General features: G+C 39.9%; 2 protein-coding genes across 11 annotated transcripts in view; one reads left to right on the top strand and one right to left on the bottom strand.

Moving 5' to 3' along the window:
- The first annotated feature begins 1,027 nt into the window (after nt 1-1,027).
- LOC144213937 (alpha-1,3-mannosyl-glycoprotein 4-beta-N-acetylglucosaminyltransferase C-like) lies at nt 1,028-50,205 on the top strand. 9 transcript variants are annotated; one of them, XM_077742683.1, is made up of 7 exons: nt 1,028-1,289; nt 18,880-18,937; nt 25,461-25,511; nt 38,749-38,819; nt 47,911-48,050; nt 48,127-48,274; nt 48,760-50,205. In XM_077742683.1, exons 4-7 carry the CDS (start codon nt 38,756-38,758, stop codon nt 49,914-49,916), a joined length of 1,509 nt encoding a protein of 502 aa, XP_077598809.1. In that variant the 5' UTR covers nt 1,028-1,289; nt 18,880-18,937; nt 25,461-25,511; nt 38,749-38,755; the 3' UTR covers nt 49,917-50,205. The 9 variants fall into 9 exon arrangements, with proteins under 9 accessions (XP_077598809.1, XP_077598832.1, XP_077598791.1 ...); XM_077742665.1 differs by lacking the exon at nt 1,028-1,289 and adding an exon at nt 4,772-5,520; XM_077742671.1 differs by lacking the exon at nt 1,028-1,289 and adding an exon at nt 4,772-5,520 and having other exon boundaries at nt 18,880-18,941.
- Nucleotides 50,206-58,713: 8,508 nt separating this feature from the next.
- The window catches only part of nts (neurotensin), a 12,277-nt gene continuing 10,042 nt past the window's right edge, over nt 58,714-60,948 (bottom strand). The window contains exons 2-4 of one of the 2 annotated variants that reach the window (XM_077742710.1): nt 60,861-60,922; nt 59,588-59,854; nt 58,714-59,260 (exon numbers count right to left, since the gene is read on the bottom strand). In XM_077742710.1, coding sequence (XP_077598836.1) covers nt 59,114-59,260; nt 59,588-59,854; nt 60,861-60,920 — 474 coding nt within the window. In that variant the 5' untranslated portion in view covers nt 60,921-60,922 and the 3' untranslated portion in view covers nt 58,714-59,113. The remainder of the gene's footprint in view (nt 59,261-59,587; nt 59,855-60,860; nt 60,923-60,948) is intronic. The other variant, XM_077742709.1, reaches the window with a different exon arrangement.

Raw genomic sequence — 60,948 nt, 5'->3', positions numbered from 1 at the left:
GTTCCACAAGGGATCACATTAAAGCATAACCCTGAAAAAATATGGTTCCCCAAGCAATAGCGTACAGTAAAATAATTATTGTTTTTCAGTTTGCATTGTTTTGGATTTGCCTTAATGAATCCCCTGGTTAATTTTCATGCGTGCTGCCATATTAGGAACGGTTATGACATCAAGTAAATGTTGTGTAATTGTGAGTCACTCTTGCTGTTCTTCAAATGAGGCTGTTGGGAGGCAATATCACACTCCAAATAAGATGGGGAAATCCAGCTTGATATTTACCATCGGAAGTATTTGAGACCCCGTAGGTCAATGTATGACGAAAAGATACAGAAATAAACTTTGCACTGCGATTAACTCAGGACCAAGTGGCAGTGGAAAGGTAAGTACGTCCTTTTCTGCGTATTTACGGCCTCACCTCAGTTTAGTGTGGAAAGTTGAACAGATAATCTTCAATGTACTGCTCATGGGAGTCATATCACCATTTCATTCATTATCTGAACAACTGAACCTCACAAGGGTCGCAAGGGGTGCTGGGCCTTATCTCAGCTAACTGGTGGATACAGGCGAGGGGCACCCTGAATCAGTGGCCAGCCAGTACTTACTCTCTGTCACAATTTGACTGGCGACCAAAAGACCGGGGACCAACGGGGACCAAACATCCGGAGACAAAACGTCCGGGCGACCAAACATCCGGCGACCAAACGTCCGGGCGACCAAACGTCCGGGCGACCAAACTTCCGGGCGACCAAACGTCCGGGTGACCAAACGTCCGGCCAGGATCGCGGGGCTCAGGGAGACAAAGGACAACCATTCTTGCTCACACTCATACCTAGGGAGAATTTAACCTTTATATAATATGCAACGTGTGTATGCATATATGTGCAAACGTGTGTTTTGTAGTGCGTATGCCTAAAAGAAACGTGCACACAGCTGGTCGGGATCTCTCTTTCTCTCTCTCTCTTTCTCTTTCTCACCAATGTGCTTTTCGCCCCGCCTCTCCTGAGCTCTCAACTCCGCGACGCCGGGAGGAGAGCATCGGCAGACGGCACTCCGAATCCGGACCGATGGCATCTCTGGGCTACGGCAGAGCTTCAGACGGCTCAAGCAATACATCTTAAAAAGTGGACCAGGTCGCCATCGGACGAGTCGCGGAGGGGAGAAGAACGAAGCGTCGACGCCTTTGAGGACGCTCGCGTGGCGAGAGCGTGCCATAGACAGCACGCTCTGCCTTCCGCCCGGTGCTTGGTGGCGGCGTCTCCTGGTGCTGCGCCTCTGCTACCGGAGCGCCGGTAAGCATTCCGGCGGCGGACATCCGCGTGTCCCAAAGCAGAGAGAGAGAGAGGGAGGTAAGTTATGCGTGCGAGCATCAATGTGGATGTGTAAGTCAATCAGTATGACAACTATCATTTTGGTCGTATGGGGAATTAGTTATTATTGTCTATGGATTATTCATATTCATGGTTTCATTCATTAATATGAAATTATTACCAAGAAGAATCTGAGGTTTTTTTTAGGAGTGGGGAGGCTCTATGGATGGATTTACAGTACTTCTTCGATTAATGGATCTAACTTTATATCTGTTAACTTATTAATTGATTAAAATTGATGACTATGTTGTTTTTGTTCGTTGAATGGCTTTCGATATTACTCCGGATGCTAATTACTACGGATGGCTTTACTGATGACTATTGATCACTCTACTTATTGTGTTAATGGATCTTCTAATCAGTATTGATGAGTTAAGTTATTACTATGAAGCGCTTGACTTACCTCTCCAGATGGCCTTAAATACTACGATTAATTACTTTTTTTTAACCGCTATTGGTACATCTCATCTCATTTTCTGAACTGCTTTATCCTCATTAGGGACGCGGGGGGTGCTGGAGCCTGAATCGGTGGCCAGCCGATCGCAGGGCACAAGCAGACAAAGGACAACCCTGCACACTCACACCCATACATAAGGGCGATTTATAGTGTCCAATCAGCCTACCATGTATGTTTTTGGAATATGGGAAAAAAATGGAGTACCTGCAGAAAACCCACTCTCCCCTGGGAGAGTATGCAAACTCCACACAGATGGACATGACCTGGATTAGAACCCAAGACCCCAGAGCTGTGAGATCGATGCGCTAACCACTCGCTTCACCGGGCCACTCGCTATTGGTACATGAATTTAGTAATTATAACAAATGGCTTCATTGGTTTCACTTCCAATTTTGTATTAGATTGAAAATGTTAAAATTATTCTTATCGTCTTTATGTGTATCTGCTAACTTGACTAGATCTACAAAACATCAAACAGCAAACAATCCACACAAAAAAACAATGTGGAAATCTACTCATGCCCACTTGAACCTGGAAAAAGATTGCTTCAATATTTTTCATTAGATTGATGAAAGCTCCTCCTATAGTGCAGAAAACCTTGTGACATGCGTCAAGTGCTAAAATGAAAGCTCTATCATACCCTTGCCTTTAAACAATCGTGATGGAAATGCAATTGTAGAGCAAATTCACAAATTTATACACCTAATTTTGCAGCCTTTTCAAAAAGTAATAATTTTTAGAATGTTCGCACTCTATTTATTCTTTGGTACCACATAGTAGATGTGTGAGTATAGTACATCCTGTTCACATTTTTTTTCTAAGACTCGTGAGAATAAACACGCTATTGGAAGATTAATGAGTATTTAATGTCAAACATGTTGGATATATTTTGTCAATATCTTGTTGAATCCAAATTCAATGAATTAACCTGCCTTAACCAGTGTACCAATATATACACAAAATATCTATGACTATTTATAACCGACATTTAAGTGCACAACAAAATAAGCAGTGCTGTTGCTATATAGTGCAAATGGTACTAATTATCCTCACTCTATTTAACAGTGCACGTTTGAAATGAAATGAACAATAAAAATAAATGCAGTGTAATAAATGTAAATCATTTTTCCCAACTACACGACAGCCCATTTGAAAAAGCAAACATAACTCACATTCAGTATTAAATTGACTTGTATTAATGGCATCTAGAAGGCCAACTCTCACACAAGGTTGGGCCTGCATAAACACAGTGCTCGTAATTAGTCACATGCAAGAGAAATACAAAATCCACTTCGACGAAACAACACCAAAATAAAACAGTGATTTGTGTATTCGTGTAAACATGGTTCTGCCCCCTGGTGTTGCTCTCAAGTATAATTAGATTTTTGCCTGATTCCAAAATTAAAGCTATTTTTGCAATGCATGCAATTTTGCACCCCACCAATAGATTGCGTCCTATGCAACTGCCTCGGTGGCCTACTCAATGGAACAACCCTGTCGTCTCCTTCCATCTCCTCCCAGCCAAACCGGCTCATTAATCCCTCCTGCCAATCCACTAGGGGTCACTAAAGGTGGAGAGAACCTCTCAGAGCCCAGCTTGTTACCAAAAAGAGCTCTTTTTGTTTTCTTTCAATTTATTTTTCTAAACACAAGGAATGCCACGTGTGACAAAAACACATATATATGACTTTTGACCTTATCTCAAGAAGGCCTTCAGTAAAGGCAAAAATGTAGACACACCTACTGATTACATCACACTACATCAAACTCAATTTCTCGTGAACATTTTGAGATTTTCCAAAACCTAAAGGACAAGTTTGTCTTCAATGAAGACATTGCATTTTTAAGTCAATGTCAGGGCTGCAATGAGGCCAATTACTTGTTTTCCCCCCTCAAGATATTGAATACTCATTCTACTTGTATAATGACAATAAAAGCATTCAATCCTTCTTTGCAATGCCACATTCTCCCTATTGCTTGTTTCAAGTCGCTGCTTCAGCGCCTTGATAAATTGCAGGGATGATAACGCCTTGCATTCCGGTCCTCCAAACCAAAACTCCTCCGCTTTCTTCAGGTGGGCATATGTGTAACGTCGTCTCATCATTGGCTCTCATGAATTATGGAGACATGTCCCGCTTCTGTCTGTCACCCAAAACTCTAATTAGCTAGGCCCGACACTTCTTGTGATGATTTGCAAAGCAGGCTCGTGGGAGGTTCTGTTGTTCATTGAGTGGTCCTCTTGCATTTCATCAAGCGCTCCAATTTAGGAAGGTTTCTTTGTGGTGTGTGAATGGGTGGGGTGATAATAAGATAGAGATTGATACATTTGCCGGCCTGGCGGTTGAGTGGTTACCAATGGAAGACCTGCATTCAAATCCAGGTCGGTCCACCTGTGTGGAGTCTGCATGTTCTCCCCGGGCCTGTGTGGGTTTTCTCTGGGTACTCCGGTTTCCTCCCACATTCCAAAGACATGCATGGTAGGTTGATTGGACACTCTAAATTGCCTCTAGGTAAGAGTGTGAGCATTAAAGGTTGTTTGTCTCTTTGTGCCCTGCGATTGGCTGGCCACCAAGTCAGGGTCTCCCCCACCTCTGGTCTGGAGTCAGCTAGGATAGGCTCTAGCACCCCCTGCAATCCTAGTGAGGATAAAGTGGTTCAGAAAATGAGCGAGATTGATACAGTTCTCATCTTCTTGCAATTTACCCCAATTCATTTGAAATGAAACCAGATGTGCTTGACCTTGCAAGATCTGCTTTAAAGTAAGGGCTTTTACATCAGAATTTGGCGTGCAGGGGTGCTTTGGTGCAAACCTCTAAATAGCAAAGCTTTGCACAATACTAGTGTGCCACAAGTGCAATCAGTGGATTGCAGTCAGGTGGCTCTGGTTTGAGCCCAACCCCCGCTGCTTCAACTTGGAAGGTAAAGCTGGTCAACTCACAGCCCCCTAGTGGAGCCTGTCTAAGATTTTTTACGAACTTTTCCCACAACTTTGGTATACTTTACAAAATCCTGTACAGAAGTTTTTACACAATTTGAAATCACCCAAAAAGTATGTATATAAAATAAAGGAAACATTTATAAATTGACAGGCATGTGCTTGACCTTGCAATGATCTGCTTTATAGTAAGGGCTTTTATATCAGAATTTGGCAAATAGTCTAAGGACAGGGGTGGGTAAACTGTTCAACAAAGGGCAACAGTGGGTGAGAGGCTTTCGTTCCTCTGAAGAGGAAACCTTTCCAAAAGGTTGGAATCTTAAAAGTGCAATCAGTGGGTTGCAGCCAGGTGCTTCTAATTTCAGCAGAAACCCCATTGATTCAACTGTTACTGCTGGATCAGTTGGAACTAAAACCTGCACCCACAGCAGCCACTCGAGGACTGTTTTGTCCACCCCTGGTTTTGGATTTACAGATCCTCCAAAAGTAATGGGACAATTGGATGATCAGCCTGCTCCATTACCAGGCGTGTCTTGTTCTTTCATTTACAAGGGGAGCAGAAAAACACAGTTCACTTCAAGTGTGCTATTTGCATTTGAAATCAGTTGCTGTCATCTCATGACATGAGATCTAAAAAGCTGTTACTATCACTGAGGGAAGCAAGGATTATCTGGAAAAAAATGATTTGAAGAAAAACAACACTGAGCAACACTGAACAATCTGAAAGAAATTATTTCTCAACAGTTGGCTGAATCCAGGAGGTATGTGTGTTAAATATTTTACCTGATTGTAAATATAGATGGTTAAACATTTAAACTTACTTGATCAACTTGTTGTGGAGTAATAGGATTTGTAGAAAAAATGCTCATAATTCAAATCAAAAGTTTTGCAGGTATCATGTTTTTAGCATCACTAGCAAAATAATATTCTCTGGCACAATTTGATCTTCAATGAAATGTGTTTTTAAACATCAGCAACCATTAGAGTCTTAAATGAACCCTGACTATTTTCCCCCCATGCAGATTCCAGTATTAAAAGTAATTAACTGTTTTTATGACCATTGAACTGGGTTTGTTTATGTAAAAAGAGTACAAAAGCTACCCCGGGGAGTGTTTACAAACAGGTAAACTCCTGAGTGTTTGCCTTTTTGGCCCCATTTGCAACCGTTGTCTGCTCAGGCTGATGAAGTGCCTGGAATGGGCTCATGTTATCCCTGAAAGGAAGTGGGGGTAGTGTGGGTGCATGATGGCAGAGTAGAGGTGAGGGCTGTCTGGTCAGCTGATGGGCGCTGAGGAGCTTGAGATTTATGACCCCAGTAGAACAAAGCTGTGTCTGCCAAGGCCCCGTGAAGCATAAATCAGCCAAAAGTGGGTCAGGTTGGGTCAGCGGCTGGCGGTAGATTTGCTCTCTTGACTTTTTTTTTTTCTCCAAGGTGTGCTCGGCTATTTTTGTATAGATGATGCTTGTGGATTCTGTTGGCATTGTGAGCGAGTTACTACTAATTCACATTTTGAGGCTGTGGGAATGCTCCAGTCTCTCTTCAGTGAAGCCAGTTTTTGTTGTGTTTTGTCTACGGCAATTTAGTTTTCAATAAAGTGAGATTTAACTTTTTATTTTTCTAAGTATCAAAGAATATTTAGAGACATGTTGCTGCATTCACACCAAATTCCCTCTCCTCCTCATCGTGTAATGAGTTACATTAACAAAGTCATTGTAATTGTCAAAAAAAGCAACAGGCGGTCTGGCGACCACAGCTACCCATCTGTCGCGATTTCGCCATTTGACCAAATCGGCACTGCCCCCATGCTCTCTCCTGATGAATTTTTAAGTCGACAAAAAAGGATTTATTTGATCTTCCTGTGACAGATTTTGGTGACAACAAGGAAGCAGCCATTTAAAACTAAAATCAATCTTGTTTCATTAATAGCAGTGTCAAAAAAGGTTAACAATGACTGATTTGTGATGGTGTTTTCCACTAACTACCATTTTGGTTCTCACAGCTGCTTTCCCCCATCCTCTTTGGTGAGTCGTATTCCTGCAGGCTTCTTGAGCCCACGTAGAAAATTGATTTAAGACGTGAGGATTAGTGTTGCTCACTATAAGCATGCGTTACATTACTATGATTAATCCAGGATCGACACACACACACACACACACACACACACACACACACACACACACACACACACACACACACACACACACACACACACACACACACACACACACACACACACACACACACACACACACACACACACACACACACACACACACACACACGCACATTTCAGGCATGCTCAGGCATAGATAAAAGGATGTTATCGCACTAATGGAACAAACTCAAACACAAGTTGCGACAGCACGGGTGGGGAGATAAAAAATCGCAGGGTATGCATCTTTTTGTCTGCAAACAGTCTGGAAAAACATTTCAATGTACCTGACATAACTTATTTGAACATCAAAGAAAATTCAGTCATTTGGAAAAATTCAGGACACTTTCAATCGATCTAACAAGAGTGATCATCAAAGACACTTCGTCTTAAAGGACCAAAAGAAAACAGGATAGAAATGAGACAGCAATCTTTGTTTGATTGTGTAGTCTGTCAAAGCTGACCTTGGGCTCACAACCTGAACTTGTTGCTCGTGCATCTTTGTGCACCTGTAGACAAATGACTGACTAGTCACCAGCAAACCTTTCTTGTACAATAGACTGGTCACCAGTCAATGTAATAGCACATTTAAACCTATGGACAACAAAATTAGTATACCGTTTTATAGAATTCTGTGAAACCAAAGCCAGGATGAAAATAACAGAAGGGAAGATCCAAGAAAAACAAAACTGGACTCCAAACTTTAAGACTGTGAAGCAGGCACACATACCAGATGTAAAATAAATGTCTGATGTCTAATGCAAATGCACATCCCACAGATTTTTTTAAGTTGCGCCATATTTTCTCTTCATTTGATGCTGAATAGAAATTAAGCTGAAGTACGAGGCGTGCAGTGCTAATGTTCTCCTCTTTGTGATGTTAATTTCTTGCCGATGTGCGCAGCAAGGAGGGAACAACTTACTCGCCACATAATCCAATTTTAACATTTACACGTTTGTCGTAGAGCAGCAAATACTTTACAAGAGAACAGCAAGTTCTCAAGTCAATTTTAAAGATAAAAAGATTGAATTGTAAACTCAATATTGCTATTTTGTTTGGGAATTTATTCTTGCACCAAATCTGCTTTTATAAAACCTAATTTTGCCAACATTTACTACCCTTATATCCTTTGCAATCTCAATTGAGTCCATCTATCAATATTCAATTGAACCCTTTAAAACACCAAAGTCAATTTTATAGTCTTCAAGAAACCCTGCGTGAACATTAACTATCAATTCTCCAATTAAGTCTTAAACATCAAACACAATTTATTTACCAGACATGATTTTGTATGCTAGAAAGGAAATGGATTCTTCAATGAACATTTTGCAAACACCTTAGAAAATGTTGATGTGCATTACATTAAAAATGTAATCCAAATAAATCTAAATCTTGTTATAGCAGAAAAAAATTGCATTGATCAATTTTCCTGAATATTTCAGCGTAAATCTAAATTGTACAATCTCATTCGCTTTTTAGCTGGATTTATCATAGAACACCATTTTTTTTAGTAAGAGGTAGAAAAGAAAAATGTTCAGAGGAAAAGCAAAAATGCAGTCCTTTTTTTACAAAAAAATGTCAGTAAATTCATTTCTTATACTGTTGAAAAGAACCCCCCCCCCAACCACACAGATACACCCCCCCCCCCCCCACACACACCAACAGCTTATAAGAGATTTCCAGAAATGTACAGAAAGCTCGGCTTTACCTTTTTAGTAGTTTGTCTCCAAGGAGCCCGCTGAGCTCACTATGCCATATTTTTTCATCTTTTCCTTTTCTCTAGCTCTTTGAATTCAACATATGTTCTTTGGCTTGAAGTCATAGCTGCCACGCAGTATGATAATTTCTCCCCTGACAACCTTGAATGAGGGATGATGTTTCATATCCTACGGTGATGCTCATTAGTTTGCCATTTAAATACGACGACAGGCCATCACGTCATTTTTTTATGAAGTTTTGGACTTTCTTCTTTGTGCACTCCTTCTTTTGACATGAATGTGCACACTTTTATTTATTCTCATTTGAATTCAGAATGTAGTTTTAATGATAGTGCTCCGTACAATAAAATGTAATACAGTATATTGTCATTTAATCATACTGCATTTCATTGGTTTTGCTGTAGCAGGTTAGATTTTTTTTCAATCAATTGTAATGTGGATAAAAGGTATGGTAGTGTAATTAAAATGAATTATTAATTTGAATGTGCAGCATTGAAGGAGCTCCTCATTCAGAGAGCTCTTGAATTTGTATGGGTTTAGTCAAAAAATGTGACTTAAGTTCTATCAGTATAATATATTCTGCCTCAGGTTCGGAATGACTCTGTTAAGGATGTCAACGGTGATAAAAGTGAACTTGGGCAATTGCTGCCGGTCCTCAGTTTGATAGATACCAGCATATTATGCAATTGAATAGTCATCATATGATAAAGGCTGTGAGAACGATATCAGTTTATTTCAATTTGATGGCATTTATGCAAAAATGAAACTGTAAGTTAACTGATTCAGTGTCACTGATTAGTTGCAGTGAATTATATAATACAAGATCATATACAATTGTTGTGAATTACAGTATTGTAATTCCATGTATCATATTGTAATATAGAAGCCTATCATAATTCCTGTCAGTCTGTTTTCATAGTTATATATTTAAAAAAAATGGAAATGGACCATGCTTCGTCATGATTCTAGCCTAGTATATTGCTTTTTAATTGGAATAAATTATGTTGTACCATACATGGAGTCACTAATATTGTATCATAGTTGGAGGGCATCACATTGTGACTATAGTCATAATTTCTTATTTTGATAGCATACCTGTCAACCTCGAACCATTTGTGATCTTACCAAATTTTGTTTTCGCCCTTACATATATGTATAAATACATGGAAAATCTTACCACTTTACTTTTTTGTAAAAAATCACGAACAACAAGTAGAAAATGAAAGTAAACATAAACAAGGGAACAGGAAACGGAAATCACATGGTGAAAGTGTTACAAAACGAAATGTTTATCATGATCTTTTTTTTTTAGCCAATCAGAGGCGCCGGTACATATATCACTTGGCAGACATGCGTTTCCGGGAAGAAACAATGGCGGATGGTGAAAAATGGCTAGAAAGTGCCTTAATTTATTTTTTTTTCTCAAAATCACCGTTTAGCGTACCATTTTCATGTGTACAGCGTACCAATATAAAAATGGGCTTTCAGTTGTACCAATTACGGCGAGAACGTACCAGTTGACAGGTATGTGATAGGAGTGAATCAAATTGCAGTGAATGATATCAGACTATCTGGGCTAAATTGAATTGAATTCTTTGATCGTAATTTGGTATTTTTTTCGTGGAATATTGTAACACAATTGGAATGGAATATATTGTGCATTTTTTTTTGTAACTGGGATAACTTTGGTTTAATTGGAATTAAAATAATATCTGATTACCTTTTTAGCATAAGGTTTTTGCTTGGCAACCCTGAGGCTGTAGTGTTATGGATACACATTCCTCTCCAGGTGGTGTTGTCGTGCCACCTGGACGTTGGCAACGTGTATAGATTGAAGATTTTCTTCTCACTTTCACAGGTGAAACTGCCGTTGCTTAGATTTGTGTGTTGGCGAGCTAACGCCACCAGGGCGACGAGGAGATTAGGTGGGAAATTGACACTGACAGATCTTATGCATTATGCCTTCCTGGGAGGCAGCGGCGGGACCCGCCAAGGCGGCGAGTAGCGCATCCCATCAACATTGCGCCGCCTTTTCTTTAATATGCCTGCAGCACGTTGGAAGGATACGAGCCAGCCAGCTTGCTTGCCCACCTCCTTCTCCAGAGGAGATAAGACCAGGTGTGCTCGGAGACGATTCATTGGACTAATGTGTTTACGGCAGCAGTAATGAATAGAGTGCGAGTCATTAATTTGAACTCTTCCAGCTAAATAACAAAGCAAATATGGGCAAAACTGTTTCATATCCCTTTGGAACTGGAAGCAGTACCTCCCTGCTAGGAGCCCACCCCCATACAAACCCCCACTAGCCTTCCTCTGCATCTGCGCTAATGAGATAAAACCAGCCCGCTTTGATAAGAAGTCCTACTTTGTTGTTTTTGATCTGCTTTGCTGGAAAATGGATGGAATTTCCAACCAGCATTTACATACATTTATCAGTTTTTTTCTTTATTGTTGTTGTCAAGGCATTTCCTTTTGATGTAGTATTTTTATGCACCATAAAATTGCAATGTTGTAAATTGGGTCGTGCAGTAATTGCATTTAGTATTTCCCACCTATTAGGTGTAAAACCTATTAGTCAACAAGCCCTTGATTTGAGTTGACTACAGTGGTGGGATCAATTATGATGAGGTTTAAGTTTAGACATTTTTGACACATTTCTGTTCAAGATGTAGTCTGCCTTTTGTCCAACGTGAACTGCTCTTGGACTCTGTGAAAATGGTTAGACGTTATATGCACGACAAAGGATGGAAGTTTGCTGCAAAAGTAACTCTTATTCCTCAAAAAGAAATGTTTTACTTGCAGCAAAAATATCTAGTAGTTGTGGAAGGTTACTGTGGGTGAAAAATAATAATGACAATTATGAAGCCAATGAAATTTGATGCGCTAACCACGGTTACAGCATAACTTTGTAACTTGAATATTTCCTATATAACAGCATTTGTGATTCAAGGTACATTTTAACAGAATGCATCTTCAAACTGAGCACCTGAATGTACTGCAATCAGGCTGCATCACTTTAGATGAAATTCCGTCAGGATTTTTCTCTCCTTAATGACCTGATTGTAACTGCCCCCGGTGTATGTAAGTGTGTGTGTGTGAGTGAAAGACACCCACAATTTTTGCTGTGGTTACTTATTTGCTACAGCAGGGTTTCCTAAATTGCCATTTTTTTCAGCTGGCATTGAAGCAAACTTCCAAGTCATCAAATAACTCATCATCATCAAAAAGGGACTCATGCATCCATTAGGGTTTTTTCATTTACTTACTCTTGTGTTACCTCAAGCTGCTTTTTCTATGTTGGTGTCCACATGAAGACACCAGGATGGTCTTAGCCCAATTTGAGTGCCAATACGCATAACAAGCTGTAGTGTTTCTCTTTGGAGAGTGACACGAGAAAGGCGGAAACTTGAAAAGAGGCCGGGAGCACTAATGAGCCTTATTTTAAGAAACACAACATGCCTCATGAATATTTAACAGCCTGTCTCCTTGATGAACTGCAGCCACAACACTCAGGAAAAAAAAACATGTACAAAAAAAATCACGTCAATTTCTCTGCTTCTGATGATAATGATTGTTGATTTCTGCGACAACTTTCTACTGCTTAGACAGTATAAAAAAAGAAAAATCAGCCAAAAGGCAAAAAGAAATAGATATACAATACAAATGGTGCCATTGAACATCTATTTGATGGCATGATCTCAGGAACATTTGACTTGATTTCACTTGGAACGGGTTGGTTGCCATCATAGTGCCGTGTTATTTGTTTATCTAATAACGCTGCAATTTCCCTTTAGACCCTAACTGTATTTCACCCTGTTATTCTGTAACTGGCCGTAAATTGTAGTGAGGCTATGTCGAGGGCTTCATCACCCCACAGCGGTGATGCCTCACCCTCCCTAAATATCCTGAGCTCAATTACGCCGACGGTACACACTTTCACACAAGAAAACGAGTTAGTGCACGGAAAAGAGGTCTAAAACAACCAGACAGAGTTCAATCACCAGGGACAGGCCATTCCCTAAGGTTCCAAAACAAATGGTATTGGAGAAAAGTAGGCTTTATGTCACCCCCTGTGGTCAACAACGTCAATTATTAGTGTGGTCTCATCGTAGGCCCTTCAAATCCCCGCCAGAAACAATGAAGCAGGTGAAAAGGGTGACAATCATACTGATTCATGGTGGTCATCCCCATTTTTTTATTCTTATTAGTGATGTGCCTTGGCTTTTCAATGATTAAATCTTTAAATAGAAGCCATAAAACACTTATGCGCACACACAAATGATGTAAGAAAACACGCATGTGTACAAATGTAAATAAATGCACACTTGTATTTGTCCATTCTGTGGTTTAATAAATGAGATTCATTGCAACATAATGAATGTCTGCTCACATACAGTAAATAGCACTTTACATCAAAGGGAATCCATTCATCAAAATGTACAATATCATAGTTTGTGAGGTTTTGGTCCAAGTTAAATGGACATATTGTGCAGTGTAGTCTATATATAATAGGCTTCATTGGAGTAATGAAAAGTGAAGATCAATTACATGCAAAATAAATCATTTTTCATGACCACAGTCAACCAATCAAGTTGGTATTCCAACCAGTAATCAATTGACTGTGCACAAACAAGCAGAGTAGAATATAACCATGTTGTGAGATAATTTGCCTCAAATGCAACTGTCCAAAGGAATCAGCCTACCAACGAGGATAATTATCATGGAAAGTGAACTTTACCAACACTTACCATGTGGAAATTTGATCCCATATGATTGGATAATGAGCCACATGCTGCTTCTTAAAATATGAGCCTCGTAAATTTACAGGCATGTGCTACTTCATTCCGATTACAGAGCCCTCACAAAGTAATGCTCACCGCTGTGTAGTTTCCTTAAGTAAACTCTTATTGAATCAGAGGTGCTTCCTTCCTGTCTGCTGTGTTTCCTCACGGCTCAGCGACCTGCGTCAGTCCGCCCCGGGAGTCCACCTGCGGGGTTGACAGAAACAAGAGTGAGCTCTTGTCCGGTCCTCGGCCACCGTGTAATGGAATTCTAAGCTCATTTCACAGCACGCGGCCTCGCTTCAGGGACTGGAAATCACAGTGCGGCCTAAAAAAACACACACAAACTTTCTTTTCTAAAGTTGGTTTGCCCACTGTTGGAAAAAAAAAACATTTGAATGCGTTTTGGGGAGAAAAAAGAGGTGAATAATAATGCAATTAATGAGAATCAAAAGCATTCGCTTGTCAAGGAGGTCTGAAAGACTTTTTAAGGAAGAGGAAGGGCCTTATTCACTTCACTGATCTGAAATTGCATTTTGGAGAAAGGTTTTGTGTTTTAAGTCTGAGTTAACCTCCAACTGAGGGTATGACATCATAGGTTAGAGTTTGCTATTTGGGTGGTAACACTTGGATCAAGGTTAAATCCAGGGTTTCCAAAATATTCCATGAACATGAGCTGGATTAGGGTTTCGAACCATGGGTTGGTGTTCAAAGTTGGGTAAATATTTCAAATAGGGTTCCCATGGACACGTGTTCTTTTGAAATTAAAATTGCAAAACCTCAAAGTAGTTTTGAAGATGAAATTACGATTATACTACGGTTAAGAGTTTTGTGATGGGATCAGAAAGTACAATAGGAATTCAGTTTTAGCTCCGCAAATGTTTCCATTCAGAAACATCATTTTGAATTTGTTTTCAAATAATAATTCAACGCACACATTGGGTGTAAAATTAACATTTCATTGAACATCTGAATAGAAAAAAAAAGGACCAGAGGTCCGAAAGTACTTGGGCCAGCGTCCATTTCCAGCTTGAGGCTCCACTCATGTGGGCAACAATGTGAATAGGTTTGGGCACTTGGCTCTGAAGTTGTGGACTTTTTCCAGAAGCCTGTTTCTAAAAATGTCTCGTTAAGATGAAGAATTAACACTCAGGCACAGCTCAGGCTCCGGTCCAACTCGCCATTGATGAATTAATTGATTAAGAGGAGGCTTTTGTCCATATGGTGTATTTAGTTACTGGAGCAGCCAAGCAGTAAATTGCCTTTTATTGGGCTCACCTTTTTACTTGTGGGGTCAACGACAAGACTTCTCTGCTGCGCAGTCTTAATTTGTAATTAGGATCAACACACTAACGCTTCATAAAGTGTGGAGGGCCTTTGGGGACTTTAGGACTGCAAAATGTCTTTGAAAGTCATGCGTAAACTAACACTGAGCACTTGGGGCCCTTTTTTGGAAGGTAAAAACTAGGATTGCACTTGCCAAATGTGCTAAATTCCCACTTGGGAGACTCACAACTCAACTTAAATTACACATTCTGGTTTGAAGTCATGGTTAGGCTGCCAAAATTACAAGGCTGGATGAGTTAGGAAGTTCCAATGAAGTACAAGACTGAAATTGGGTTTAAAATGAGTGGTCAGTGTTTGAAATAGGAGGTTTGATTCCTAGGTCAGGGTTTCAAATTCACGGGCCAAAAATCGATTGTAATTTCAAATAAGGGTTGGTGGTTCAAGTGCACGTTCGGTAAAGGTTTCACAACATGAGGATTTGAATTTTAAGATTTGTCAATTTGGATTTAGGATTGCAAATTTGTGTCAAAATTCAAGGATTTAAATTGAGGTTTGGGCTTAAGTGAGCTAATTCAAAATTAGGCCAGAATGGAAAATTCAGGTTCAAATGAAAGGTTATACGTTAAATCAACAGTTGAATGTTTCAAAATGGTGCCTGATTTTAAATGATGTGCACAAGGGAGGAAAGATTAATCGATTAACATAAAAAGAATATTGTGACTTGCATTTGTGTTCTAATAAATGATGATGATGATGACAAACAATAAAACAAATAGCATTCTGCACACCGTATAATAATCCCAATTAGTCAGATGTTCTACTATGTCATTCACTCCATCTTGTCTTTGTCCTCCATTTTTAATTAGAAGTCACCCCCGGAGGCAGATGGCACATTAGTGTTTATAACGCAAAGCAGATTTACAGCCATACTCTCATACAATTGTGTTCGTGTTGTTTATTAATGCTTTGTGGAGTTGGTTGAAAAGGTGCAAGACGTGTGTTAGTGTTCTACCATATCTGAATCTGAGGCGATGCATCATTTGTCAATGATGCATCACATAACAAAAGAAATGAGCAACATCAGCATTTGAACGTGCTGATGGCGCGGTTTGTTGTCATCGGGCAGGATCCAGGCTTATTGTATAAGTCCAAGGTTGTACATATGTCACTATCCTTCTATTTGTTTTACATCTAATTATTCAGTTGTGAAGGGATGTTTTTATCTTTATTTAAGTCGTCGTCTGACATATTTTGCGGTGTTCTCTATGCGCTGTTTTTTCTACAAGGCTTTATTTTCTGGACCTCTATCGTTGTAGTATGCAACAGGAAATGGGGTGTGCTTATTCAGTCTCTTTTTGTTTTATGCTAAGGTGAAAGAAGGTGCGACAATTTCATTATTGAAACTAAAATTTGTGATAATGTTTTATGAATGAGTGTTTTGGAGGGATAAGAGTGGATTCTTGTGCAGAAATGGTGTCTACCGACTGAAGCTTTTTTTTCCAGAGACGGGGTGTGCGCCAAACCACTTATTTTATTTATGTATTACTTTATTTTTGGATTGAGGTATTGAAAAAGCATTGACTCAGCAAGTTACCTTGATGGTGTGAATACATTGTTTTTAGGGTGATCGTGGCTGCAATATGACATTATTGATTTAATAACAGGCTTGCTTTCACCCCCCCACACACACGCAGAATGTGTGAATGTGATCAATGTTTTAACACCTCCGCCACCCGAGTGTAAATTAGTTTTATAAAGGGTCACAACACACGTCTCATCAAATATCTTCAAACGTGACCATAATGTATTTTGAAAAAAAAAAAAACATCCATGATGTGATTTATTGTCATCTAGAAGGGAGCGTGCCAAATCAGACTCTTAATTGTGTTTAGGGTCGAGAGTGTGGATATTTGTTTTTGTTTTGAGGCTCTTTGGCTCAGCGTGATGAGTTGTGGCCGCCCGAGGCTGCGGCTGAGAAGATTCTGGAGGAAGGTGGCAGGCAGGCAGGCAGGCAGGGAGGCAAGCAGGCAGTGAGCAGATTAAAGATGATATCGTGCGGCGGTGCAGGAATGATTACGGAGGTACAAGAAGACGCAGGCCCAGTTGCTGACGAGGTGGAGAGTAGCCCATAGGTTGACGGATAGAATAATAACGAAACATATCATTTATGACTGTATTTCAGTTGATAGCCTCACATCAGAGTTGAGGGCTGTTCACACGCAGATGCTGCGACAGCAAATCTGGTTCGTCTTTAGATGGTGAATCTAGAACAGGTGCAGGTTTTCGATTGAAAGTCTTGCCTTACAGACATACAAAAAGAGGACATTGCCACACCTTATATGGAGTCTCTGCTAATGGTGGTGACATTTGGTTGCTTTGTTTTAGATTTTATGACAGAATGCACATGTTATCCGCCCAGAAGAAATAATGTTCGAATGAAAGAATAACCTTTTTAGATAGAAACACGTAGTAGTTTTGATTGCTCAACCGCTCGCGAGACATTTTGGAGATAAACTACTGAAGCTTTCAATTTCACTCTGCTTGCCTCAGCCCCTGCGGCCAGCGCTCGATGCTCGCCTCTTTTCAACTGCTTCGCAGATAAAATGTTCACTTTTGAAAGTTGCCAGTGGGCGGGCAGACTATAGTTGCCAGTGAGACAATGTTGAATGGCTCAATGAAAGAAAAATGATGAAGAGGGTAGGTTGAAGACCTACAGTTTCTCGGTCAAAGGTTCCTCGTCCACACATAAAGTCCATCATTTCTGTTAAATCTAAACAATTTGGCGTATGATAATAAATAAGTAACTTGGTACGTCTTTATAGCTCATACAAACACACTAAATACCAAGTTAAATCAAAAGCAGCATTGTATTTGCTACTCATGCAGGAAAAAAACAACAACTACAATGTCCTCCATGAATATTTGTGCAGTTAAGTTATCGTCTCCCAGTCCTATGTAACAATAAAGTAGTAATTTAAACCACCAGACTGCCATTACAGTTTCACTGCTAGAATTATTGAAGTGTTCACTTGTATTTTACAGTTTTTTAGAAGGATCTCAACAGGTTCAGGATCAAAAAACTAAATCCCAGGGAGTGAGAAATTAGTTCCTGTGGCGCAGTAAATAGTAAAAGCAAAGAGAGAATGAAGTGCATGCATTAATCCTGGAGTCAAAGCAATCTTGTAATCCACTCACTATGCTAATTGCCTGTTCTTTCTGCTGCAAAGGGGCCTTTTACAGGCCATTAAATGGCACTGAGTGCTTGACAAAAGATGGCCAGCATGTGTACCCCCCACTACCCAATGGCGCCCATCTCCTCGCACTCTATTTTACACTTAGTCAGGCTGTCGCATGCCCACGCATTGCTCTTCCAAATAAAATGGAGGAAAACAAACGACGTCGGCAGCCGTTGTTTATTTTGAAGATATAGTCGGCGTGGACGTGCAAACGGCACTCCTGTTGTGATGGGAAAGCGACAAATAAGTGCGCCGAAGAATAAGAATGCACCTCTGATATCTGTGAGCGTGCCGACTGCAGTTTTTCACAGACACGTATGCAAAAGCGTAATGAGCTATGCTTAGTTTTTAGGGTTTTTTTTCTCCAAAAGTTAGTGTGTGCATCTTTAATTTTTTTTCTTTAGGCAGGAGATTCATCAAATATAACATTTAGTACCCTATGTTCAAATATGTTATTTTCTTTCCTAGTTACACCAATTTAAACCAATAAATAATCTGCTTTTAGATAAATTTGTTGATGCAGTCTATCAACATCGGAGATTTTCACATTGGCTGTAGAAGGTCTAGAACCTACCGCAACGTAATAAACTGAGGTTAACCGAACTGTATAGGTAGAAAATATGAGGTCATATACAAGCTTTCGAACCCTATTTTCAATGCCATCCATCAGCAGCAAGGTGCAAAGAGTCAGTGTGGACGATGGCTTTTGGAGGCCCCTAAAATTAACAACAAACTAAAGGCGGACGATCGATAGATTGTGTCTGGAGAAATGATGAAGCGGCGCTTCACAGGAGGGAAAATCAATGTCGCTTGCTCTCTCCCGTGTGCCTCCATCTTTCTTTCGCACAGCTTCAACTTGAGCTTTACTGTGCTTGTCTATGTGTGTGTGTGTGTGCGTGCGTGTGGGGAAGCCGTTTAATGTTCCTTTTGTTTCTTCCCTTTTAGGCCGTAAGGACCCTCTGCCACTTTGATGTGTGAGCCTAGCGATGGCCCCGCAGTGGAAGTAAGTAAGTGTGCTGTCCTCACCGTTTATTAGCCCTCCTGTGTATCCATAGACGGCTCTCTTAGCTTTTAATGTTGCTACACCCACCGCTTATTTAGTGTAAATGTTGTTGTCACAGGTAAAACTCCACATATTATGTGCATTTATTTGTAGTTATTACTCTTGGTAGCGCACCTCGCAGAACAGGAGTGCATAACAATGAATCATATTGTAATGAGAGTGGATGAAATACATTGTATTGTATTGTGTTTTACGTAGTGTGTGTCTTACTTTTTTAGGGTTGGGACTGGGTTAATACTACTTTCTTTTAATTCTCTGAACCCAACAGCTTGCTATGTTTTTTTTAAGGGTTTAGTTATCTGAAAAACTGTTATGTTAGTAGATGTCTATTTAGTCTTTGGTGCTCCATTTTACTATTGGTACATTTGTTCTTTGTTTCAAAGTTGATGTAAACAAAATCGCCTTAATCAGATTTTAATTTGAGTATTTGATTGTGATTGGAGTATTTTGTATTGCAACATCACCATCTTAAAACAGTCATCATTTTTTTCTCTTCAGGAAAATGATTAAAATTGTTAGTAAATGTAAAAAAAATACCCAGAAACCGTTTTTTTTTTGTTGCTACAAAAACAAAAAGTAAAAAAAAAAGATTTTAACAAGGCATCCATGACGAGAGTTAAATTGTTAATTACATCCTTATTGCATCGTATGAATGAGGTCGTATTTAGAGGGAGTGACTTTCATCAAAATTGAAGAAAATCATGTTATAATGGCATATGCACTACTGTATATCATGACTGGCCTGAACTGCAACTTGCCATGATGATAGACATTGAAAAATATTTACTTCTCGTGTTTTCTGACACAACCCGCAGAATCAGAATTCATAAAAAATGGATTGAGCTCATTTGCATGAAATCCGATAGCTCGTCTATGATGGAAGCTTTTCTGTAACTTGACTTTGGGGCCATTTTGAAGTACATGCAAACAGGCATTAAGTCGCGTGTCACTTTTTCTCTTTTTTTTTTTCTTTCGTTTTAATTCTTCGGCAGTGACAACACTGCGAGCCTTTGAAAAATAATCCCATTATGTTTCCCGGGCATTACGTTAATAAAGTTCTCAGAGCGGAAAATCAGAGCCTCTGGAGCTCGACATTAGCTCTCGTAGTTCAACGGGCGTACAGTTCAAGGAAATAAGAAAAAAAAGAGAGACATAAATGAACACGTGTGAAGAAAAGTGAGGCTTTGCTGTGAGTCTTTGTGAGCAACAAAATTTTTGGCTCCATGATGTGTTCTATCTGTGACATTTCACACTTGATACATGTTAATGGTCTCTATGGTTACCATCCATCTTAACTTGGCGTTTTAATGCTACCATTCCTCCTAATTCGCAAAGCCCTTTGTGTACATAGCTTCAAATTTAAACTTGGATTAGTGTGAAGAACAGCACACTTGAAATGACCTTTATTGCATTTGCTTTGGAGTTCAACACCGACTAATTGGATTGCGTCCAATATCATTTTGGAGGTGTTTCATGTCATTATTGGAGTGTGGCATCATTTTTACTACACTTTATTGTCTCTCAAATATAAATGTGGGTGGAGTGGTCCAGTTACTTAACACACTCCTACTTGGAGTGGGGCCAGTTACCACAAAATGACTGTATATCATGACTCACTGGTGACCAGTATTATTGTAGTCTTTTTTGTGTGTTTGTTTTATTTAGTTGAAGAAAAATATTTAATGCACATATTCTGGTCGACTTGTTACGTTGCATCATGCTGGGAAAATTTGTCAGATTTATTAGTATGCCTGAGAATACCTCTGACGTCGTGAATGCAGCCAATGTTGCCGTGGCTGGAGGTGATTTAATTTAGCCAATAGAGTCTATGTAACTCAAATGGAGGTGTGAAAGGAGTTGGATTGAATTGTATCAGAATTGTAGTTAATATTATCACATCATTATTTGAATGAATTGTAATTGGACATGAATGTAATCACATTTTCAACTGGAGCAATTAGTGTTGTACATCATTTAGAATGTTATCGTATCAAACTCGAGTGAATAATATAAAGTTGCTAATACTGTAACAGGAGTGACTCATATTGTCCCATAAATGGGGGTGGAACCTATCATTTTGCATCATAATTGCCAAAAATCTTATTGTCTTGTAGATGGTGTGACGTGTATTGTCTGAAATGGGGTAAATTTTAATTTCATTGGAGTTACCGGTATGATAAAGGTGGAATCGGTCTGAGTATTTAATGTCATGGAACTTCACAAATCCTACATTTAGGGGTAGTGACCGTATTGCATTTGTCCAACAATCAAGCAAGATAAAAAGACATTGATGGAGCACGTCTCCCTCTTTCTATATCTGCTCTCAGCATCCCGCTGATGTGACATTGGAGAAGTCCAACATCTTGCCACCTCCCTCGGAGATGAAAAATAAGTTTGCCTAAGTGGAGATTCCCTGCCTGGGAACACGCTTAAAGCTTTCGGACCAAACTGTGTGTGTCCACACTTGCTTCCAATCTTTCCCAGTTGGGCATGAATTCAAGGTGCAGCATTTCAGACTACAATCTCCATTAGGATGAAGATCTCTGACCTAATTAGCTGACTTTTTCAAGTGAAAGTGCAAAGTGCCCGACCCCTCTTGTGTTTTGTTTTGTAATGGTCACTAGTAATGCACTCTGAAATGATCACCAGTCATTCATATTGGATTTTGTGGCAATTGCTGGAAACGAGGACTTCACAAGAAATTTTCGGTGGGTACTAGGAAAAACTCCAGTGTTACAGCATAATGAAGGCTCAATTTACAATATCGAACTCATCTTACTTTCCTGCCTGCTTTTTTGCTTCTTGCTCTGAGGCTAATCACACACCAGCAAGATGATCAATGGCGCCTTCCGCTGTCAAATGGTCTGGCAGAATTAAACAAGCCGTGTGTCACCAGACGACAAAGATTTTCTGAAGGCAGAAGATTTTCGTTTTCTTCTATGCTTCGCTGCAGACATTCATTCCTACGCTTTTCTGAGCAGGAGGGGATTTACATCAAGGCTTTTATTGGATTTTTTTGTATGCTACTCTAGTTTAGAAATATTCTCATTAGTTTTAATTCCACTGTCATTGTTTTGTTTCATGGCAATAACTCTATTGACATTAACATACAGAGCCCACAAATATCGTTCTAACCTTTCAAAGCAAATGGATGGATGGATGTATAGAATTTATGTAGTTTTAGGGTGATTGTTCAATGCCAGAAGACAACCCCATTCTAATTATTTTGAACTACAGTCAACAAGCGATAATTTATGTAAAAAGTACAATGAAATCGCCAAAGTACATTTCATATTTACAATTCAGTTAGGTAGCCAATTTGGTTGTTTTTTTTACTTGTTTTAACTCGACACAAGCACATGGTATTGATGTGTCATTGTAATGTATTTTTCCTGCCAAGTATTAAACTATATGCAATTGTTGGAGAAACTATACATGAATTCAAGATACACCTATTCTTCTCCCTCCATTATCTTGACATAAATTAAATCAATTTCAAACAAGGAGCGCCAAGCAGCAGCTTGGGAAAACGTATCAAGTAGCAATAGCAAGCTGAAGGACTCCCAGCTTACCTTTTTAACAGCGACTTAAAACCAAGCACAAAAAAATCTCAAAGATGATATCCTCTGCAGGCCACAATGTGAAAGGAAAAATGTGCAGGTAAGATGGCAACGAGAAATGTAAATGAGCGAGGGAGAACGTGTTGGGAGGAGCCTTGACAGCGAGCTTGTCAAAATGTCTACCATGAATTTTGCAACATGCTTCACGCTTTTAACATACACCCACACAGACTCACACACCTACACACACACTTGCACTTGTGCACGGTAAAGAAGAAGACTACCCAGGTGTGGTCTGACAGACATATGGATGGATGGATTTGTGGAGGGATGGTTGGATATAATGATGGGTAAACATGTAGGGGAAGGATGGAAGGATGGATGGATGGGAGGATGGATGGGAGGATGGATGGGAGGATGGATGGGAGGATGGATGGGAGGATGGATGGGAGGATGGATGGGAGGATGGATGGGAGGACGGATGGGGGAATGGATGGGGGGATGGATGGGGGGATGGATGGGGGGGATGGATGGGGGGATGGATGGGGGCATGGATGGGGGGATGGATGGGGGGATGGATGGGGGGATGGGTGGGGGGGATGGGTGGGGGGGATGGGGGGGGGGATGGGTGGGGGGATGGGTGGGGGGATGGGTGGAGGGATGGATGGATGAATTGAACAAATGAATAGTAATTGAAGTGCATAGGCACATAGAATGACTAATTCAACACATTGGTAAAAATAAAGTGGATAGATTATTGAATGGATATTGTGGTTTACATGAAGGAAAATTGAAAGGATAGATTAAAGAACATTTCAATGGAATTTGGCAATAATTGTATACAGATCAGATGCATCGCTGACTAATAGAGGATGGATAAGTAGGTAGCGAAGTGATAATTGCAATAAATCACAAACAGGCCATTACTGCTCTATATAGGCAACCTTGGTTCTTAGCTTCAAAATGATAACATTTCATAAATGGCTCTTTTGCTGCTATTTACATTGAATTCTAATCCACCTTGCCAGGGCCCCACATTGGGCCTAAGTGTTGCTTCCATGTGTCCTCAGGGGCTTCCTACCGAGAAGCCTCGGTGGGAGATCGTCTCGCCGACCTGATTTCATTCGTGCCTCCATCTCGCTCACACCTGTGACTATTTGGGAGCCATTTTGTAGAGTGGGTCATTTTATTACAAATGACACCATGGTTACAGTCCGCTGGCTTGAGCACGGCCGTCATTTTTCATGGTTTTGTCATAATGCGGCACATAATTACCTTCTTGATGAAGCGAGACACGATCATGAATATTTATCAAATTGCGTCCTGTCATCAGCACGATAAAGGAAATGGTTGGAATCCATCCACTTTCCATCGTGCTTAACCTATGTTGGATCTAGCCAAAGTACACATAGTGTTTCAGCTATCTTTTTATATATATATGGCAGCCGCCGTCTCTATCAATGAACTTGCTAAAGAGGATAATCATGAGGGAAGCTTTAGGACCATGTTAAAGCGCATCAACAATGGGAACATCTGAACTAAAGTACTACTCATAATTTATCTTCTGCTTCAAATGATAATTACGACTATAGGCGTCCTTTAAACCTCTTGCGTCCTCACAATTCCCCATACGGATAATTATTGGAATGGATGGTACCTTTTCTAAATGTTAAAAATTGACAGGTTCATTATAATTCCTGCCTAACTGTTACCCTTTATTTCCCACCTGGAAAGATGTGACATTTATTTAGCATCATGTCTCAGCGTCATAAGAATTTAAGTGTCTTTTACTAGAAATCCATCCAGAGAGACATTTCCAGAGAAGATTTTTCTCTTGAATTAAATCTCAGGAGGGTGATTTACCAGGAACATTGTTGAAGTCTAACTTATTTGTAAACGGAATGGTATCAAATATATCTTGATCATTGAGCATGTCTAATCTTCAAAAAATGAGTCAAGCCTGAGCCAAGTTGCGAACTAGTATAAGGTTCAGTTACCTTTATTAAGTTTAGTTAAAAAAATGTTATCCATTTACTGTTATTATAAGATGTATTGAGTTTGTCTCAAAAATATATCTAATGGTGGCAAACAGCCTGCCTGTATGTTTTTGGGATGTGGATGGAACCTGGAGTACCCGGAGAAAACCCACACATGCCCTTGGAGAACATGCAAACGCCACACAGTGGACGGACCTGGATCGAACCCTCAACCCCAGAAATGCAAGGCCATCGCACCAACCACTTGGCTGCCAAATTTAGTGATGAATTTTTCCGGATTACCATATGATTCGTTTCGGCAAAAGATTGGCCAAAAACAGAAAAATGAAGTAATGCTTCTGCTGCTGTGGCGTCCTGATTTCTCGCAATTAGCCATGTGCTAGGAAACACCCTTGACGCCACTGACCTCCTGTCGCGAAGCAGGCGTCACGACTGGAAGCTTCTCCCGACTTATTACGGCTGCGGGTGTTATGGTAATGAAAGAAGGGTGTGTGTGGTGCTGATAGCGCCACAGGAAGGATAGCCTATTATCCACTGCTGTGTACTCTTATCCGCCACCGGCCGATGGTAATAATGGCATGGCAGAGGCCAACTTTTCTCTTCTGATGATGATGCCGGTGGATGGAAAACAGTTCAAATATATACAGGTGGTTCTACGGAGCAGAGACAGTGTTTTCTACTGTACGTTTACTGAATTTAACATGAGCTGCACTATCTTTTCCCAGCATGGAGTCGTTCTTAATTACCCAAACATTTGTTATTGCCAGCTGGAATGATCATGGAATTAAAAAATAATAATAATAATTGAAAATAACTGGCATTCTATTATTATTTTTGCCATATGTGCATTAGTATACTGCAGTATTTTAGTATTATCATTGATATTAGCATCTCTTTGCTTTTCAGGAGTTGCTGACAACTCACTGAGTTAAGTCAACTTCAAGGCCTGAGACTACGGTAAGAGTTTCCTTCTAAACAGCTATACTATAAGTTTTTAGTGATGATGACAATCCAAAATATGGGTATCAGGACAAGACGTTTGTGATATTGGATTCCTCCTGAAGTCACATACTTTGACAGATTGAAAGTGTTAAAGAAATATTTTTGCTGGGGTGTTAGCTGAAGCCTTCAAGCTTTATCAGCCAGAGGAAATATTGACTTGCGACAATTTCACTTTTCTGGCATTATTACTTTTGAACTGTGCATGTGTGGGTGTGACACGTGAACAAATAACACGCATTTGTTTGAGCAAAGAGAACATAAGCACAATGGTTTGGTGAGCCGCAAAAACCCAAAGGAGTCTCTGAATGAATGTTTTGTGGCTTGAGTGTGTGTTAGTTCATAACCCACTAAATAACTGGAAGTGTGTGTATGTATCCGTGTGTATTTATGTATATATATATTTTTTCTCTATCTATGTAGTTATATATCTATCTATTTACTCATGTGAATCCGAGCTCTATTCAAATACTTCTGGTACTTTTGAAAGCAACCATGCGTTGCAATTGCTATGCACATTCCCTTTTTTTTTTACCCTTTAACTTTCCCTTGAGCGCCAGAGTTGAGTGGCGCACTCCAGTCGAGCAGGCCCTTGACATTTGGTGAGGGCGTGGGACTTGAAAGACTGAAGCTGGTTAAAGATTCCCTCAAACACACAAAGCTGCAAAGACCTTTCACATGAGCAAAACATACTCAAGCTTGGGTGCGATTTGGCCTATTTTCCTATTCAGGTAGAATAGATTTTGGACTATTTTTGTAGGTTAAAACCTTGTTGTATTTAAATTGACTATCAATCTCGGCATTTTTTTAAATCTTTGGTCCTTGTTCTTTCTTTGGTTCATTGCAAGCAGGATTCTTCCTTAGTCATCAATGTAGGCAGTCTCAGTCTTAAGAGATGGAATTGTATGACATTGGCATGAATTATGACATTTTATAAACTATATTTCCTATTTTACTTGATGTTATAATAGCAATACATTTTATGCAATCCTCAAGAAAATACATTTTAATTATAGATACCAGATGTGTGAGTTATTGGTGTATCCAATGTTCTATTATTGGATTTTTATGATTTGTTAAAATTGAGTCACTACATCTGTCCAATTAATTTGATAAACAAAACGATAACAAAATGGGGGCACTTGAGCACAAAGGTTCTGCAACTCCTTGTTTACATTATATTTCCTCCCATGTGGGCTTGTGAAAACAGCGAATGAGCTTTAAAGGAGCAACATAATAACCCTCTCTCCTGAAGTAAGATGGGGCCTTGACCCCATCTCCTGAGCTTGCCAAAGAAGAAGAAAAAAAAAACCTCCCGAAGCTTGGCGATTACCAATTTGCGACTCTCGAGAAATGCCGCGTTGAGTCGCGGTAAGATGTCAAACAAACACAAAAGCCACGTAGACTGTTGTCATCACGCCAAAGCTTTTCTTTCGCTAATAAGCAAGCAGGGCTTCTCTTGGGATGAGCAGCTGGTCGTGTTTTTACAACACCATCAACGCACGCCACTCCTCGTTCATCAGCAGCTGTTAGCCACGCATCCTCGCACCTAATTGCTCTCACTCACATTCAGGCCACAGCCTAACATTTTTTTTCAGTAACAGTTATCAGGACCTGATGGATACTGGATGCTGCATGGAGCTAATTGAGGAGAGTTGTTTTTCTCCAAACTAGTGGTTCACTGAGAACTGTCAGGGATAACGAGATGGGCGTAACTAGTTTACAATGCAAAATAACAAAAATGCTGGTAACCAAGTTGATTATAATCACCTTGGCGTTGACTCCCAAAAAAGCCATTCAGTTTTTTATCCCATGCGTCCTTCATGAAAATAAAAACTTAACTCTGGTCCACAGCAAAAAAAAAAAGTAAATTATCTTCTGTATCAGAAGTACGAACCCCCTGTGTGGCAAACAAGTGATTCCAGAATTCACTTATTTGGTGTGCCGCAGGGCTCACTCATTCGGTGCACAGCAGGGATTACTTGTTTGCTCCCCGCTATGGTTTCCTCGTCTGTTGCTACCAAAAAAAGGAACACTGACACGCACCCACGCGCGCAAACTTTGTTATCAGGGCAAGTTATTAAGCAAACAAGTATTGTGGGTGGGGGGGTATGGGTGTTTATGTTTGTGCGTGTGTGTTTGGGTGAGGGTTTGTGTTTGTTTTGCTTTTTTCCCCTAAAGAAGGATGTCCTCTACGCCCTTTTTATCTCTAGTACACAACCTGATTTGAATCGGGACATAGTGGGAATTGAAGTCGGCCGACCATGAATGCATCATCATGATCATCATAACCTTTGTGTGAGTGATTAGCATACATATTTGCTTCAGTCTGCATCGGCTTTAAAACATACGCTCGTATAAAAGGATGTACTGCGAAGGCACTTAACTCTTAAAAAGCCAGATCCTTCAATTATTCGAATACCTCCTAAGTCCTGTCTGCTATATATTTTTTATACTATTTAAATCATAATATAATCTATAATTCTACAGTATTGCACTGGTCTGTTGCAATATAAATAGTACCTTTTGGGAATAAAACCTTAAAAAAAACAGGCACACTGCAGGATCAATAACTCAGCAATTATTTAAACAGTTTTGATGCATAAAAAAAATATAATCAGGCTCCCTGGCCCATACAACATAGCTACCTAGTTTCATGCATGGATATGCACGGTTTGACTCCTGTAATGTTCTTCCGTGTGTGTAAGCCTGGAGAATAGTAAAAGACGAAATGAGTCAAGTGACCCACGTCTTAGTGGCACACACACACAAACAATCGTGCAAAGTACATTTTTACATTTCAATCCTTTACCCCCATCAACAAATCATTTTGCATATAAATTCGACAGCAAATTTTGAGAGTTGCTTAGGGTTTATTCATGAAGGCTTTGTCTATTTGGCCCTTCGTTTAGCATTGCTACAAAGACAGTGCAAATGGAAGAAGCTATGTCTCTTATTCACCTCTTCCTGTACGTGAAAAGATAATTGTCTACTCGCCAGAAGGAGAGGGGGGTGGTGTGTATCTGTGTGACCCCTCGAGTAGGTATGAGGGTCCCTTCTGAGGTGTCGTAATTACTTGTGCTGATAGAGGTGAAGAGAGGACGCCGCCCGCTTCGCAGCAAAATCGCACCCTCTTCCCCCCTCTTGCACTTGCCATATGCAGCGTTTAATGTCAGTGTAATCTGTAAAGGTTAGCGCTGTACATCTCTACAAGCAGCTGAATCAGTGCTCTGGAAACACACTGTGACATTAAGAAGCCTGGCGCCCTTTAGTCCACTTTAATATGACCACACAGGTTGCTTCGCCAAAGTCGGCAACAGTAATCACAATGGAAATCAGATTTTTTTTTTAGGCTTTGCTTCACACTAAAAACTGGGTATGGCTTTTTCAGGTTTATTTCTTCCTTTCAACACAAGGACGAGTGAAAAGTTTAAACACTAAATCACACCTCATCGTGAATTGAGTAAATTTAGTATGCATAAGTTTTCAGTTTAATGATCTTTTTTTTTTATTGAAGGACTTGGAAGTTGATATAAACGGGGTATTTAAAGGTCTAATCTGAAAATAAAACCCTTAACATGAATCGCTTTTGCAAAGAGGTTTTTGAATGAACTCATTCGCTATCAGGGACATATTTTTTACTTTTATTCAAACTCAACCATTTACTCAAACGTGATTACAGAATTTGTACTAAATTAGTTTTTTGTTTTATTTAAAGATTTTTTCTCAGTACTTAGCACAAAGTGCTTTTAGAAGGTCTAGACTGTTTTACCATTGATTAAAGAGATTAAATTCCATTATTTCCCTCGGCAGTATTAGATAATTGGACATTTTGAAATAGTTGTCATCAAACTGTGACAAAATACTTTAAGATTGAAGTATTTTTTTCTATGCACACCAAACCGCTGACACAATTGTACAAGAATGATGTCACCTAAAGAATATCCTATTTGTAGTGTGAAAGTACAGTATGTCCGTAACGTTGTTACGGATTGTAACTAATTGAATTGCTCAGGTTGGCAAAATTTCTCTGGAGACATCAAAGCACACTGCACTCCAAACGCTATCTAGCGTGACGGTTGGGGGGGTCGGATAGTTCACGCACAAAGCTGTAATGGACCACTGCATCCCACTGAGGCCTGACTATGCTCGTGCGTATGCTAGAGTTTCACAATGTCGTGACCGACAATTTTTCTTGGTTTCTTGTTTTTATAGTAGACCCCTGCTCATTTTTGCTAAAATAATCGCCTATTCACTCTTTTCGTGCCAAAGGGTCTCCCGGCCAAAACAAAGAGGGACATAAACTGAGGTAGAGCGACACACAGCCAAATTCCCATAAACACAGTCATCATCATCATCATCATTATCCAGAGTGTGAGCTTTCTGTCATCTTCTCAAAGTCAGCGCATTTGCGCAGTGAGCATTAGTGCCATGTTTTTGAGGAGTAAAATGATACATTAAGGTATATTACAGCACTCGCGTAGAGAAACCTGACTCTACTATGCCATTACAGAATTGTCTTCTGACGGTTTGGTGACATTTCCCTGTCGTAGTTTTCAGACTCGCCAAGTAGAAAATTGCTTGGCGCGGGTTCATAATTACGCGTGTGGATCACCTCTGAGCCAAGCATACGCCGCTTCCGATGGGTTGCTCAACGTGGCGGATATAGCATAATGCCGCTCGCTAATCACCACCAGTTCCCCGTTTAAGTGGCCTTGCTGATCACATGACTCCAAGCAGAAAAATAGATGCCACTTCTTGTTTGGTACAAATCCGCACATGGAACTTCCCATTTGCATGACAATAACATTGACTACAGTGATGGCACGCCAATGCATACATTTCAGCCCACCCATTTAAATACAGTTCATATATTGTGAGCAATTATTTCTTTGGTGGGTTCAAATGTGAAGCTTCCACCTATCATTTTCAAAAGTTTCCTACCCTACTTTGGTGTTCACTCTATTTGAACTTCTTGGACCTCTAATGGTCTCATCTATTCTTGCTGCTGTTGGCCCTCAGTAGAAGAATGACTATGCTAATAAGCATGAAAAGGTGAGCGAAATGTTACAAATTAAAGAGTAAATGAGATACTGTATAACAATCCAAAGCCATATAGAGAATCCTCTCGGATCCATTCTCTGCGGATCTGCAAGAGTCAGAGAGATTAACAAATTCAGGAGTTTAAGGAGAAAAGAGAAAGGCAGGGCGAGTCATGTGCGGGGTATCGATGTAAAAGGCAAAATTAGAATTGATTTGTGCAGAAGTGAAGGGTGCTAGAGTGAGAGGGGGTTGGGATCTGGCACAAACTCCTGCGAATCCCTAATCCGCCTGTCTTGGAGGAAATCTCCGTGGCAGAAGCAGCTTCTCATTACTCTCACAGACAGGCAAGGCGTTGCAGATTGGATGCGAGGCGAGCTCCGAGGCGACGTTAAGATGCCGAACCTCAGCAGGCCTAATGGGATTCTTGTAAACATCCTGCTCACCAGAGTATTAACAGTTTCACAGGTGGTTGATCCACTTTAAGGCCGCTAACACTGCCCACATCAATAATATGCTGCCCATGTTGTTATAACCAATAGGAGGCCTTAAGCTGTCAGAGAACCATATGACAGGTGGTGTCATTTTTTTTTGCATTTTGATAAACCACAAAAACCCTAAACCTGACATAAAAAAAGGAAAATAGAAATGCAAGATTTGCCATAACTGTCCCAACAGAATTTATGTCCAGTATTTATTTACTGTTTTGACCTATCCTTTCACGCAGTTGGTTAAAAAAAATGGTTGGTGGGCCACTGTTTGGATAAAACGCACTCTGGTGCCAAATACACGATATATCCTTAAACATAATTATTTTCACAGGAAGCCCAACTCGGCCTTACAACTGCCTATAAATCTCAGCATCACTTCTAACCGACTAATCGAATTTTAACTGTAAACGATAATTAATGTAATTTCAAACGTGACTTTCAAATTTTAACTGTAAACGATAATTAATGTAATTTCAAACGTGACTTTCAAATTCATAAACTACTAGGAAACCAAACATGCACTACTCACATTATTTTAGTCTTGGATTTGTAATGCACTTGAACATAAACAGAAGAAGATTTGTGCATTGTGAGAATTGCATATACGAATTGTGTGATTTTTCTGTAGTCTTGGCCGAGGCCTGCTCGCCATTTAGCCTCCTTGCTAAACCAGATTAATGACTTGAGTAGTCAGAGGCTATGCCAGGCCGCCTGCATCGTGCCGAGGGTCAAGGGGCTGGCAACCATTTTCCGAGAGCTTGGCACCGCCAACCCTCACCCTGTGGCAAAAAGTGAAAGTCGGCGCTTAATGAAAATTCTACATCCCAGAGGGGGGTGCTCGTGTTCGTGTTCGTGCAGAACGTTGCAGTCGATTATCTCGGCTTTGATCCAGGCTCACAACCCAGAGTCTGTTCGTGGCAGCGCGGGCGTGCGGCGACAAACTGCTTTCATCCTCGACGACACCACTGGCGCAACAAGCTGCGATCACACGCCGAGATGCACATAACAACATTAGCATTTGCGCTAAAGGCACTCTTCTGTCAACGATCAACTACAAGAACTCACATAGAAGGAAATAGTGTGTTTTATCCCCCTACCACTTCAGGGATATGAACTTCCAGGAAACCACTACAGCAAAATAATTTTTTTAAACGTTCCTGGTTTGTTTGTAAAGAACTGAAATTGACCAAAATAATGTACTTCAATTTTAAACTATACGAAGTTGCCACTATTCACTTTCTTAACCACTGTATTTAGGTTTTATTTCTCCATCAGTTAGAGGGTGTTGCTAGGATTGCAGTATGCCAAGAAAATGTCATTCAACTAATGGCGCTGTCCTGGCAACCAGATCAGGGTTTAGAGTAACCTCCTGCCCTAAATGTTCTCTCCAAAATTGAGTTTTGACATTTCAAAAACCATAAAATGAGATAGTTAAGGGGGAGAAAATACAAGATTTGAAGTGATCGATCTTCATAGAAATATGCTGTATAAAATGTTCTACCAGTTTTGCAGTCAATTTATATTTTTGTGTTTTTTTGTTGTTTTCAAAACTTCAGGTCATGAAACCTGTTTTGACATAGCCACATTCAATTTGGTAGTCTTGTCAGTCATCAGTAGGCCTGCCAATAAATGTCTCAAGACGCCCCTATATACACTTCAACCATGTTCTACTTTATAGCAGGCCTTGCGTTTCACTGTGACCACTTTACTGAATCAAAGCAAAGTCAACACAGCAGATAAATGTAGTTGATTGATTGTCAAAGGAAGCTATTTTTCAGTTGAGATTAGCTGTTTAGAGTTGTCATAATTTGGTCTGAACTACAAGGGATAACTAAGTGAGAAACAGACTGTCGAGTGAACCTTCTGAGGAGCGTCCTGTCAAGAGAACAGCTTAATGGAAGCTATATAAATTATTAGCACCCTTGCAATCGGTTCATTTCCGAGTGAAGTCGCGTGAAATGAATGCAGGGATTTCTCATTACAGTTTATCAAACATCCAGCTGGCAGCTCCGTCCATCAAAAGCAAGGTAATTACTTTGTTTTCACACACCTTCTGCCAAGCTTCCAAGGTCAGTTTGATACATCAACCCACTTATTTTTGCCAGTAAAGTCATGATCAATTTAAGTATGGCAGTTTCTCGTCATTGTGGGTGCTAGATTTTAAGATCTCAGTTGCTTGACTTTTAAGAACAGACTCCATGGACTTTCCTACACTAGTTCGTGGGACTTTGTGATAAATGTGACTAACAAAGATTTCAGACAATAGGGATGGAACATTTTAGCATTCCCTACCGTAATACTGGCAAGTCATCAGACTTTGTGGAAAAAATCTTGCAAGTTCTTTAGAAATAGGACAAAAACTCATTTGTAATCGTAAAAAATCTAAAGAATTTTTCTCAATAAAACTGCCTTCAGAGGCTGGAATTTCCAATGAATTCCAAGAAGCACAAAATATCACGTCTAACTCAAATTTCCTTCTGATTCTGATTACATGTTTCCAACAGCAAGTCTTTGAAACCCTTTGCAAACCTTGAGCGATCATCGGTGAATCCATAGTGTTTTTTTATTTTCATCAATGCCCCGCCAAATAAGCAAATTACCAACGCCTACTTCACAAGCCAGACGTTTAACGGCGCCATTAAATCACAATAGCGCGCTTTTCGTCTGGCAATTAACCTTTTGTTAAACCAATAATTATTTTGTGGTTACACCACGACAAACGTTAGGTCCTGAAGGAGCCCCTAGCCTAGTTGTAATGGACGTCTTCTGCCCTATAAAATGATGGAAATGTGTGCAGCGGTTTTAGCACCTTATTAGCTTTACTCGTGTCAAACGGTGGCAGACAATTTCGGGCCAAAGTAATGCTATAATCTAAGGCACTGTGAGTAAAATATATGGGTTTATACAGAACTCGGGGCTCTAATATACCTCATAAGTAAAAAAAAAAAAGACCTGAGAGTGGCTGATTTTTTTTTTGTGAAAGGTTCCACTTCAAGATGGCTGTGGCATATCAAACTACTGCGTTGATGTAGAGCAAGAATTTTATTGATGTTCAAACATGATTAAACAACTACAAAAATGTTCACTATTAATGCCGAGGCAAGAGCCTATTGATTTTGAAGATTTTTCTTAGAAGCTTGTTTCTACATCACCACAAATGGACCTGGACATATTTCTATCTCCGTCAATCTCCTTATAATTGCAGTTGGAGCGTAATTAGTCACTGGAATTACCTGGCAAAATGAAGTCAAGTCATGATTGATGGCCACCAGCTATTTTGTCACATGACTGGGAACAATCTGTGACCAATCGCATACCTTGCAGAACTCGGGGGGAACATGACACATTTATCAGCAGAGTCTCCATTACCTTTCGCTGGATGGAGAATAGATTTGATTCCAAATGGAGCTGTCTGCCCTCCAGCCTTGCAGATAAAACTAACCTGTGAAGGATTTGGATGGATATCCCGATGTGTTATGATTACATTAGTCATAAGAACCCCTCTTGCACTGTCAATCATGCTTTGCCACTTTCGCAACTCAGTTTTAGATGTATTACCTACCACATGAGGAAAAGGGGGTTCAAGTAAAACATTACTCCTCCCATCCCCGGACTTTCATCTAATCTCCCCGAGGATGTTGGAACCTCACTTATATACATCCTTTGTTGTACAACCATCTGGTGAAATGTGTACCAGATATTGTGGTAATCCCAATCCACACACGCAGCCACATTGCAGTCTTTGTGCTTAAGCACCTCCTAATCTCTTTGCGTTGACAATAAAATGCATGGCATGCTGATCCGTGCGGGAATCCATAATGATGATAGGGACAGATCAATATTGCGGCACACTTCGGAGTCGTTGTCACTGCTGGATATTGACATACCAGCCCTCGTTTCCTGTGAGCACATGCTGTTGATGAATGAAAATGCCCTTGCTGTCTGTCATCTGTTTCTGCAAGCAGTTAGAAAAAGGATACAGAATAACAATTCCCACAAAGATTTGGAATATCAGTGTCAGGCAATGATTGGAAAATGATGACACTGTAATCCACTTGCATTAGATATATGCAAAAAATATGTTGTTTTCGATGCATGCTGCCAGCTGCGGCTTTTTGGGCCATTTTTGTATCCTTCAGAATCTGACAAAATCCACTTTACAAAATAACCAACTTTACGTGAATATAGCTATGTAGGGTTCATGGATTCATAGGGTTTTCAATCGTTCCTTGAAACACATAATCGTCCCATATTCGAAAACAGAAGTTCACGTCAAACTGACCTTACAAGGGACGCATTTTGTCTGTATTATCATGAAGCCCGAAAACCCCACGATTGATTTATATAATACAAAATGGATGTGGAATTAAATACCTTAATATTAAATCTAATTCATTTTAAACATTAGTGTGACACAAACATGTATTACTAATTATATATTTGCAAAAACCCACTTGTATTTTTTATGTTGCAGCAATAAAAGATGGCAAAATAGTTTACTTTAATAAACCAAAAAAAAAAAACAACTGATAGGCTGGAATGAACAATTATTCCACACATGCGCTGGCTACGACTGCCTGCCTTCTGAACCCGGACCACAAAGGTCCGGACCTCTACCCACGCCATTAGCATAGACTCATTTGTTTTGCATTAATTATGCATTCGTGTCAAGGCAGTAATGATGACAAGGTCAGGCTGCACCAGGCGGGATTAAATGTCGGAATATTCCTCACATCTTGCTTAAAACTGCATAACGCGTTGCTCGCTACTTTAGGACTATTGGGGCCATCAGCAAGTCATCCAATCTGTGACATTTTGCCCTAAAATCATGCATGAGGAATCGTCTAATTTCATGGTGGATTTAATGGCGTACCCACATGACAGAATCCACCATTTTCCCTTGGTCTTTGCCTTTCACACAGACACCCGACCAGAAAAACTGTGATCAGATAATAAGATAAGATGAAATGTGTTTTATAACATAATTATCTGACCACAATAATTACTTTCCAAATAATAGGGTAGAAGAAGCGACACTCAGGTGTTCAACTTCACAACCCAATGCCACCGTTATGTAATACCATTCCCCACAGACTGTGGCCCACCTCTGGTTCAGCTTTTTCTACTTCTTGCAATGGAAAACAATTAAAATAATTTCTTCTGATTGGAAAGTATCACTCCTTTAATGAAAAACCTACAAATGAAAGGCAACTATTGCTTTCCACACGATGGGCCAGAAGCTTTGAGTTATAGGTGTTAGCCGTCACCCTTCATCCTCCCATTACGGCATAACCTTTAAACAAAGGTTCCTTTAATCGGACTGTTATACATAGCCCTTGTTTTGAAAACAATGTTTTTAGAAATGAAAAGATTTTTTTTACTGTCGTTGATGAGGTGTGAAAGGGGTAGGCTGTAGCACCCCCTCATCCTTCTGCCTCGCCACACTCTCATTAGCGGTTGCCATCTGTCTGAACAGACCATGCGTGACTTCAACACTCTTTTCTTTTGGCCAACTGTCACACCTTTGGACACGGCACCTCCTCGGTCAGAATGACACCTTCATCATCCACACTCTTTTCAAGTTTAATCTGTTTCATGTCACTTTTGGCCTCACAACCTGAACTCAACCGAAAGTTCATGTATCTACCATACCTGTATTGCACTTAACGTAATAAGATTTCAGTCCAAATATCACTTTAATGCAGGAGTTTTATCCCGATTGCAGCGAATCAATGTCATGAAGAGTGTGGTATCACATTGTACATTTCTCAGTGCAACTATCCCACTTTTACATCGATACTGTGACATTTCCATGCCGTCAGTTTTTTTCTCCACCGAGCACATTGAAGAAGTCAGTTCCGGGCTCAGTCCGACGCTCCGTGTCTTGTCGCGCCGGTAATTCCCTGGGGGAATTGGAGCTGACAATCTTCCGGCAGCCAGACATGAAATCCCGTTGATCCGTCAGGACAAGCCTCAGCCTCAGAGCTCCCTTACAGGCACAACGATTCAACCACAACACAGCGACACGAAGACAAGGCCAATGACAAAGCCACTGATTTGAGAATTCCTCCTAGGTTTACTCCAATGTGAAGCACAAGTCCTTGGCGACGTTCACATACTTTTGATTAAAAGTTTGATTGGCAGGCAACATACAAGATGGGGATTTTTTTCCTGGGTGTATTGCCCTCAAATTACCAGAGACAAAATTAGAGGCAACTACAACTACTTAGACAAGAAAAATAAACAGGAGATTATTGAATTAGAATAATAGTATTGAGGCATATCACAATGGAAATGTATTGTATCTCAACCAGGGTAAATGTTAATCTTTGGAAGTGATTTTGTAACAGTTTTATATTCTCTTTTATTGCAGCACAAGTTCATTCAATCATCAATTTTTGATTAGAATGAATTACTAGGTGTATGTTTTATTTAGAATGAATTGCACTGGAGTTGGAATGAGTCGTTTTGGAAGGAATGCCAGTAAATTGCTGACTGGCGACCATTCTGGGGTGCAGTCAGCTAAGTTGTACGGCACGGAAGATGAATGAATGAATTTCACTATAATTATAATGATATTCACTTCACTCCACATCACTCCAATTGTGTTGTAATTCACTCTAACTACAGAACCATTTAATTCAGTAAAAATGCAATTGATTTCTATTTTACCCCTTTTACGATGTGTTAGTAAATAATTCAGTTTTACCCGGTGATGGCACTAAAATTACCAACTGCACTTGTAATTTATTTTTATGTACTCACATCAGAGAGAAGTGGAGACAGGATTGTTATAACTTGGGCAACAGCAGGCCTTTGGAAAAATAGGACGAATACTTTGTAACTAGGTGACCTTTTCTTGTGTTCACCTTTAAGAATGCCTCAATTCTTTTCTGCCACACAAAACCATTGCAAATATTGAACAAAAAGCCTTTGCAGATCCCAAAGCATCTTGTGGGAGTCCAACACGAGACCTTTCTGTTTGGAACATAACCCCCATAGGCCACATTGTTGAACGTCTGTAAATGTCAGCTGCAATGACTCAAAAGTGAGGCTTTAAAAAGCATGCTGGTATACTACAGATAACAAATGACAAGAAATCAGCAGTTGCAAAAAGCTAACATTAGCAGTCTAAGTCGCCAGCCTTGTCACAATTGTCAAACATGATGGACAGATGGATTCCAATGCAACACACCTGTCTCATGCAATTTAAATTAAAATATTACCCATCCCTTTGCCTTTATGTCCTAAACTGAATCCTAAAATCCACTTTTGGCCTGAGAATTTGATGAATTTATCAAATTTGCTCTCTTTCACATGTACTCATGATTGTTTATCCAAAAAAATAACTTTAACCTGCTCGGAAATCATTGAAATAGAAAAGAGAAAATATCACTCAAGCCTACACTTCATATGGGTGGACAACCTGTGATGCTCCCCTGTAGTATGTGGTGCACCTGGGGCAAAGAGCTCTGTGTGAGCTTTGCTGTGCTGTCCATTGTAATTGTCTGAGGATTTGGAATGCGTGCACCTCTCCTCCACTCTGCTGCCATTAATAATGCACACCAGCTTTTACTGGATTCTTACAAGATAGACGAGCACTGCCTTTCTTTAATTCTTTTTTTCTCTTTTCAAACCCTTGCCTCCAACTCTATCTACTGAAGACGCGTAATGCGAAGATTGGGCTGCCTGAGGTGCACTGGGAAACTAACAAAAAATCTTCATTCGTGCCCAGGTACGATTTTTTTTCGCTTTCTCTCTCTTGCTCTTGCAAAACCAGGCAAGCCAAAAAGAAAATGCAGAACTAGACATTTCTGAATCGTTTTGTTCTCGTTCTGTTGTATTGACTGGCCCAACTTTTTTTGCGAAAACCAGCTGACAGGAGCCTGAAATGAAAAACGATCATGTTTTGTGTGAAAGACTATTCCATTCCATTTCTTTAACAGGACAAGTTTTTTTCTTCAGCAGTAGACTTTTTATGGAGTCAGATTTTCACAAAAAAATAGTTCACTTAGTTTTTGTGACAATAGATTTATTTTAGTACTTTTTTGACCCATTCGCTTCTCCCATAATAGAAGTTTTTTCATTTATTTTCTTTCTAAATGTTTAACTATTGGCGTTAGTCAAGTTGGATCTATATTTACAAATTGTACGTTAGTAAATGTAATTTGTACATTACTGCTTTTCGTTTAAATGGTTGCTACTTCTGTTCCTGTCAAAAGGCTTCAATATTCTGCACCAAGTGTAGTCTATTTGTGGTGCAAAACAGAATGTGCAGTTCATACAAATTTTAATGCCTCCACAGTGCTTCTAATGGGACTTTTTTTAAGAGGCAAGTATGTCCAGCAAGCTTGCCATTTGTAAACATGGGCACTCCAATTGCAGTGTGATGTGCTGGCGGGTGGAAATTAAAATAAAAACAGCTCATCAATGTTTAATGCAGGGAAAAAGAGCTTATAATAACCCACAGCAGCTTGCTGAATGTTATTTCAACATTTTTTTTGAAAAGCAAACTACAAGTCACCTTGAATTAAAAGTTGCTGCATTGCATGTTAAAATAAATCAAGTCAAAGAAATTGCTTATCAACGAAAAGCTTATCACGCTATAGCAATTTATTTCCAGACCGCTTACCAAGGGTCGCGGGAGTGCTGGAGCCTATCCCAGCCAACTGTGGGCTGTTTACGGCAAACACTTTGTTTAAGCCAATCAGTGGCCAGCCAATCACAGGGCACAATAAGACATAACAATGCATGTTCACACATATACGTGGAGACTATTTCGATTGTTTAACGAGCCTTCCATGCAAGTTTTTGAGCCGTGGGAGGAAACGGAGTACCCGAAGAAAACCCACATGCCCACCAGGAACTGAACCCTCGATCTAAGAAGTGTGAGGCTGACGTGCCTACCATTCTTTCACCTTCCTGCTTGTCAGTGTATAATGCAACTAAAATGAAGTAGAACTCCTCACTATTTTTACTCATTTATACTCTAGTGTGACTTGTACGTATATATTTTTCCTCTTCATTGTATATTCTTTGACTTGTGCAACTTATACTCATGTATGACTTGCAGTCTGAAAAATATGATCTTTTATTTATGTATCTAGTGTGATACATGTTCACGTTAATGTTGAATTATTTAATCACCACCTCCAAATTATACATAACCACACCCGTATTCAATCTGTTGTACTGTAGTACATAATGTAATGGTTCTGATTGACAGGCAAAGCTCTGCAGGGCACAATTGTCTAAACAGTCAAGTTAATATTCTATATTGGCCGCTTACACTATGACGGCATTGGACTTAAGAGTCACACATTGGATCTGACAGGCAAATCCTTCAATGAATGTCTCAGCGCAGTCCTCCTTGTTACTCTTCTGTGTGATCCGACGGGATTTGCGGGCTAATGACGGCCTCCGTTATGCCGATTTTCCGTGTGTGAGTCATTGTCGGGCATCCGGCCATCATTGTAGCTTTGCCGAAAGAGTCAAGACGCTAAGCCTCTTTTCCCTGCATTCGGGGACCCCACAAAAATATGAGCAAATCGGCACCGTAGCAGCTCTAAGAGGCTCACTTGCCCGCCTACGTGACTCTCGGCGCGTAATGTTCCGGGAGAATGCGCTGATGTCATTCGGCGTCCTTTCACACCGTGTCCCCTAGAATGTTTTCGCACCTTGCTTTAGTTTCAGCATGGACAGTCAGCAGCACCTTGTAGAAGTCTGAATAGCATTTTAGCCCCCTACACTCTGTCACTGGCTGACATAGGAGTTAGGTCCATAAATATTTAGACAACACAAAAATAATTTCTATGGCGGTGCTCTGAAATCCCGCACAATATAAACAAGTGGTTTGAGTTAGGGTTTATTTGCAGATCATCATGGTAAGATACTGTTTAATCAAACATTTTGTGGTCCTGCTCTATATTAAAATGTGTTAAATAAAGGGTATCATGTATTAAACTGGTGGCACGGTGAAGGAGTGAGTGGATAGCTCACAAAAACACTATACAGAGTTTGTCTGCTCTATCCGTGTCTGGATGGGTTTCTTCCAACCTCCTAAAAGATGCAATGTAAGTGAATTGGCTCTCCTAAATTCAGTGTTGAGTGTGTATGACAGCTGTGAATCATTGGGAAGTTGAATCTGTCCGCAGGCATCTTCCCACTCTTTTTCTTCTCTTCTTGGCAGCAGGAAAGCTGTGTAGACTCTCATCATTCTCCTTGCTGCCTTTTGACCTGAAATGGCATCTAAAAGCAGCACAAATTTGGCATTTTACTTCACTAGCATCAAGTACAACCATAGTACCTTGAGCAACCAAATTCTGTCATCACCCACAGGATGTATTGTGTGTGTAAAACATGTACTAAATATATACATATTTTTAAAACTGCCTTAATTCAGTGTGGCATTTAAGCCCTTATAGTTAGCACTGTGCTGTTATGATGAGGTAGTGAATATCAATGTGATGTATGGCGTTAGCCTCCGGCGATTGTCTATAAGGCGCTAAACTGTGAAAAGGACATTTAGCGTTTCAATACATTCTTCAAGTCTGCCCTTTACTCTAATTTATATCTTATCTGAAGTGGAGAACGTCTCCAATGAGCGACCTAAACTCTAATGTCTTTTGCTCTTTCCTTTGGCTTGGTAAAACAAACTTTTTGTGAGTGCAGCATTTTTTTTGTCCATTTTTACATTTCTTCGGTGATGTAGTCTATGCTGTCACAGGTTTTAAGTGAATATCTTGCGACTTCTTATTGTTTTCTTCCCATTCGGAATGGCTTCAATCGGCTTTTCCATTGGGCCATGCAATAAGTCTGTGAACAAATTGTGTTGATTTTTTTGACAGATAGTTGTTTACACTTGAGTATTTTAATGAATTCCTTCAGCTAATTTAAAAAATATAGAATCTGCCAAAACATCCTATCCCAAATAGATCCGTGGTCTGCCCTTTAATTGCGAAAAGGAAGGCTGATGGCCTCAATGCTCTACCACTCAAACACTGAGTTTTCACAGTAGTGAATAAATCCTTAATATACTTTCTGTTCCTATTTGCTTAAACACTTTAACCCGCAAAGGTATTTGGGTTCTAGCAGTATTTGAGTGTTTTCCTTATTTGCGCCCCTTGGGTTAATGAAAGCCTACAAGTGGAAATACGACAGATTGCTTTCATTAAAGTATTTTTTTTACTAGAGTTGGGTGTTTAAAAAAGGTATTACTGAATTTATCTGTGAAGGATTAGTAAGAGGCTTCCTCTGGCAGAGTATTGTTCTTGTTGCAAAGGGTTTTAACTGTGAATGTCAGCAAGCATTAACAACCTCCTGTTAATTAAAGTGTAATCGTGTCACTGTCAGGCTGGAGTATCCTATAAATTTGCACCGTGCCTCCAAACACAAGGTGATACTACCAAGCTATACGGGATGCGACATTTGCAAGTTCATTTTAAAATAATAATGAGGATCATGTCATCTTGATGCAAGCTTTCCGAAGTTGTGCACGGCCATGTTTAAAGGCCTCCTTGTTAATTCACACTTTATTGTTCAGCTGGGAAAATAAAGGCCTTGCACGACCAAATGATGAAATGCGTCTATATTTAAAAGGCCTAAATAAAACACCTTGTTTTGTTGAAACCGCTATAATTAGTTGTTTCGCCCAATCTTCCTCCGACCTAGTACATTCCTGGGTTTTGAAAGAGTAAAGATTTCACAGCTCCTACATAAACTACGTGCAGATAACTCTAATAACGTGTGTTTATTTAATTCACAAAGGAATGGGGGCGCTTAGAAAGGGAGGGATGATGTGGATGGTGAGGGGGCCGAGAGGTCTGCCCGGTCAGGCCCATTGGTTGTCCACTAAGTGTCTAGTAGCCACTGGCCGTCCGACGCATCTCATCAAAGATTCATGTGCGGATGTTCGGGATATTGTGCCACCAGTCCAGCGGCGTTTGGGAAATGGCATAGAACGTCTGCTTACTGCTCCACTACTCGTCTTTCCCACTCTCTTCTTCTTCTAAGTCAAGGTAGCGTACACGTACGTCATCATGGTTCCATTCATGTCAGAGTTGTAGCTCCGGTGCCATTATCATCATTGGTCTCATGGGTGTTAGGTATAATGAAGTCTGCTTAACTGTGGTCAGTGGTCAATGTGGTTTGTGGCTTCTATGGTATGTACTGGAAAAAGGTTGGCCCTGTCAAGTTGTGAGTGAAATTTCTGCTTCGCAGTTCTAGGGTGTCGGGTTTGAATCTGAGATGCAATCTACCCAGGCCAATCCATCGTTTGTCTTTGTACATCTTGTAGACTTGTGATTGCTACATTTTCGACTTTTTGTTTGGTGCCCCGGACTGGTGAAAAATGTATTTTGTTTCTCGTAGATATCATGAAAATCATAATTATTATTGCTTTACTCAACTGGGTAGTACCTAGGTTCACTATGGTGAATATCTTATATTTTATATCTTATATTTTTGCCCTTTTCCTTTATTTATTGAGGGTTTTTGAACGGGGGCACTGCAAGAAATGTCAGGTTTTAGAATAATGGTTCACAAAATATACTGAAAAGCCAGGGCAGAGATGTACGTCCTACTTTCGTACAGCGTAAAGTCTTCCATTTCCTGTTCTATAGCTTTCATCACATTGCATTATTTAAATTATTCTGTGGCAACATAGAAAAGGAGAAACTTTCAATAAAAAGAACCTTACATACTTAATGTACAGAGACAATTTTTGTCCCCTTTTTTATTAGTGGGCATCCAGATTGGAGGCGTATACACCACTTTCTCATGTCATTCCAATTTCCGCCTTTATAGCTATCATAACCCGTAGGAGCTCGCTGGCATTCACTCCCTTGGGGTGTCAGTGTGGCGTCTCATTGTGTCTTTCAGCTTTCATTTCCTGGTGAAAAGCCAGCCGTCCACCATTTCTCGCCTAGCGTGTAGGGAGGAGATAAAGCTTTGTCATGTTGTCTGCCGCCTGCAGGCATTTTTTTTTTTTGACCAGGACATGACCTTGACTCTTTAAAGTGCTTTTAAGTGGTTTTCTTTTTTTTCCCTTTTGAGACTGAAGAAAAGATTGCTCCTGGACTTTTTGTACATTCTCTCTTAATGGAATAGAAACTCCCAAATCACGTTGGCCAAACACTAAACAAATTGCACGTTAATGTTTGTTTTCTTGAGGCGTTTTTATATGATTTGTTTGTGTGTTAGCTATTTTAAGATGGTAAAAAAAAGCCTTGAAAAAACATTAATAAATGCATGCAGTTTGCTTCCTGGTTGACTGGGGATGATTGACAGGAAATTACCATTCTTTAAAGCATCAGAGAGAACAATCAATCCTATTATGATTGTAAAATAAATTCTGATTTATCCAAACCATATGAAAAAATGACTATTCACATGGATTATTTGATTCATGTGGATGTTGGCGAACTATTTATTTCCTGGTCCAGTGGGCCTGATGCCTCGTTTGCTCCCTGAAGGCAATGCGGTGGGTTGGTGCCTGCCGTCCTCTGGGACAAGCTCCACTTCCTCATGTTAAAGCTCCACTTCCTCACATTTCTGACAGTCTTGTCAAAGAGGCGATGGCGCGGGAGGATGTGCGATGGGATGGAGGTCTCAGTGGGGGTTTGGGAAAATTCATACATCTGTTCAAGTCCGCTGCGACGCCGTCTGGATGCTGCAGTGCATGTGGGAGATTACCAAGTGCTTTCATTTATTATTTTTGTCATTTTGGTATACACACACTAACGACCCAGACGCATACTAGACTGGAGAGAGACATGACATTATTTATTAAGCTCTTTCATAATTTGAGAAAACTGACAAGCGCCATCGTCGACCCGCACTGAGCTAATTTAGAACTAGACTAATGTTGACGTAATTCAAACCCTACAAAACCCAGATTAGGTGTAGATTACCAATAAAATGAGTCAGACTAGATTATTCTTGTCTTGGACTAGACTGAAAAGTAGTATTCCCCCGTTTTTCACGTTTTTTTCTGGGTTTTGGCGTTTTCACGATTATTTTGTGCAAAAAAAACGGTAATATTACAGAAATGTTATTCACAGTATTTGCCCGTGTTTCACGTTTTTTCATTTTTGGTGATTTTTGCGGAACTCCGAAAATCAAGAGTGGATTTAGAAAAAAATCATGGCATCATATTTGATTTAGAACAGTTCCTGTAATGTTTAATATAACATTCTAATGATGACATTCCAGGATTACAAACTATTGATCATTAGTGTTGGGCATTGCTTCTGAATTAATATGCCTTAACTATATTTGCACAGACTTACTGTACTTTTGCAAACCAAGCTAAACCCCAAATGGACAATACCAGACTTATACTTGAACCCTACAAGACATTCTTTAGATTGGCAATAAACTAATTAGTGTTGCTTGCTTGTCTGCCAAGTGCGCAAAGACTTCTTCCTTTTGTGCATCGGCCTGTAAGAAGCTCAACTCTTTGACCAATTTCAATGATTAACCAAACAACCGTTCGGTAATGAAAGGCACTGATTACTCCTCCCCTGCCTGCGCCGCGTTTCTCTTATCAATTAAAAGCGCTGGCATTGCTCATCAAGGAGGTGAAATCCATGGAAGGCTGACGTGCTGACACAAAACGACTGCTGAAGCCCGGCAAATCTACCCGCTTAATTGATTATTGGCGCCGGAGGCGGGTATCTGCGAGGTGCAGGAGGCCCCAGGGGAAATAATGGAAAACAGATAAGATGAAATGCGGGAGAATTGCCGTCGCCGCCCGTTTGTATTAACGCCAAGCTCGTTTCCTCACGCCGCGCCAACAAAGCTTTTCAAAATTGCCTGAATTGAAACGTAAATGTGATGTAATCAGAAAAGTGTCGGAGAGACTTTTGAATTTCAAAACTTTCTCCAACATTTAAAACAATTCAAAGTGTTCCCACAAGACAACTTGAATTAAAAATTGTAATTGCTGCCGATCAAGGGGGCAAAGGAGGGAGAGAAAAGGGCACCTGATTTTGTTGTCTTTTGAAGATGAGCGACTGTGTTCGTGCTTGGACTTTGTCGCAGATTACCTTTGTGTGTGTGTGTGTGTGTGTGTCTTTTGGACACTGGTGTCAATGACAACACAGCCTGCAAGGATTCTTTCTATTTACTATTTTAGTGAAGCGATACAACCTTGACAACAAGACAGGCGACACAAGGCCATTCTGTCCCACAGCAAAGAAAAAATGCGTCTCTCTATAGCTGTTTGAAAACCGACAAAAACACATTGATATGAATGTAATGTACCATTCAAAAGATAATACTACAAAACATCAAAACAACAAGCAGCCCATGTCATGGCTTTTCCTGTAAAGTGACGGTTTCAGTGATGTGGAGTGTCAGCCTGGACAACCCAGCCTAGAATCAAATGATAAACCAAATGAATGGCCAGCCAAGCAACTATTTCATCAACTAAACATCAAAGTAATCATCCAAGCAGCCATGTCTACAAATGAGCTACTGAGAAACTAAATAACCAACACACCAAGGAACACACCAATTAGTTGACTAATAAGGCAAATCTGAAATTAAGGTATCTTGGCAAGGCTACAAAATAAACTAACTATTACACAATCTACGGTGTCAGATAGTCTGACTACCCAAACAACTGACTCAATCTCTGAGTGAAAACCTAAAGCACCATCAAAGAATGACTTACAAACTAACAAATGAAGAAAAGAGCTGATGAACCCACTGTGGAACTAGAAGGGCAACCCACACTCGGATACACAAAAGTGTAGACACCTTAAGGTTTGTGAATGAGCCAGCTGAGTGGTGACGCTGTGGCTTTTATGTGCTCCACTTGACACAAGGTTATACACACATTCTCTCTTGCAACCACACACACACACACATGCACACTTAACAGTCTGCTGCTGGAAATGTGCAGCATCCCGAGAAAATGGCAGCACTGACATCCCAGCCCGTGTGACTGCCAGTCGGAAGCGTCCATTAAATGACACTTAAAGTCCATTTGGCAGGCGGTATTGGTGCTACTAGAATGAAGACGCGCGCACATGCACACACACACACACATACTCCTAATGCATTCTGGGAATTCATACCTATTCCCTTTTGCAGCAATATAAAAGGAACTTACTGTTTCGTGAGTCACTTGGGCATCGAGGTAGGGGAAAAAATAGGGTGGTTGGCATGGCAACAGTTGGGCATCATGGCCGCCACGCTGCAGCAGTTTTTAATTCATGAACAGCGTGATCCTTGTGTTGTGTTGTTTCTTTTATCATAATGATACACACCAAGGAGATGCTCAGTGATCAGCATTGAGAAGAAGAACTTATGATTGTGATTATATTGGCAGCTGTTGAATAATGAACACCGTGGTGGGAACTCTGAAATGGAGCGCTTTTTATTCTGCAGGTGTTGCTGGAAGTGGAGTGCACTGCAATGATTCCCAATCTGATGCAATAGTGTGTCATGTGAAATGACATCTTATGTTAACACATATTTAGACTGTAAGTACATTATCTTGATTCATCAATCTATACAAACAATTTAAAGTGATCGATGGTCACTCCATGTCAACAAGTTGCAATCAATTTAATCCCCCCAAAATTAACAGAAAGATTCTGTACTCAATTCAACATGAACTAAGTAGAAAAGTAACCAACTAATTAGCTGGGAAAACGCCAATGCAAAAAATACTGTATTTCAGGACTCGAGATAAGGTAAATCCTTAGTGGGCTAGATTTAAAATCAGAACTTGATGTACTATGAGGCACCCAATATTTTTTGCTAACCTGCTTGACTGTATTGCCTAAATTGTATGTTTTTTTATGTGTTCTTTGCAGGTGAGCATAGCATGAGGCTGCTGTGGAAGTCTCTGGATAAGATGAGGTGTTTGAGGAAGCGCTCAGTCATTCCATTCCTCGGCTTTCTCATCACTTTCCTCCTCTTCCTCAACCTCTACATTGAAGATGGATATGTGCTGGTTAGTTTTTTCAACAATGTGTGTGTAGGATTAACTGTTTAGTTAATAGATTCTAATGCGCCACCTTATTTTCCAGGAAGAAGATAAGCGGCAGCTCAGGGAGACGTCAGGCCACTCCCCAAGCACAGAGCGATACGTCCACCCCTTCCGAGACCTCAGTAACTTTTCCGGATCCATCAACATCACCTACCGCTACCTTGCCGGGACACCGCTCAACCGAAAGAGTACGTTTGATGTTTGATTTTTATTTAAAGTTACATTAGGATTTAAATCAGGTCTGTGCAAACCTTATCGCCGAGGGTTTTGTGTAATCGTCCGAGAGCCAGGTTGTCGAGGGTGTTTGGTCATTGGCAGAATCATTGAAGAGAACAGGTTTCAGGCCAGGGAACAGAACAAGCATGGCTCAAACGAGGACTTATGAAGATCACTACAGTTGAATTTCAGTTTCCCTTGCCTCTAGGAAGGTTATTACTCCCAACATAACGACTTCCTTTGCAGAAGTAGGGTGAATGGCTAGTGTTTGAAAGCCTTCAGAATTGTATTCTCAGATTTAGCAAGCTCTTCACTCTCAGCAGAGTCCTTCAGAATGCTTGAATTCCCCAACCAGTCTACATATATGCCTTTCCCAAACTGTGTGTTTGGCCATACCCATTGTGGAGTGCCATATTTATACACATGATCACAATGAGATCTTCTATGTCTTTGTCAGAGTATCTGACCATTGGGCTGTCATCGGTGAAGAGGAAGCGAGGGAACTACCTTCTAGAGACTCTCAAGTCTATCTTCGACCAGTCTAGTTACGAGGAGCTGAAGGAGATCTTAGTGGTGGTCCACCTTGCTGACTTTGACCTGCTGTGGTGCGAGAACCTGCTTCAGGAAATCAGTCGCAAGTTCTCGCATCACATCATCGCCGGCCGCCTGCTGGTGATCCAGGCCCCTGAGGAGTACTATCCGTCCCTGGAGGGTCTGAAGAGAAACTACAACGACCCCGAGGACCGGGTCCGCTTCCGCTCCAAGCAAAACGTGGACTATGCCTTCTTGCTTAACTTCTGCACCAATCTCTCCGACTTCTACATGATGCTGGAAGATGACGTGCGTTGCTCTCGTAACTTCTTGACAGCGCTGAAGAAGGTGATCGCCTCCCGGGATGGCTCCTACTGGGTGATGTTGGAGTTCTCCAAGCTGGGGTACATCGGGAAGCTATATCACGCGCGGGACCTGCCACGCCTTGCACACTTCCTGCTTATGTTCTACCAGGAGATGCCTTGTGACTGGCTGCTCATCCACTTCCGTGGCTTGCTGGCCCAGAAGGACGTGATTCGTTTCAAGCCCTCACTCTTCCAGCACATGGGCTACTACTCATCATACAAGGGCGTGGAGAACAAACTGAAGGACGATGATTTCGAGGAGGATGCGGTAGACATTCCCGACAACCCGCCCGCACGCCTCTACACAAACATCGACGTCTTTGAAAGCTACGACGCCACCAAGGCCTACAGCGCCGTGGACGAATACTTCTGGGGAAAGCCTCCGTCCACAGGGGATTTCTTTGTGGTGGTCTTCAACAAATCGGCCAAGATCAGCAGAATTAAGATCACCACCGGTTCTGATGACAGGCAGAGTGACATCCTACATCGTGGGGCTCTAGAGGTCGGTGAAAAACTGGTGGGAACCAAGAAGGGAAAGCAGTGTTCTTCGTACATCACCTTGGGAGAGTTTAAGAACGGCAACATTGAGGTCCGCGACGTGGACCACAAGATTAGCTTCGACTTGGAGTGTGTGCGCATCGTCGTGACGGCGAGTCAGAAGGAGTGGCTCATAATCAGAAGTATAAGTTTATGGACGACACCTCCGCCCAGTCAATGAGGCAACGTGCACAGACTCTTAGTACAATGTAGGCAACAATTTCTAATATAAATGTACATATTTCCACTGTAACGTAAGCGTTTTGTACATGATTATTTATTTATTTGGTTTGCTAAATGTTTTTGTTTGTTTGTTTTTATACCTGAGAGTCTCGGATCATTCTACTGGTCCTTGTGATTGTTGTTACAGTGATAATGTCCAGCGACATTACGAGCACAAAATGATCGTATCGTGGTTACAAGATTGTTAATCTCACACTTTATTGTCAATAAATCCTCCCTAGCCATCATCAGTAAGTGTTGTGAAGTGGTGGACCAACGGTTGCTGAACTAGTTAGTCTATTAATCCGTATGAAGCATGATTTATGGGTGTGCGAGTGTGTGTGTGTGTGTATGTTAAGAGTCTCTCGCTATGTTTGTCCAAACCGTACAGCGTGGAGAGTTTAATTTTTTCTATGCTGGCCAGAAACGGCTGTAGGATCCTAATAGACGAGTGGTTGAGTTTCTTCATGGTCTCCAAGTGGGTGAACTCCATTTTTTTATTTGTTAAACACCCATTTTTCAAAAAATATTTTTTTTAAATAGCGCAACAGTTGTCTTTTGGTTCTAAACAACCAGGTAGGACCATCGAAAATTATGGGTAAGAAATTATAGGAGAGAAATAGTGAAAGTAATACTTCATGGTAAAGGTATTTAATTGAATTACTCAAAGTTAGATGTAACTTTTTCACTTTACAATTGTAAGCTTTTGTATACCGAGAGTTATAATCAAAAACTGCTATTTCAAACCAACATTGCAACTCCCTACAAAATTTTCAAGCATGAGTCTTTTTTTAGATAGAAATAAATGTCAGGCTAACTTCATCGGACGAGGAAGAGGCCTTTTGGTTCCTGAGTTTGCCACTAAATGGTCATTTCTTGCCCAATTTAACCCATTGTGATGTTTTAGCTTCTTGTTACAGTGTTCATCCAGCCAATTTTGTGTGGAATGGTGAAACATGAGTTCAAATCTGTTGGTCTTTCCAGGCTCATTCTTGTGAAATTTTCAATTTAGGTGCTATGCGAAACTGTAACTGCAGTTTTAAGCATGGGTCCTTGTAGCGTTTTATTGCATCCTGTGTTTAATACAGTATGTTCATCAGGTGTCCACTTAAGCACTGCGTTTATTTATTTTTTGTTCCTTGCATGTTTTACCACCCCTCGCAATATTCAATGGGTCACTAAAAGGAATTGAAAAAAAGTCAGCTTTAATGGAAATGGTCAGTTCCAAATTCATAACTCTCTGTGATATTTCCATGCTTGTCTTGATTATATCAACTGATGATATGAATGATTATTTTCCCCCACAATTTCCCATGTTTAACAGTGCGTGACAGTAGACCCTTTAAATGATACATTTTAAGTTCTCCGGAATGTTGAGTTTCCACTATCCAAAAGAAGCGATTAAAGAAGAAGGGATTAAATTGAACTTTACAGGTTATTCTTTTTTTTCCCCAAGGTATTAAATTCAACCTAAGCATTTCTGTAGGTATTTTGTTATCAAAGGCCATGGCAGTTATTAGAAAGTGTAGGACAACAGGGTCTCCTTGAGAATTTCGTCCAATTATTGCAGGTAATTGTGTCTTTCGCAGCCTTTCAAGACAGATAACTAGGCAGTAAAGTGTCGCTGTGGGATTCCCAGCAGGGTTTGTCCCCGTTTGGCCCTTAATGAGCTTTCTCACTTCTTACCCACCAGGAGGAACGCCATCTTTAGGTGCTCAGTGTTTTGGATATTCTCTTTGAAGGCGTTTTCCCTCCCTTGTGTCATAGCATCTGCTCGCTGTTGTGTCAAAGCGGCTGACAGGAGAACACTGTTTGTTTTCAGAGTGGAAATGAGATTGCTCAGTGAAGACAAAGCCAGCAGCATTGCTATTTTTTTCTTTTCTTTTCTTTTTTTGTTCTCAATATGAGTGAGGTAGCATTGTTTTGCTTCAGTAAATTCTGTCCTACTATCAAAACATTCTACTAAGCCAATTGAAAACTGGAACAGACTTTCCATGTCTTTACAGACAAGGCTCCTTGAGGCTTTTTTTCCCCCACGGGAGTATTCATGTTGGGCATGCCTACCAAATTTCAGAGCCCTGCTTCCAGTGGATTACAATCTTAAAATATTCTAGGTTGCACTACTGAACCAATTGTGACTTATCAAACTTCTCACAAATAATGATGAATGAAACTAAGAATTCTCGTAATTCGATAGTAATTGGATCATTATATAGTACTTTTTGAGGAAATTAGCCTACCCAAAATTCATTTTCCAAAGTAGTTTGGAGGCTGAATTTGCTAATAACTGTAAGGATAACTACTGAACCAAGGAAAAGTCATTAAAATTAATGCTAAAAATCCAATTGTTAACCTGTTTAGTTACCCAATACTTAACATTGGGCTAAAACTGTTCTATGACTGGTCATGTGACAGTCTGGAGTCAGAATTTTGGGGTAATATAAAATCAGATTTTGTCTTTACTTCTGTGCTCATAATTGCTCCAGTACTGTAAGATAACATGTATTTTTGTACAGTTATGCTGTCGACCAATTGTGTGATAGAATTGGGCTTTAAAAGGAAGACCGATTAAACTCATGAAGGAAAATTGTCACAATTGGCATTGTTTTTGATTACACAATCTTTACATAAAAGTAAAGCTGCACCCGCCCCCATAAAATCGTTTTTTGACATTTCCAGTTGGTTGAAGCATTTGAGACTAACGTTTAGCCTCCAGCTAAGCGGATACATTATTCATTTCAATACTCATGATATTCTTTTCTTCTACTCCAGAGCATCTGTGATGAATACTGGCAGGAAGACACACAACCTTTTTGTTTTGATTTGGTTCACACACATCAAATGTACTGTAATATGGTTGTAACTTATACTGTAACATGCATACAGTGTATAAAAAAAACTGTGTATATTATACACAGTACCCTGTTCGATTCTTATTAGAAGTTTGTTTATTTCAGGTTTTTTAGCCACATTCTTCTGCACGTGTTCATCAAAGTTAATGAAGAATATGGACACCCTTTATTATTTAACCCCTCCAGAGACAGAGGTCACTTGCTTTGAACAGCTATTGTGAATGACCCATTGAAAAGAATGACTAAACCACTGAGCTGTGCTCTGAATACGTTGCAAATTCTCTTTATAAAATTCAACAAATGCCTTTTTAACCGACCAGCATTCAAAAATGTTGCTCGTTTTGGAAATCTTTGGCATATGCTTATTCCTTGAAAGATGAGTTTTAGCCTTGGTCACCGTTTCCCTTTTGTATATAAAGTATCTGTCGATGTCACTAAAGGGAAATTAAATAGCTTTCTATGATGAATTAAGCATTTATTTCATACTCAGAAGGCCATGTTTTCATTAATAGAATTGTGTGTAGAAAAACAGGAATTTTAACATAATAGTTGAGGGACTGGCTAATTATTGGCTTTGCTGTTACTCACATTAACAACAGACAGGTTCTTTTTGGCCAACAAAATGGAGAGCACACTCAGGACTATCATTAGAGCAGCAATTATGTTTAATTAAATTTCTGAGCGACAACAAAACAGCATATTACCTGCACTCTTGTTGAAAAATACTTTATGATTTCCAATACGTTCCTATAAGAAAAGACAATTTTCTGACAATGACTGTTTCTTTTTCGACTCCTGTGAACTTCTTTAAGACCAAAAGAGAAGCCGAGTGGAGAATTCTTTCCATTCTTCTTCCATGATCTCCCCGGTCTCCCGAGACTCGGTTGTTGCATGCTAACATTTTCAATTTGCTTGTGGTGTTTTGCATGCACGGCGTTTGTTGTGACAGCTGCCGGCCTCCTTGCACACAACCTGCTAAGAGACACACTTGAAAGTAGACGAGGCTCCTCAGAGACGACCGCCGTGAGACTTTGGTAATTGTCGCCGTCACCAGCTGGACACAAGTAAGCCCCCCCAAGCGGGGAAATACAACCCAGATGGGGAGAAGGAGTAGGATTGTGTACATGAGAGCATCATTGCAAGCTCTTTGGCGAGTTGAAGCTTTTGGCAATGATTAAAAAGCCCTGTTCACCAAAGGGACGTATCGTTCCGGGGAGAGCGACCAAAAGATGCCCGTATTTTATCTCGTCTTGTTTTATAAACGCAAGAACACGGGGTTTCACGGCTGTGATAAACATGTGTACCTGCCTGCACCCAATAATGTTTTAGACTTTTGCCAAGGAAGATTGGGTTTCCAATGTGACCCCTTTAATTCCCAAGAATCAAATAAATCCAACTCAAACTCAACTTGAATTTCAAGAAAAAAGAAGTTTAAGTTTGATTTATTTGATAAAGGACAGCATATATGTATGAACATATTTATATTCATTTATGTGCCAATCAGTTTTAATACATACTTGTGTATACTAGGGATATATATAACAGAGGCCATGTTTACATGCATCCAATATTCTAGTTAAGGTAAGTTTTCTTGTTTTTAATCATATTTATCTGTGCTAGCTGTACAGGATGACAGCATGAATCAATTGCTGTAATCTCAATGTGGCGCAAATTGCGTCATTTCTACAAAAAGCCAAACTTCCCGAGCATTTACTTTTTTAACATGACACTTTTTTGCTCACGTGTTTACCTGACCTTGTGAAATCGGATTAAAATATTATACTTTTTTTTTCTCAAAGGGCTACTACTGGTTCCACAGCCAATATTGAAATTTGGCAGTGCACTAATGTTCATTGGTCTACCTGCTGTGCCTACCCTCAAGTAAAAATGAATCGGACATCTGTTGCCATCAATAGCTGCTAATGAGTGTATTAAATATTTTGTGAATAGGACTCCTATGGTGACGCAAAATGCCCCCAAATTATTGGGTTGTTTGAATGTGTCCTGGTATATTTGCTTTGAATCAAACGGGTTGCTTTTGTGTTTTTGGACACTGTGGTCCTGGCCCTGCCTGGAAATATTGTGGCAACTTTGAATATTCTCCTTTCTCTTCATCCATCCCAACATTTGGAACATGTTTTATTTTGCAGTTTTGCCAAGCCAACATAACAGATGGTTGCTGTGACAATTCCACGAGGGAAAGAAACAAAAACAATGTGAGCTGACTGGGTGAAATCTGTCACATGACTTTTTCATCCTTTTGGCTAAAAATGACACATTTATTTTTATGCAGCCCAAGACGAATGTAAGTAGCCTTTCGAATTATTTACAAGTATGTGCAAGTATTTTAAACTGCCAAGCAGGGAGAGCATCACAGTGACAAAAAAAAAAAAAAAAAACATTTGCCTTTCGTTCCGCTTGGCAGAAGAGGGACGTGCTCGGCAACTGTCGACACAAAAATACTAATCTTAGTCATATTTTTGACACATTTGCACATGCAGGTGTAAAAGTAAGTTTTAATGGATGTCACCCAAAAGCCAAAGCAAATCCTTAACCATGTTTATCTGGCATATTTTAGCATAATCCATGACATTCTCTAGTTTCATAGTAAATTTTACTTAAGAATTAGTACTACTCTTAGTGTAAGGTATAATCATATTAAAATTGCAAAAAAATAAACCCTTAGACAGGGTTATTGGGGGTTAAAATGGTGCTGCAACATGCATAGACGGACAATATACCAATACAGATATTTCTTTTTATGTCCTAAAAAAAAACAAGTTAGTTCTGCTGTGTTATGGGTGTCTTACTTAAAGATTTTCCTGCTTCTTGATGGGAGAGGTGCACACAACAATAGGAATTGTCAGTGTTTCTTTGGACATGAGTCTGGATTATATATAAGGGGAAAAATAACAAGTCACTTCCAGATATTTCTTACAGCATGCTCTGTGAAACGCAAGAAAGCCTTGACAGATGCACACAGCTTTGACGTTTATCACATCAAATGAATGTGCATGTGTGTGTGTGTGTGCGTGTGTTTTTGTGAGTTTCTGCGTGTCTGTTTGCATGTGCATAAGCAGCCAAGTAGTAGTCTGACAGTGTAAAGACGTTAATTAAAGATTAATGTCAGTGTGTGCCGCGTGCGTTCCTCGGCTCCCACTAGCGTTTTGCTCAAAAGCATCCCGGCCGGACACCAGTTTGTTGCTTTGGCCGGCAGGCATAGTTAAAAGCAATGGCAACGCCAGTGAGGAAAGATTCCTTTTAAGTGGCACTGGCAGGCAAAAATGCATTAGAATTATTCTAAAATAGAATTTAAGACTGGGTGGACTATAGCTTGAAAAAGACTTTTTGTTGAAAGGTTCTCTTTATTAAATGAATAGAAAAAATTAAATCTATTCCTTTATAAACAAATAGGCGTCATAGGGAGGTTTTTTTTTTAGTATATATAGTATGAAAAGTTGGGAAATATCTGATTAATAAAAGTAACTACTCTGGAAATAAAGCTTGTAGTAAAATTACAACTATTGAAAAACTTTCAAGATGAAAGATTATGGAAGCTGCTTGTTTAATGATAGGCGACAATTGTCCAGAGAGGGACGTCAAGTGAGTCGTTTTAATTAGCGGAGGAAAGCAAAGATACTATCTTTTGCCACAATTACTGACTTTCGCGTCTTTGTAATACAGAAAGCCATCTGTCTGCGGAATTGCAAGGCCGGCAGAAGCCTTTGCGTCGTACAAATATGAATTTTGTTGACATGGGGAAACATGCCGGGCCTTGTTTAGCTGGCTCATAACTGCCCTTACCTCAATGTCACACCATTCCAAGGCAGCAGAACCACACATTACATATTTTTCAATTCCAATTCTCCAAAAGAAATGTATTAGAAATAATGTAACCCACTGCCTGGCCCACAGCATTCTAAGAATGTGGTTTAATGTAATACTAGTTGTAGTCCTTCATTCTTTTGTGCTTGGCCTTGCCCCCAAGTGTGACATCGCCATAGCAACAACTGTGGTGTCTGACTGAGGGAATGATGACATGCCTTCTGTCAACGCTCATTTCCTGGGGGTCTTTTAGCCATAGCTGGTACGGGCCATATTGTTCACCGCAAAGACGTTACGGCGCGTAAATGACGATTAGCAGAGAGTCAAATGGTAGGGGCGTGTCTAATTAACTGCTGATAATCAAGAGGATTTATGGAAGAAGAGCTCGAATATGACCCTGCCTTGATATGCTACATTAGTACGCGATTATAGAATGTGAAGGCATCGCTTATTAGTGGAGGAAAAAACATTTGGGGAATTAATATAGTAAAGACAACACAATTTCCCCTCTTTAGTATTAAAGGACTCTTTTCCAATTATTATCATAGGAATGCAGATACATAAACTCGCATAACTCACATTTTCTCAATAGTACATCAAATTCAATGCAAACAATATAATGAAGGACCATATAATTACTCCATAGCGCTTAAAAGAAGCTACTCAATTAACTGTGTTAAAAAAGAGACATCTTGAATGACAGCTGAGGCTTTTTTTTAATGTTTGTTCATCACGAAATTGAGATTTTCTCTTCTATCTCTCACACACACACACACACACACACACACACACACACACACACACACACACACACACACACACACACTGATACACAGACTTAGTCTTTGTAAAGTTAACTTTGTGGACTTGGAAAGACAAAAAGACCAAAAGAAAAGACCAAAAGTGGTTTTACTTTGTGTTTTTTCAACGCCTTTCCGAATGTCTTTCAAATGAAAGACAATAACTTGAGTTGCCTGCAGCTCTCCAATATAACACAATTGTAGTCTTCCTCGTTTATTCCTTGTATTTTTACTGAACATGAATCTGTTTGCCATACAATTGTGTGGGAATAACCTTGGGCAAAGATCCATATTCTGCTCACCGTTTCAATCAACACAAAAAAACGCCCATAAAGGCCCAGGTGAAAATAAGTTAGTCAATACTCCCATCTGCTGGCTACAACGGCCACTATGTAAAAATTGGTTTCAATATTTGTAGGGGTGCTAGGAAACGAATAATAAGTTGCAACCGAGTGACTATAAGTCACATCAACCAAATAATGCATAACAAATATATTTATAAGGCGCACTGGAGTATAAGTCGCATTTTTGGAGGGCATTTTTATTTTATTTGACCAGAAAATAAGATCAAACATACGTAGTCAAATGGAGTAAAAAAGGCTAAAAATAAAAAAACAGGTTGTTATGATCAGACCGAGAAAAAATAATACACTTGGGTGTTAGTTGCAGGCCTGTCCAAGTTATGAAAAAAAATGTGCGACTTATAGTGCGGAAAATGCAGTATGTTGTTGTTGTTTTTTTGTAACCCGTAATTTTTAAAAGTATTAATTAATTACTCATTTGAGTTTAAGTCGTTTTGTTTATTTAATGGCAGAACTAAAATGGAAAATAGTGTAAATTGACTTATTTTTATCTTTCTACTTGTGTAAACAATGACGCTGCGGCCACGTTCAAATCTGAGATCCGAAAAACATTCAGTGATTAAAAATGTAAATGATTTCAGACAAGACGGACTTGGGCTGAATCTTAAATGCATTAAAATGTTTGTGCAACTTCAGAAGCAATTAACTAGTTTTACAACCTCAATAATTTAACCACTGAAGACACCCCAAAAACCCTTAAGTTTTTGATTAGTATTTAAATTATATGTGACTGTTTATTTATTAGATATTTACTTCAGGGACATTTAAGGTCATGTTTAAAAAAATACTGATTAGAAAAAGAAGGGAAAAAAATGACGCCACAAAATATTTGGGGCAAAACTTTATTCGCTTGTAGCGGTTCTGCGTGGCTTTGGAAACAAAACTCACCGGGGCAATAATAAAAAAAAAATAATTAAATAGGGACCTTAAAATTGAACCCTGAGGCAAAGCAGCATTCAAAACTTTGACGGGTGACTCATGCTCTAAATTTGCAGATTGGATTCATAAAAACTGAGCAAACTACACAAAAGTAGCAACAAAAAATGCTCATGTTTTTATGTCTTGTAAAAATCAAGTAAAGAAAAACAACAAGTCATCATTGGCTCCAGAGTTATGTGGATGTACTTATGGGTAAAGTAAAAAAAGACGTTCTTTTTTTGTACCATGAATCTTTTAATGATGTCGTACGCAAATAAACCCAACAAATAGTCAATAAAGAAATATAGCTTCTCATCCAACGTGATGCTCAAGTATTTATTTGAGTGAGAGGAGCAAGTGGCAGTGCGGGAACAGGTCAGCCAAATGAATGGTGACTGCTTAGTACACGTCACTTCGTTTCAAAATATACGGCCTCCGAGACTTGGCTGCATGAGTGGCTTGCCTTTTTAGGATGTACGGCGACTTGCGCTTGAGGGGTGCGTTGCCGTCATTTCCCAATATGTATTCGCGGGAATACTGGTGGAGCTGTTAAGGGGGAAAGAAATGGCGTTATTGGTGCAGGGAATGGTTGTTGTTCTATTTTAGGGGTTAGGGTAAGGGTAAGGGTTAGGGTTAGGGTAAGGGTTAGGGTGTTTTTTGAGTTTAGTGTTTCTTGAGAAGTAAGAACTTTAGATTTTGGATTTATGTGTGATCACATACCCGATTTTCGCAAAAAAAGATTGACTTATGATTAAAGGTTTTTCCCAAAAAGATGGAAGCAATCAAACCAACCATAAGGTCACGTTTTGGACTAGGCAGTGACATGGTCAATTGTTTTGCCGCATATTTTTGGTGTGTTTTTGGGTAACTTACACTTCCCTGGCGACTGTGCAGCAAAGCACTGCAGATTTGCTGCAGGCTATGTAGTTCGTCCAGCCTCTGGTTGCTCCACTCTCTCATCACTATTTGCTGCTCTGCCTCCTCCTCCTCCTCTGACTCTTCTTCTTCATCCTCTTCCCCGCTCTTCCACCACAGTTCGTCTTCCTCCTCGATGTCGTGTCGAAGCCCGCCGGCTAGCCGGCACAGGTTTTCAAGCGCAAGGCGCCAGTAGGGGACACTCTGCCTGTTTGCTTCCTTCAGCTTTTTTAAAAAGAGAGGGAAAATGAAGTGAGGAGTTATGTTTGTTTACTCATTTATACTATTTATTTATGTTAATTGAAATATAGGAGAATATTTAGGGGTCAATGGGTTCATTTTCAAAGTGACCCTGAAAATGACTTACAAAAGAAACCTAAAATGCAAATGTTTCTGATTGAAAGTGAGATCAGAGGCCGAATTGAAGATAAATAAAAACTTGAATGGTCTTTCAAGGATTTTTTGGAAATTATGCGATAAAATGGGAGTGTCTTCTCTCCTTTTTTTATTGCGAATTTCTTGATGAGCTACTCAGAATTAACATTCTTACCAAAGTTCATGCTGAATTGTAGAAGAGGTAGGAGAAGTAGTAGAAGAGTGCTGGCGTTATTTGCACGTGATCCTTTAAGCATATATTTTTTCTATGCTTTGCCTGAATTTGAACGCATTTTTTAGACAAAGAGTCGCCATCATTTCATTTCTTGCCACCAAAGAAGGACATTTCGTCTATCATTATTCAAAATGGGATGTGTCAAGGCGTCTTGGAATCCTTGTTCCTTGTGTTTTGACTAAAATGATGAGATTGTGAAAGTGTTTTGAAAACTTTAACGCCCCATTTGTGTAATCCAGCCCTTTTTTTGGAGTTGGGACATGTAATCAGACCCACCGAATCTTATAAAAATCCACAAAAGATGCATGTTTTTTGTGGATGTCTTGTGGCGAATCTGACAAGTTGTCATTCCCCAATCAAAAGAATATTAAATCAACCTTATTAGTATGCAAAATCAGGATATGATGTCAAAATGCTTTGAGTACTTTAGAAATCATTATAAAAGTCCATCCATTATTTGGTGCACTTGACGATGAGAGACATCAAATGCAATTCAAGTGTGAGCCAGTGAGTTTACACTTAATACAGCGTAAGAATTGGAACGCTACTGAGCTTGTGAACACCTTTGAATCCCTCATTGGAGCTAATTCTTTGGTTTTATTGACAAGAATATTCACATACCTTAAAGGCAAACAGGCTGCTCAGGAGATTTTCTCCACGCGGTCGTTGATCCTGTCCCATGTCTGCAGAAAAAGACAAATCCAGAGAG

Source organism: Stigmatopora nigra, chromosome 2 (assembly GCF_051989575.1).
Source record: "Stigmatopora nigra isolate UIUO_SnigA chromosome 2, RoL_Snig_1.1, whole genome shotgun sequence".
Classification (NCBI taxonomy): Eukaryota; Metazoa; Chordata; class Actinopteri; order Syngnathiformes; family Syngnathidae; genus Stigmatopora; species Stigmatopora nigra.
Note: the sequence above shows the minus strand (reverse complement) of the source record. Positions and strands in the feature narration are given on the sequence as shown.

Excerpts from the sequence above, each read along its gene's own strand:
- LOC144213937 (XM_077742683.1), top strand. The coding sequence starts at position 38,756 with ATGCGAAGATTGGGCTGCCTGAGGTGCACTGGGAAACTAACAAAAAAT. Across the intron at positions 48,051-48,126 it reads TTGAAGATGGATATGTGCTG|GAAGAAGATAAGCGGCAGCT; the intron begins GTTAGTTTTTTC and ends CTTATTTTCCAG. Across the intron at positions 48,275-48,759 it reads GACACCGCTCAACCGAAAGA|AGTATCTGACCATTGGGCTG; the intron begins GTACGTTTGATG and ends TGTCTTTGTCAG.